The sequence below is a fragment of the Mercenaria mercenaria genome, chromosome 4, assembly GCF_021730395.1.
Source record: "Mercenaria mercenaria strain notata chromosome 4, MADL_Memer_1, whole genome shotgun sequence".
Lineage (NCBI taxonomy): Eukaryota > Metazoa > Mollusca > Bivalvia > Venerida > Veneridae > Mercenaria > Mercenaria mercenaria.
The window spans coordinates 49,645,607-49,717,695 of NC_069364.1; the positions used below are offsets into that span (position 1 = coordinate 49,645,607).

The 72,089-nt window shown below is 35.8% G+C and overlaps 3 protein-coding genes across 6 annotated transcripts; all 3 read left to right on the forward strand.

Annotated features, from left to right (window-relative positions):
- The first annotated feature begins 5,769 nt into the window (after nt 1–5,769).
- On the forward strand, nt 5,770–8,283 carry LOC123546283 (trichohyalin-like). Its single transcript, XM_045332480.2, has one exon. It carries the CDS (start codon nt 5,770–5,772, stop codon nt 8,281–8,283), a length of 2,514 nt encoding a protein of 837 aa, XP_045188415.2.
- Nucleotides 8,284–22,396: 14,113 nt separating this feature from the next.
- On the forward strand, nt 22,397–47,552 carry LOC123552860 (uncharacterized). 4 transcript variants are annotated; one of them, XM_053541111.1, is made up of 7 exons: nt 22,397–22,469; nt 27,900–27,970; nt 28,499–28,650; nt 35,549–35,714; nt 38,633–38,703; nt 42,186–42,316; nt 42,932–47,552. In XM_053541111.1, exons 1-7 carry the CDS (start codon nt 22,450–22,452, stop codon nt 43,173–43,175), a joined length of 855 nt encoding a protein of 284 aa, XP_053397086.1. In that variant the 5' UTR covers nt 22,397–22,449; the 3' UTR covers nt 43,176–47,552. The 4 variants fall into 4 exon arrangements, with proteins under 4 accessions (XP_053397086.1, XP_053397087.1, XP_053397089.1 ...); XM_053541112.1 differs by having other exon boundaries at nt 22,421–22,469; nt 27,900–27,961; XM_053541114.1 differs by lacking the exon at nt 22,397–22,469 and adding an exon at nt 22,487–22,622 and having other exon boundaries at nt 27,900–27,961.
- Nucleotides 47,553–61,770: 14,218 nt separating this feature from the next.
- Nucleotides 61,771–65,680, forward strand: LOC123551633 (soma ferritin-like). Its single transcript, XM_053541115.1, has 3 exons — nt 61,771–61,956; nt 63,339–63,485; nt 64,798–65,680. The coding sequence occupies exons 1-3, from the start codon at nt 61,852–61,854 to the stop codon at nt 64,930–64,932; spliced, it is 387 nt and encodes a 128-aa protein (XP_053397090.1). The 5' UTR covers nt 61,771–61,851; the 3' UTR covers nt 64,933–65,680.
- Nucleotides 65,681–72,089: the final 6,409 nt, after the last annotated feature.

The window sequence follows — 72,089 nt, forward strand, 5'->3', positions numbered from 1 at the left end:
ATGAAATATCGAAACACTGTGATTCTGAGCCATCTTGAGTCAAAAGCCTAGGTCTCTACATGAAATAATAGGCAAATATGATTAAAACTCTAGTGACTTTAATCAAAAACTCTTCGTCAAAAAATAATCGTCCCTATAGTCAGATTAAAAACTGATTAATCTGGAGTGAAATACTAGGCCGCTGGGCTAAGTTCTAGAAGAATCTTACTGAGTTTCTAAATGTCACATTTTCTACCTGATCTATATGATATCACGTCAGAATGTTCTTGTTAAGATATTATGACCTTCATGACTCTGATTTGAAATATATTTACGAGAAACTGCGTCGTGAAAATGTAGTTTTAGCAAATGCCCAAGGTCACAATGTAGCTTTCATAATTGATAAAAATGGCCAACAGAATTTCGTTAGAAAATTAAAAACTATTTCCGTGATTTTGTTTGGACATTGAAATATTCCATGGGAAAATATGACGGTGATACATGTGTTATTAGATTGTTAAATTTTTCTAGGCTCCGTCACTTAATTAGCAAATGCATAGTTACTGTTACTGTTTTTATTTTGTTACATAATAATATGAGTATCCAAAGAAAAAGTTTGTATGGACATGCATTAGTCATAACTTTTGATATTCAATCAGAATTTTTTACTGTTGCTTGAGTAATGAAGTTTTTTTCAAATATGTTTAAGATGCAATCTTCTTGTTAAAGATGCTCTACAGAGTAGCCTAACTGCATTATTTTTCATTTCCATGATGGTAATAATACATACATTACTGACAGTGACATATATATGTAATTGATATTTAACCTTTACCCTGCTAAATTTCTAAAATGGACTGGCCTGTCATTCAATTTGGACAGTACTATTTATTAATTGAAGGAAAATTTACTGACTGAACAGCAAACAGTGCAGACCATTATCAGACTGCTCTGATGTGCAGGCTGATCTTAGTCTGCACAGGTCGCAAAGGCAGAATCACATGCCGCCAGCAGGTTGAAGGTTAATGTAGCATTCTAACAAGATCCGATTCATTTTTCCCATTAAACAAAGAAGGCAGAAAACAGTGAATTATTATACAACAAATCACTGTTCTGACGTCACACTAATGATTATTACGGCATGGTGTCATAGAGTGAAATTAAATTATCTGCCAATAAAACTCCGTTGTTTTTACTTGTGTGTTGTCAGACTTATGACACGTATGACGTTCCATAGTTCCAAAACTTTCTTTTTCAGTCCAAGGGAAATAAATCAATAACCTTCCAATATGAATCCTATAAATGAACCTATATAAAACGTATGCACGTGATCACTAACAACCAATCACTGCACTGGTCACTTTTTAAGTCAAATTTCAAGATGTCTGTTGCATTTTAAGCCGCTCATATATTTTGTGCATTTTTGTATATCAACTGGAACTTATACATTTCCAGGTAAATATTTTGACTTATATATTCTTTTATCATCGGTACATAATTGTATGATCGCTATTTGTAAACACATTATATTTTACCTGTAATGCAATAATGCTAAGCATGACTGATTTTATCAGGTGGTCAATGTTGTTTACATTTTTGACAGCTGTCATCTGTCATATCGCGTTGTAATTTTGACATTTGAATAATTTGTTAAATAGTTAATATAATTGAATTATTTTTATTTCCAGGATACTGATACTGATACCGATATACAAGTATCTCTGTTTATCATCTTTATTATCGTGAAAGAAACATTAAATCAATTATTACAGTCTGCAAACTTTCTTTTGGTTGTCCCATATTTAAAGGAACCCATCCCATAGACACCATGAGTATATTATAGCCGTGGCAGTACACCAAGGAAATATATATATCTGAAACGATGAACTCAAAAGTTAATAAATAAATAAATAAATAAAGTGGGGCTACCAAAATGGCGCCCAACATTTTTTCTAGCAGACTTTTATATAGTGCATTGTGAGTGAACTACTTTGGAATTTTATAATTCCGGATGCTGTTATAAAATGTGACGTTATGCTTGGATTCGATTTGGAAACAGGAACGGAATCTGAAACCCAGCTGCGAAAAGGATCGATTTATGGACGGGGCCCGCTACGTTGGATGCATCTCTACACGGATATAGACGTCAATACGGGGAATTTCTTCAGGATACAGGAACATTTGAGGAACTTTTGAGCATTTGTGTTTAGGACGTTTAAATAACGCAGTGTGTTTAATTTTGTGTAATTGTGAGGAATATTGTGATTGTATTGGAGAACTGTAAGTTGCATTTTTATATTGATATTCTTTTGCTAAGAGAGTAATAATTGTTTTTGTACCATTTAATGGTATTAGTATGAGTGTATAATTACAATTTGTAAGATTATTTAAGTTTGATAGACAATTTGTTTAGTAAATAATAGCCTAGATTTGTTTTTCATAGTAACCGGAAGTGACCCTCACAAACTAATTTAGCATGTTTTCCCACTGTCCTATATAATCTTATTGATCAGGTCGGCATGACGTCACATCCGGAGCAGTCGATTATGCAAATCACCTTGGAGGTGAAAGCAGGACCCGGCAATACGTAGCGAATTAACTAGCGGTGTGGGTTTTGATGTTTTTATTTTCAAATAAAACAAATCAAGAGTAATTTTTTTATTATCTACAGTCCTTACGCTGTGGTACAATCTATATATTTTTCAAAAAAAGTAGGGTTTTTGTATTAATTGATTTTGTGGCATTTTAAAACGGTCGGGAAAAAGTGACACATTATGTATTGTCAGCTCTTCGGCGCTACGGATAAGTTATAATTAAAACAAGTTTCCAAATTTATTCAACATTTTCTCAGTTTGCATATATAAATATTAAACTAAACTAAATATCTGAGAACATAACAATTTTTTTATTCAACTTCTTTGCTTAAAATCGTAGCAGTTGTTTCTTTCATCTTTCAGAGAATCTTTTAAGTGTCTTGAAAAAGAATGTTATTTTCTTTTCAAGAATGAACAGATCAAATAAATAAGTAAATTAATTTTCTGATTTTTATGTCTTTTTAAAATAAGCTGATAAGCTGATTTTCTAAATGTTTTAATGCTCTGAAATAATTATATTGTTGCCATTTTGCTGAAATGTATTTTGTGCGATATATTTTATTTTGTTTTATGTAAAATACTATAATGTTGAAGTACATTAAGTATGAAAGTCATTTAAATAAAGTTGAAAACTTATACTTTATTCTATGTAATCTTATTGCAGTCATTCTTTTTTTTTTTTTTTTTTTTTTTTGAAGAAATGTGAAATGTCCTTCCAGTCAAAAATTAGTTTGGTGAATTGATTTTAAAATTTCAAATGAACTATATGCCTATATGCTCGGGCATGTGTATTAATTAAGGTTTTTTATGTAGTAGCTCTCTTAATCCCTTTGACAATAATTGACATGCAAATAACAATAATGTGCATCTTCCAAATATCATAAGACCCTGAAGGCATACATCAAACGGATAAGACAGGAAATTACCATATGGCCCCGAAGGGGTACATCAGAGGGATAAAACAAACAGGAAATCAATAGTATTAATTAGTGATAGTCATTAGGAACTGGTCGAAACTGATTTTCATTAATATACCACATACTGATTGGTTTCCATAGTGATTTATGACTTATGACTGGAATGTATGCTTTAATTTTGTGGTATGTGGAAGCAGTCAATTGTGACAGCCTATAACAATTAACAAAAAAATATGGATGCAAATTATCGTTCACAGTTTTAAATAATTGACAATTTACTACAAAGCAGACAGTATTTTCGTAAACAGAAGTCATCAATTTATTGATACGTCCTGGCTTTTCGTAAAAAGAAGCTAGCATGCAGTTATTATATATCATTTTATCTCCACGTGTAACATATAAAAATCCCTTTGTGTTATAAATGCAGAAAAATATCTTATATTGTGATCCTGATACGCTTCGAGCAAAGAGCTATAAAAATATAGTCCTTTGGCTTCGAGGGAAAAAATCCCTTCTCCAGTATTTACGCATAATGTACTATTAAGCTTTAAATTTTGACACCTCTCATTAAATCTCACACGAATCAGAATTTAGGTAAGAGGTGTTGATTTAATTAAATTTGGCGTGACTGAATCACTTTTGACACCACAGTTCAAGCTATCTGGCTTTCAGAACTATTTTAATGGCAGGCTACAAAATAGAACGAGAAAAGTGAAACAAATGGATTAACCTAATTAGTTGAGCTAGATTCTCTACTTTATTTATTTTTAAAAGACCTCCAATTTTTTAAATTATGATTTTCATCCAGTCCGTCACAAATATGAGACCTCGCAGCTTACACGGATCAATGATGAATATCACGTCTGAAACCTAAAAAAAGAAAGTTTTCTTTCACAGGAGTGATTTCTGGGACATCATGCTACATTATAAATTCACTGACTTATTAATATTTCCCAAAATTTAACTTTAAGCAAAGAAAAACAACCAGCACTAGTGAAACATGAAACGCTTTTCAATTACAATTTAGCGTTTGCTGTCACCTCGGCTTGTTGCTACGCAACGCGATACGCTAAAGTGCCCGGATATCCGACCTGATCAATTTCATATTAGTGACTTATCTGGTGTCCTATAGTAGTTATATATTAAATAGACCATTTTTCCAAGGAATTTTGGTTTATTGATAAAAGTCCACACTTAGTCTCTGTAAATTACAGTTTTCCGATATCTGTGAAAGACCCTGCTTTAAAATCCAATACTCGGTAGAATTGTAAAGATATCGATAAAACTACCCTACTGATAACAGCCGGCGTGATAGCTTAGTGTGCTAAAGCGCTGCTCTGAAAATAAATTGTCAAGACTCGTCAAGAGTGAGTTCGAATCCAGCTCGGAGCAAAAATTTTTTTTCAAACGAAATGAAATTTTTGTTTTGATCTCAGTTGAATATTTTTTTTGCGTTTTTTATAGTAGTGTGAAGAATAGCAATATTGTTTATTGCAATATTTATCTATTGTAATAACGTATAAAGGAATATTGCGTAAAACAAGCTGTATAGATAGTGTAAAAGTTTGTAATTAATAATATTACAAAATTTACCTACCTAAACTTTATTCGCGCGAATAGTAAATAACGTGCGCGCTCTTTCGCTCTCACACACATACAAACATACACACAAACATTGATACACGTTACACTTTAACATATTAACGTGAAAAGTAAAATACAAACTTGAATAGAAGTATTATTTGCAAAGTACGGAATACAAGGAGGGACAAAAGTGAAAGTACACATTTATGAAATAAAATACGGAATACATGGAGGGACTTCAGTTTAGTTGTGAATAATAAATGAAATTTTATTCATGATGTGAAGATGAATGAAATATTTAGTCTCTTGTGAAAAGTACAGTTTATGTAAGAGGTATATTGTGAAATGCACGTTGTCAACATTAGTGAAAAGTAAAATTAGCTGATAGCTACTTAATACTGAGATTGGATAGAACTACGCAAATAGAATAATAGAGACAAAGACTCTAGCTTATTGTTAAATGTATAATTAAAGCAAACAGTGTGATAATTAAGTCATGTACATGTGAAATAGAAAACTGTGATATAGATCCCATGAAAGTGAAATAGACACTGTGAAAGACGAAAGTGATTGGAATGAACCTTAGATAAACTTATTTAAAACACTATACATGAAAGTGAAATAGACACTATATATGAAAGTGAAGTAAATAAATCTGAGACAAACATAGAAAAAGTTACAAAACATACAAAATCATGGCGGAATATATGTCAGAAAGAGAACTGAGAAAAATTGAAAGAAATAGGAGAAAGGAGGAAGATAGATTAAAAAGACAAAATGCAAGAACACTAGAAAAGGAGGAAAAACGTAAGCGTGAGCAAAGTGAACATGATAAAAAGGAGAGAGAACAACTTGAACTACAAAAGCAGAGAGAAAGGTTAATACATGAACGGCGTAAACTTAAAGAGAAAAGCAAGCTGCTATATGAAATGGAGCAAGGAATGAAAGAAAGAGAAAGGGTAGATAAAGAGATAAGACAGAAGTCTAAAGATATTAAGAAAGATTTTGAAAGTGATACAAGTGAAACAGAGGAAGGGTTTAAAGAATTAGAACAAGTTGATAGTGATCATAATAGTAGTATAGAAAGAAAAGAAAGAAGTGATAAAATCAGAAAGTATACAAGTTCAAGTAAGGAGAACCTAAGATTGAAAGAAAGTGAAATTACACAAAGCAAAAGAGCTGAACGTAAAGATAGTTCAGATAGTGAATATTCAGATTTAGATAAATCAACGGAATTACAGGCAAATGCTAGACAGACATTTAGTGAAGAAAGAATGAAGAAAAGGAAAGGTTCAGTTCTGAATATGAAAGATGAAATGAGCTTCAGGAATGAAAACCCACTATCAAGTGATAGTCTAGAAGATAAAGAAAGTGAAATAGAATTAGATTCACAACAATCTGAAAGTGATGCCTCGGAAGATGCATACACAACAGTGGATCAAATATATGATGTAGATTATATTGAAAATCCGAGACATAATAGTACAGAGATAGAAACTGAAGAAAACAAAAATGTGAATTTTGAGAATGAAATGAGATGGCTTGATGAAAAATGGCAGCAATATCAATGTGAAAATGCTGAATTGAAATCTAGTATAGATAAACTTAGAAATACAGAGACAGAAAAAGAAAATATAAAACGAGATAGAAACAAACATTTAAAGTATACGGCTGCAGAAGATATGTTGAAAGAGAAAATAAAACAATTAAAGATTAGAGAAAAGAGGGTAAATGATGCTATCCAAGAAAATAGAATGCTCAAACAAAAACAAGCTGAAGAACTAGACAATTTAAAGCATAGACAGACAGAAACCAAAAGAGAAAGTGAGAAACGAAAGATAGAGAAAGATAAACTGAAGAAATTAAAGGACGAGGAACTGTTACTAAAGCAACGAATTAAGGAGAAAGAAGCTCGATTACTTAATGAGAACAGAACTAATGCTGAAATAAATGAGAACAAAAGCGATACTAGAAAGGCAAACAAAAGTGAGAAAACTGAAAGTACGAAAGCAAAGTTACACAAGCCCAATATCCCATCATTAACTGAAACTACATTCGAAGAATGGAAAATAGAGGTTGAAATTATTCTTAAGTCGGGACTATATGAGGAAAATATTCTCCGACAAGCAATTAGAAATTCGTTATGTGGACACACCAGAAAGATATTGTTGACCATGAGTCCTGATGCAACCATACAGCAAATTATAAACAAGTTAGAAGGTATATATGGAAACATCAGATCGGGTGAATCAGTTTTATCTGAATTTTACATGTCGAAACAAGGAAAGGATGAAAATGTGTCAGAATGGGGCTTGCGATTGGAAAGTATATTACAGAGAGCAATAGAAAAAGGTCATATAAAAGAAGAACAAAGAGAAGATATGTTAAAAACAAGATTCTGGAGGCATTTGTACAGTGAGGACCTGAAAAACGCTACAAGACTAAGCTTTGAAACTTCAAAGTCTTTTGAAGAGTTGCGAAGAAAAGTACGTATAGAAGAAAACGAGATGTCGATGACGAGAATACAAGAAGTAGAAATAGAAGATAAAATATCACTAAATCAGCATAAAAGTGAAGACGACAGTGATCTTGTCATGAAAACAGTTTTAGAAAGGATGAAAAGGCCAGAAGAAGAACTTCTTCGAGTTCAAGAAAAGTCTAGAGAAGAGAAAGAAAGTACAAGTGGTGACATACATAGACGTCATGATATAGAGCAAGAAAGGAGTAGATGGGATAGAAGAGATAGATATAGAGATAGATATGATAGAGGAAATTACAGAAATAGATACAGAGATTATGAATATGGGGACAGAAGAAATTACAAAAGAGATTATCGAGAAAGATATGACACAGATAGACCAAACAGAGATTATCGTAGACGATATGATGATATAGATTGGAGAAAAGAGGACGATAGGTACCCAAGATACAGAAGAGATGATATTGAAAGAGGATATAGGGGAGACAGAAGAACTAATGATAGATACGGATATGACAGAGAAAGAAATTACGATGTGAGAAGTACAGAGAGTCAGACAGCAGAAGAGATAATAAAGAGTTTAACAGGCATTATAGAGAAGGTTCCAGCGCAGAACAGAGAAAACAAGATACGGACAAAGGAGATACAGCAAAACAAGAACATAAACAAGTACAATCAAATTCCAAGACGGAGGCAGCAGGTAGAACAAACACACCAAATAAGCCTTTAAACCGCTAGGAGTCTCTGTCGAGGGGCAGATTAGAGACAGCAATAATAAAAGTCCCAAAACACAGAATTTGTTCAATAGAATCGTCGGTAGTAATAACACCAGTGACGTTATTTTGGAAGGAAAAACATCCAAATGTCTTATTGATACTGGATCTATGGTTACAACTGTAAATCTAGATTTCTACAATTCATTAGATCCTAAACCAGCATTACATCCCTTAACAGAATTCAATTTGAAAATCAGTGCTGCAAATGGTCAGAGTGTTCCATATCTTGGATATATCGAAGCTAGAGTGTCTGTGCCATTTCTAAAGGACAATTCTTTTGATCTTCCAATTCTAGTGGTGCCAAATACCAGTAATAATTCTAACATTCCGGTGATTATTGGTACGAATTTTATTCGACTCTGCCGTCTTGAAACATCTAATGAGACGATACCAGAAGAATGGGATATAGCATTTAATAGTTTGGTAAATGATTCGGTAGGAATTGTCAAGTCTACACAAAGGATCAATTTAAAACCGTTTGAGACTAGAACTGTAACCGGTTTCGTCAGAAAATCTTCACCTATTGAAAGTGCTGTGACAGAACCCTGTGATGATCAACATTGTTCTAGCAGAGTGAACGTCTGTCCAAGAGTTGTAACTCTCAACAAACCTGGAAATAGTGCAAGAGTTCCTGTCAGAATATTTAATCTTTCTGCTAAAGCTATATCGCTACCACCAAAGTCAAATCTTTGCCAGTTACAGGAAGTTAAAGTTTTAAGATCAGCACCAATGTTCGATGCAGAAAATCAAGACAAAACTGCTACGGTAAACCGGCAAAACATCGATGACACTAACCGAGAGGAAGAAGATATAACAAAGAGATTTAGTATTTCGCTAGACAACAGCATGCTAACAGAAGAGCAGAAGACAGAAGTCAAGAACATGTTCAACAAGTGGGAACATATATTCTCTACAGGACCAACTGATTTAGGAGAAACAGATCTTTTAGAACATGAAATACATCTGACTGATTACACACCATTCAAACAACCATATAGAAATATAGCTCCAGGATTAATGCAGGAAATCAAAGAACACATACATGAAATGCTAGAATGTGGTGCGATAAGACAATCCAACAGCCCTTTCTCATCAAACGTCGTTATTGTCAGGAAAAAGGACGGTCAGATTAGATTTTGTATAGATTTTAGAACCATCAACAATCGAACGGTCAAAGATGCCTATGCTATTCCAAGAATCGAAAACACTCTACATCTTTTATCCGGATCAAAGTATTTTTCGAAATTAGATTTAAAAGCAGGTTATTGGCAGGTACCAGTAAAAGAAGAACATCGCAAATTTACAGCATTTCAAGTAGGACCACTTGGTTTTTACGAGTACAACAGAATGTCGTTTGGATTAACAAATGCGACGTTCCAAAGGTTGATGGAAAGATGCATGGGAGACTTAGATCTACGAGATTGTCTCATATATCTCGATGATATAGTTATCTTTTCGTCGACATTTCAAGAACATCTTCAACGTCTCGAAGCCGTATTCGCCAAACTAAGTGAACACCATCTGAAACTAAAGCCGTCGAAATGCGAGTTCTTCAAGTCAAAAATAACATACCTAGGACATGTCGTATCTGAGGAAGGCATACAGGCAGATCCTGATAAGATTGACGCTGTTAAGTCCTGGCCGATCCCAAAGTCTACTAAAGCCGTTCGTCAATTTCTTGGATTCACTGGTTACTACAGACGTTTTATCAAGGGCTATGCATCTATAGTAAGACCATTAAATGACTTGTTAATTGGACATTCAACAAAGAAAGGCCAGAAAACGTCAAAAAGAAAAACACCGTTTGTATGGGATAAAGAACAACAGAAAGCAATGGACACCATCATTGAAAGACTCATTCATCCACCAATCCTCGCGTACGCTAATTACCAGTTACCATTTAGGCTCCATACAGATGCTTCTTGTTCCGGTCTGGGAGCAGTCCTTTATCAGAACCAAGGAGGAATAGACAGAGTTATTGCGTATGCAAGTCGTAGTCTAAAGCCAGCAGAAAAGCACTATCCAGCGCATAAACTCGAATTCCTGGCGCTTAAGTGGGCAATAACAGAAAAATTCAACGACTATCTCTATGGTAATACGTTCGAAGTATTGACAGACAATAACCCACTTACATTCGTGAAAACTTCTGCAAAACTCGACGCTACAAGACATCGATGGATGGCAGCCTTATCAAATTATAACTTTAACATCAGATATAGGAGTGGAAAAGAAAATGCAGATGCCGACGGTCTTTCCCGAATGTTCGAACAGGATTCAAGTACTTTTGACAACAGTATTACCAACGACATCATCCAAGCGCTTGCACTTACAGCCACAACTGACACCATACAGGCTCCTGTTGTATTTAGTATGGTAACGCCAGACGATATTCAAACAGTTGAACCAGCAAAAGATGTAGTACCAGACGATATTGTTGACTCCTTGTCTCTAAAATCCAAGGACTGGCGGAAAGCTCAACAGGACGATAACACCATTTCACAAATTACTACTTACCTGAAAGATGGTGTAAAGCCCACTGCTCAGCAGACTTGCACTAATGATCTTACAGTGAGAAAGTACCTGCGGGAATGGAATCATCTTGTACTGAAAGACGGAGTAGTATACCGCCGAGGTCAGCTAAACGACCAAGAATATCTTCAGTTAGTCCTTCCAACTCATCTACGAGAAGAAATATTTTTGGCACTCCATGATGATCTCGGGCACCAAGGTAGAGACAGAACAACATCCCTCTTTAAGCAAAGGTTTTACTGGCCTGGCATGGATTCATGGATAGAGGAAAGAGTCCGACAGTGTGATCGCTGCACCAAGCGGAAAACCTTTCCTTCCGTAGCACCTCTGGTCAACTTCACCTCCTCTTCGCCAATGGAAATACTTTGCATCGATTTCTTAAGTTTGGAGAAGTCCAAAGGCGGCCATGAGCATATACTCGTACTCACAGATCACTTTACGAGGTATTCACAGGCGTATCCTACTAAGAATCAGACGGCAAAAACAACAGCTCGTGTTCTCTTTGATCAGTTCATTGTTCATTATGGGTTTCCTTCAAGGATCCATAGTGATCAGGGAGCTAACTTTGAATCTTCCTTGATCAAAGAGCTTTGTCAGCTAGCAGGTGTCGCCAAATCACATACAACACCGTACCATCCTATGGGAAATCCTGTAGAGCGCTTCAACTCAGCTCTTTTGAAGATGCTTGGAACGCTGGAAAACAGCATGAAAAGTGATTGGAAATCTCACATAGCTCCATTAGTCCATGCGTACAATATAACAATACATCCAAGCACAGGATTTTCACCATATTTTCTTATGTTCGGGCGACATCCAAAACTGGCTATCGACGCTCTCTTGGGTCTTCCATCTCAAGACTTTAGTAGTCAAAACCAACATGAGTATATCAACAAACTCCGGGCAAAATTAGCATCAGCATACAAGAAAGCTGAAGAGACGTCAAAACTAGCGGCAGCAAAGAATAAAGAGCGATATGACATCAAAGCTAAAGCAAACAGTTTAAAACCGGGAGACCTTGTCCTTGCAAGAAACGTTAATATTCGTGGAAAACACAAGCTGGCAGACAGATGGGAGGATACGCCGTATATAGTTGTGGCACAACCAAATGATGATCTACCAGTATACGAGATATTAAAGGACTGTCGGAATGCCAAAAAGACACGGGTACTTCACAGAAACCATCTATTACCTCTTGGAATGAAACACAGAGCATATGAAAGTGTTTCTCCAACGTCAGAGGCATCATCACAGGACTCAAATGATACAAACCTTGATGACACAGGAGATTCATCAGAGGAACCAGGGTAAATAGTACTGTTGTACAATAAAATCTGATACCTACCTTTAGGAGTTTTACCTTGTTTTTACCTTTTGGAACCTGAAAGAGAAGTAATCATACTTACCTGATATAGCTGCACCTGAAAGCAAAATAGTTTTACCTGAAATTTTATGGACGCAGCCTTGTTTCTCTAGCTGAATGTACTTGAAACGAGTATACTTACCTACAGATCGCCTAGAACATGGAATAACAGATTTATGTTCTAGTATGATAATGAAAGATACCAGAGCTTCCTCTTCTGATGCATAATACTTGCCTTAAGAAATCCTGTTGTTACAATTGTGTAATTTGAAAGTGAAAAAGAGACTAACTTTTACAAAACTTTACCTGAATTATGTACATAATATATGAAGTATGAATGGACACTGAGTGAATGCAAATACTGTACTTGTGGATAATTGCGAAATGAAAATGGATTTGTGTAGCATATTGCGTGCGATTTAAAATCGTATATAGTTCACAATCATACTACAATAAATATTCCAATACATTTACAAGCACACATGTAATGGTTCACAATATTCACCACAGTATTCACCTATGTATATTTCGCTTAAATACTTCGTTGTTTTTATAATAAGCACACGAGCGATATATCGGAAGCAACTTGTAACTTGTATTTGATCTGCAAATACTTGTTAATTCTTTACTTAAGATGTTCCCATAAATGTCGGGGACGACATTTTCGGAGCAGGGGGAGAATGTCATAGAGTGAAATTAAATTATCTGCCAATAAAACTCCGTTGTTTTTACTTGTGTGTTGTCAGACTTATGACACGTATGACGTTCCATAGTTCCAAAACTTTCTTTTTCAGTCCAAGGGAAATAAATCAATAACCTTCCAATATGAATCCTATAAATGAACCTATATAAAACGTATGCACGTGATCACTAACAACCAATCACTGCACTGGTCACTTTTTAAGTCAAATTTCAAGATGTCTGTTGCATTTTAAGCCGCTCATATATTTTGTGCATTTTTGTATATCAACTGGAACTTATACATTTCCAGGTAAATATTTTGACTTATATTTTCTTTTATCATCGGTACATAATTGTATGATCGCTATTTGTAAACACATTATATTTTACCTGTAATGCAATAATGCTAAGCATGACTGATTTTATCAGGTGGTCAATGTTGTTTACATTTTTGACAGCTGTCATCTGTCATATCGCGTTGTAATTTTGACATTTGAATAATTTGTTAAATAGTTAATATAATTGAATTATTTTTATTTCCAGGATACTGATACTGATACCGATATACAAGTATCTCTGTTTATCATCTTTATTATCGTGAAAGAAACATTAAATCAATTATTACAGTCTGCAAACTTTCTTTTGGTTGTCCCATATTTAAAGGAACCCATCCCATAGACACCATGAGTATATTATAGCCGTGGCAGTACACCAAGGAAATATATATATCTGAAACGATGAACTCGAAAGTTAATAAATAAATAAATAAATAAAGTGGGGCTACCAAAATGGCGTCAAACGGCATAGCGGCGCGCTGGAAAAGAAACCGATTGAAAACGGGCAAATATTTAATGAATGTCGTCAAGGATGTACTTAAAAATCCTTGGTAACGTGTTAGAATCGAAATAATATATCTCATTTAGTGATTTGCTCTTGAATAAATCATTGTTTGTCGTTCAGATGCGTATTATTATATCACTCGGGCTGCGCCCTCGTGATATAATTCCTTCGCATCTGAACTCCAAACAATGATTTATTCAACGACAAATCACTGGATGAGATATATTATTTCTTAAGTATACACATTACTTGCATGATGTATCAAGTTATGTTTAGACCACACATTGTTTCTACAGTGTGAGAAATGTTAATAAAACTATACTGAAAAGAGATTGACGGAACAAGTTCTTGTAACCGACCTTGAATGTCTTTGTTACTGAACTGCAAATAAATGCAAAATAAGAAGTCTAGACATAACTTGAAAACACAGTTACATCGTTTGTACTTCTTTTAGCGGAAGCTATTACCAGATTACCGTTCACAGCGAGAGGACTGCATCGGACACTCCATGTGAAAAAATACGGCAAAAATAAAAATGGAAAGAATGTGCAACAAAAAAATCAAGAAACAGTTTTATTATCATATAGTCAAACTGAAATCAAGTATTAAAATATCAAGACGTTGTGATACGTTTAAATAAGACAAATACGAAGGAAAGTGGGATCGTTCACTCACCTCTAAATGAACAATGTATATTGAGGTTTAGTTCTTGAAATGAGCCGCGCCATGAGAAAAACCAACATAGTGCGTTTGCGACCAGCATGGATCCAGATCAGCCTGCGCATCCGCGCAGTCTGGTCAGGACCCATGCTGTTCGCTAACGGTTTCTCTAATTTCAATATTCTTTGAAAGCGAACAACATGGATCCTGGTCAGAATCCATGCTGGGCGCAAATCCACTTTCTCATGACGCGGCTCAAATAATAACACAACGCTGATTATCTAATGTAAAGTAAAGATTTGTATTCCATTTTTGTGTGAGAACGAAAATATATATCTTAGAGAAGTTATATAGTATTTAAAAGCATAAGAACAGGCAGCTTTGAAACTAACACAAAATTAATAATGGTATTAAAAACACTGTTCATTAAATTATTCAGTCACACTGTTACATTATCTGACATGGGATTAAGAAAGATAATTGTTGTTGTTGTTGTTGTTGTTGTATTTCATTTCTCAGCATTCGAGTCAATGCCGTTTCAACTTCAACTTGATTACGGTTACTCCACAATATCCATGTATGGACATCTAACGGAGATGCTGGGTGACTGTACGTTGTTAAAATCCTGAACATGTATATACACTGATATACACTGTACACTACATTTAGTCCGCTTTACTCCCTCACAGTTGATTGGACAGCGGCCTTGAAACCATCCAGCATATCAAACTGCAGCACTGACTGTTGTAGGCGTTTCCCCAGGATGACAACCCGTGAAAAGAATGACGGTTGATTTTAAGCATTTTGCAAAGAGGAAGTCAATGTCTGGAACACTCACATAAATATAATCGTTTAATGGAATAAGAAAATGTACAAAGGCTCTGGAATACTGTAATATCCGTATTAGAGTTTCTTCTGTAAACTGTAGTAGGTGGCTGAAAGTCTCTCCAAAGATACGATGCAGTTGAAATAATAATATAATAATAATCTGACTCAATAAATTATGATATTTATACAAAAATACACATAGAAAAGGAAGTCTGTCCTAAAGAAGATAGAACAGAGAGATTTTATCGGATTCGATAGAATGGTATTATAAATATAGTACTAAATTAACTTTACAGGGAGAACATTCAATTACGAATTAAAATTTGTACATATCTCATTTTTTTTCTTTGAAAAAATGGAGATAGAACATTGTATTTTAGGGCGATGAGCTGTCTTATGTCATTAATTCAAATGATAATCCATGAGATCTGGCCAAAGTGAATTGAAAGGATGCATTTAACATAAACATTTTAAATTTATGATAGAGGATGGGGCTATATAGGCTGAAAACTACAAAATCAAATGTAAGTCTACGCAGGTCTAGTCACAATTAAGTAGTCCAAATATAAAAAGTGCTGATCTTTCTTCCTTTGCTTGTGCCCTTTCTCAAGGCACCTGGTCCCATCCCCCAAAGGAGCAAGAAAAAATATTGTGAAATTCTTAAAATAGCTATTAATATTACAAAGTTCGGATTGAGAAGATTTGTCTTACACAATAACTGGAGGAACAACATTGTTATTGATATTTTTGTACTTCAATACATGTTAGAAGGTCGAAATTACACGTACTACCGACTACAATAGTATTCAAGATGACTGCGCCTCTCACGATGTCTGCGGCACCATCGAGATGCCTGCGGCACTGGACTGAATAGTCGGCAGGACGTGGGGATATACCTTTTCCATGACATGTATTTTATCTCAATCGATCAGATGTCATGTCTTTATATAATATACTACAGAAATACATCATTCCTTTTTCAGCAGGATATGAAATGACTCGGAATATTCACTGCTTTTGTAATTTTCATGTTACTGTATCCGATGAAAAACACGCGCAAAATAACAATATTACATATTTCTTCGCAAACTGGGCATGGATTTGTCGGCAAGACACAACTACATCCCGCTGTATTCCCCGATTTCTAAAAAGTTTTTACTGTAAAAAAGACAATAACCAAAAACATTCAATTTTACTCACCTTGCTCGTTATTTCTGTAAACATCCTGCGCAATGCCTGCGCCGTCGGAAGCGCGATGCCTTCATTTCAGTGTGGCACATTTAGTGCCGCAGGCAACGTTTCATACCCGTGATATACATCACACAAAAGCAAAGCAAGTTATTATACAAGCTATACAGGGTAAAAACTGAGTGGACTGCTAATCATGACCAGAGGCCTAAAAATTACTTAAGAACCTGAAGGTAAGAAACTGAAAAGGGAAAACTGACACAAATGTGTGCTAGACTAAAAAAAGCTAAGAAAGCGTATCCCTTCAAACCGGGTTTGAGGAGAACATATTAGCATAAACCTCTCAGATTTGGAATAAAACGAGCATATAATTATAATACGTATGATGGCATGCAAACACTAAAAAAGCAAGATTATGTTACAAAACTAAAAAGAAATTGGAGGATAAGCACATAATCTAAGAAGCACAAATAATAATATTTATAACTGTAATGGAAAAAACATGCAAAAATTATCAAACTGAAAAACAAGCAGGGGTTTGATAAAGGTATGCATACCACTGCAATATGGACAAGTTATACTTGTTGACAAGCTACACAGGTACACTCCTTTCCTGACCAGCAAGATATTAGATTTTTAAAATTGTTAAAATTATTTGTTTGCCGAAAAGTGTCAGGTAGGGAGTTCCACAATACAGGGGCAGCATACCTAAAGCAGTTCTTACCGAACTTAGTTTTACTGACCTGGGGTACCTGTAAAATATTAGAGTATCTAAAATAATATGATTAATTTGAACGTTTATTTATTCGATCAGTTAGAACTGGAGGTGCCAAATAGGTTAACGTTTGAAAGTTTCTATAGCCATAGTTCTTTGTCTTCTTACATACAATGGTGGTAATTTTGCTTTCACTAGTAACTGGTCATAAGTACATGTACTTACATAATCATCATATACAAATCTTAAGGCTCTTTCTTGAATTTTTATGCCCCCGAAGGGAGGCATATAGTTTTTGAACCGTCTGTCGGTCTGTCTGTCTGTCGGTCTGTCAGTCTGTCCGCAATTTTCGTGTCCGGTCCATATCTTTGTCATCGATGGATGGATTTTCAAATAACTTGGCATGAATGTGTACCACAGTAAGACGACGTGTCGCGCGCAAGACCCAGGTCCGTAGCTCAAAGGTCAAGGTCACACTTATACATTAAAGGATAGTGCATTGATGGGCGTGTCCGGTCCATATCTTTGTCATCGATGGATGGATTTTCAAATAACTTGGCATGAATGTGTACCACAGTAAGACGACGTGTCGCGTGCAAGATCCAGGTCCGTAGCTCAAAGGTCAAGGTCACACTTAGACGTTAAAGGATAGTGCATTGATGGGCGTGTTCGGTCCATATCTTTGTCATCCATGGATGGATTTTCAAATAACTTGGCATGAATGTGTACCACAGTAAGACGACGTGTCGCGCGTAAGACCCAGGTCCGTAGCTCAAAGGTCAAGGTCACACTTAGACTTTAAAGGATAGTGCATTGATGGGCATGTCTGGTCCATATCTTTGTCATCCATGGATGGATTTTCAAATAACTTGGCATGAATGTGTACCACAGTAAGACGACGTGTCGCACGCACGACCTAGGTCCGTAGCTCAAAGGTCAAGGTCACACTTAGACGTTAAAGGTCATTTTTCATGATAGTGCATTGATGGGCGTGTCCGGTCCATATCTTTGTCATCGATGGATGGATTTTCAAATAACTTGGCATGAATGTGTACCACAGTAAGACGACGTGTCGCGCGCAAGACCCAGGTCCGTAGCTCAAAGGTCAATGTCACACTTATACATTAAAGGATAGTGCATTGATGGGCGTGTCCGGTCCATATCTTTGTCATCGATGGATGGATTTTCAAATAACTTGGCATGAATGTGTACCACAGTAAGACGACGTGTCGCGTGCAAGATCCAGGTCCGTAGCTCAAAGGTCAAGGTCACACTTAGACGTTAAAGGATAGTGCATTGATGGGCGTGTTCGGTCCATATCTTTGTCATCCATGGATGGATTTTCAAATAACTTGGCATGAATGTGTACCACAGTAAGACGACGTGTCGCGCGTAAGACCCAGGTCCGTAGCTCAAAGGTCAAGGTCACACTTAGACTTTAAAGGATAGTGCATTGATGGGCATGTCTGGTCCATATCTTTGTCATCGATGGATGGATTTTCAAATAACTTGGCATGAATGTGTACCACAGTAAGACGACGTGTCGCACGCACGACCTAGGTCCGTAGCTCAAAGGTCAAGGTCACACTTAGACGTTAAAGGTCATTTTTCATGATAGTGCATTGATGGGCGTGTCCGGTCCATATCTTTGTCATTCATGCATGGATTTTTATAATAATGACGCATGAATGTGTGACACAGTAAGACGACGTGTCGCGTGCAAGACCCAGCTCCATAGGTCAAAGGTCCTAAACTCTAACATCGGCCATAACTATTCATTCAAAGTGCCATCGGGGGCATGTGTCATCCTATGGAGACAGCTCTTGTTTCAATTTTTGTAGTATTTGTAACACTACAGAAATGCTATGATAAAGGACAGAAATTTAAAATTTGATAAGATAAAACTATGGAAGATTGTTAGTCTATTTAATTTACTGAGATGTTTACCAATCCGTTTTAGAACATTACTTTGTTGTGCAGCTTTTTTACATATTGTAGTTATATGTTGATCAAATGTTAAGTTAAAATCAATTTCCACACCAAGTAATTTTACTATATAATCACATTTAATTGAGCTGTCACCTGTTTGAAAAGTTAGATTTTTATCACGAGTCTTCTAAACTACAGATATCGCTTAAAATTCATCAGGATTTGCCTGCATACAGTTTATATGGAACCATTCAATACGAATTTGACTTTCTTTTTGAAGTACAATAACTAGTTTTTGATAATCAGGAATATGAAAAGACAGCGTGTTATCGTCTGCGTAATTGAAGATATTTCCTACCTTAATGAAATAAAAGATATCATTAATAAAATCATTGAAAAGAAGGGGGCCTAAAATTGAGCCTTGAGGAACACCTTTGTTAATTTCAGCCCAGTTACTAACAACATTTGATATTTTAACTTGCTGTTTTCTGTTAGATAGATATGATGACATTAATTTTATAGATTGATCAGATAAACCGTATGCAGAGAGTTTGCAGAGTAGAATTTCATGGGTAAACAGTCAAAAGCTTTTGAGAGGTCCATTAAGATTGCCGCAACATAATGATTATTGTCAAGGGCTTCTTTCCAGTTTCCCAAAAGTTTTAATAGAGTGGTTTGACAACCATGTCCTTTTCTGAATGCACATAAGAATTTATGGAAGATGTTTTCAAAGAAAAGTGCTAATTGCTCAGCCAAAACTTTTTCAAATTTTTTTGATGATACAGGCAGAATACTTACAGGTCTATAATTAGATTTGGTCAGAGGATCGTTTTTCTTAAAAACAGGGGTTACTTGCCTTTGTTTTCATCGGTCTGGAAAAATCCCTGAGTTTATTGAAAGGTTAATTAAGTCTGTATAAAATGGTACTAATGATGATTTTCCAAGTTTCAAAATTTTAGCTGATATTTTGTCTACCCCTGTTGCTTTTTTAATATTGAATTTATCTATGATTTTGGATACAGTTCCTTGATTGATTGGTTTAAAATTAAAAGCACCATGGGGAAAGTTTTGCAAGGAAATTTTCTGAATAATACTGGGATGTGTTTCTTTATCAAAGGGAACATCTTCACCAATATCTTTAGCTACATTTACAAAGAAACTGTTAAAAATTTCTGAGACTTCAGTATCGGTTGAGATAATTTGATCATTTTCACCAAAGAGCTATAAAATAAATATGTATTTTATACTTCTTTGTTTTCACTAAGTATAATTTTAGAGTTTGTGATACTAGACTTTTTATACGCCCGTTTGAAAAAACGGGACGTATTATGGGAACGCCCCTGGCGGGCGGGTGGGCGGATGGGCGGGCGACGTCCACAGACTTTGTCCGGAGCATATCTTCTACATGCATGGAGGGATTTTGATGAAACTTGGCACAGTTGTTCACCATCATGAGACGGAGTGTCATGTGCAAGAATCAGGTCCCTAGGTCTAAGGTCAAGGTCACACTTAGAGGCTAAAGGTCAAATTCAAGAATGACTTTGTCCGGAGCACATCTTCTTCATGAATGGAGGGATTTTGATGAAAGTTGGCACAACTGTTCATCATCATGAAACGGAGTGTCTTGCGCAAGAACCAGGTCCCTAGGTCTAATGTCAAGGTCACACTTAGAGTTCAAAGGATACAAGAATGAAAACTTTGTCCGGAGCATTTCTTCTTCATGCATAGAGGGATTTTCATAAAACGTGGCACAAATGTTCACCACCACGAGGCGGAGTGTCATGCGCAAGAACCAGGTCCCTAGGTCTAAGGTCAAGGTCACACTTAGAGGTCAAAGGATACAAAAATGAAAACCTTGTCCGGAGCATTTCTTCTTCATGGATAGAGGGAATTTGATATAACTTCGCACAAATGTTCACCACCACGAGTCGAAGTGTCTTGCGCAAGAACCAGGTCCCTAGGTCTAAGGTCAAGGTCACACTTAGAGGCCAATGGTCAGATACAAGAATGACTTTGTCCGAAGCATTTCTTCTTCATGCATGGAGGGATTTTGATGTAACTTGGCACAACTATACACCATCATGAGACGAAGTGTCATGCGCAGTTCCCTTCTTTAGAATTACTTCCCTTTGTTGTTACTATAAATAGCTTGTGTTGTAACTTTTTCATTGCTAGTCGTAGGGAAAATTGGAGAACACTTTTCTGTAGTACAACATGCATGCTACATCCAATTTTAAGGTGTATTTTGACCAATCTCTACCTGATAAAGATTTTTGTGTGGACTTACAATTTTTTGTTTGGATTTTTTTTTTAAGATTAACTTCCCTTAGTTGTTACTATAAATAACTTATATTGTAACTTTTTTTATAACTGACCGTAGAGAAAAACCAAGACCACTTTTCTGTGGTACAACATAGATGTTACTTTCAAATTTTAGGTGCATTTTAAGGTATCTCTACCTGGTAAGGATTTTTTGTGGACTTAGAAAAAAAAAGACTTGCAATGATTACTAAACAACCACAAAATTAAAATTCATTTGCAAATACAGGTGCTAGAGTAAAGAAATTTGCTGTGTCGGGCGTATATTGTGACATTCTGGCACTCTTGTATGACAAATATGGATCTAAGCCCATTGTTTTCTCGTTTGGGGCAAACCCTTTACTTTATCTGGGGACCAAACGCCGCTCTTCATGGAATTACACGCCTCAACACGTGTATCATTGAAGGTTCCATGTTCACCGCCGTTTGATTACATCTGCGGATGTCTCTAAATTGCTTTTTGTACTTTTAGCATGTGTAAATGTTGAGTTCTGCTCAACCCGGGGCTAGAGGGCGTGGACGGTTGCATGCATTTCCACTACCGTCCATGAACAGGCTCAACCAAACCGAGCCTGCAACATTTTCGTTTTTGTCGTGTTGAGCGACCTGTGAAGTTTCCACTTTTCTCTATTTTAATAGTTTTCCAAAAGTCAGTTTTGCATCCGCCTGAATACTGCGTTCTTGGAAATATTTATGTATTGAGATCTTTTTTAGTTTATTTACATAGTTTCTACTTTTTCTATATCTTTCCCATGATTTAGAGTTTTTATTTTTCAAATATTTTGTATAGTTCATTTTCTTTTTACAAATAGCTTTAAGCAGGTAAATAACATTTTATTTTTATAGCTCTTTGTTTTAGCGATTCAAAGGTGCTAATTTACTTTTGAATTATCAATTTCACAGTAACCTGTTGAAATGCATCATCTCCATGCATTGAATCAGCCGCGTTATTATAGTTTCTTCTATCTATAGTATATTGCCTGCGTTTTCACACTGCCCGTCTGCGTTTTATTGTCTGCATTTTAATCCGTGCCCCTATTTTCTCATAATTGACAAGTGGCGGGAAATTTGATGCTTCGGTTTGGTGTTAGGTAACATGAAAGTTTGAATTTTTCATTTATTTTAATCTTAAGAACTTTGATCCCATGTTTGTATTATTTGATGTTTGTGTATACATCATAAGAAATCGTTTAACTGTAGAAAGACGCGAAAATGTGATTCCAGGTTATGTAATCTCATGAAGCGTAAGTATTCTGTATTCGGATGCACAGCAATCCGGATGATATGTTGCTGCATTATAATAATATAAGTGCATAATATATATTGTATGAATAACCTTGCATCATAGAAACTAGCTTTCTTTCAAAGTCATGATTTTGCTTTTTTCTTTCATTTTTAATCGTTCTCTTTTTTTTCTTTTCTCTTTCTTCTTTTACTAACCCAAAATGGCGGATCGATAACACCACAGGAGTCTGAAATACTATCAATAAGACCATAGAAGTCTATCTTTACAAAAAATCCCCTATATATATAAAATAAACACCAGGAATGAAACGTCAAAAACCCAGGGTCGCCTGAAAATACGCACGGAACACAAGGTGATCGCAATTTAGCGAGCGTAGTTAAGAAATAACACTAAAATACACCTACCACACTCGACAGCATTCAAATCTGATACACTTTACAAGAGTAATCAGACATTTTCTGAGGTTTTCTGAGATTTTCAGCTGTCGCCGAAGCCATTCGCTGACGTCACAACAACAACAACAATTACAGCGCCAAGATAAAGATAAAATACTTATTTTATCCTTTAAAATTTGTACATCGAGTAAATAAGTATTAGAATATTTATATGTTTACATCAGTCTATAATATCCCCTAGATTCCTTTTGCAATAAAAAGATAATTTACAAAATTTGATTGGGAAAACCGGTAAAGGGAGGTTACTCTTGGGATAATCCATTTTACGATGCAGCAGAATATCTAAATTTCAGTAGTAAAATTTGATACTTGGTGTACAATGACTTTTTTTATATGAATAGAGCAATATGAAAATGTCTGTTATGTAATTTGAAGGTAAGACAGTACGGGAATTGCTACTTTCTAATTTTATCCCGGCGCTGTAATTGTTGTTATTGTTGTGACGTCAGCGAATGGCTTCGGCGACAGCTGAAAATCTCAAAAAACCTCAGAAAATGTCTGATTACTCTTGTAAAGTGTATCAGATTTGAATGCTGTCGAGTGTGGTAGGTGTATTTTAGTGTTATTTCTTAACTATGCTCGCTAAATTGCGATTACCCTGTGTTCTGTGCGTATTTTCAGGGGACCCTGGGTTTTTGACGTTTCATTCCTGGTGTTAAATTTTATATATATAGGGGGTATTTTTTGTAAAGATAGACTCCTATGGTTTTATTGATAGAATTTCAGACTCCTGTGATAACACGAAATAATACGACAGGCATGAAAAGTTGCTATTTTAAGTGAAATAAGTAAGTTTACAACATTTATGCATGTCCTAACATATATTTGATAAAAATATAATTTGCCTCTTAAATACTTCCATAATCCTAGCCTATTCCCATAGGGTTGTCTAGAAATACGGAATCAGAGGCTAGGATTACAGTACCTGCCTTACATATATGGGATACTGTATCGCAGATAGCTACAGGCCCAAAAAGTACACCTCTGTGCAAAGGCATACATTTGTAACCACCTATATCTCTTTGGTTACACTGGTTATAGAGATAGACCATAAAATTTTCAATGATAGTATTACATTAAATTAAGTCTAGTAATAAATTTCCAAGTCCTTGAAATAACCAAAAATGATTTCACAAATGTGAAGTTTATGATAGTTTTGTTAATTTCAATAACAGAAGTTTTAATTTTTAATTTAAAGTTGTGATCCACAAAGAATGACAACTCTTGCCTTGGGCTAGTACTTATAAGTAGAGATCTTTTAGTTTACTTCCCTTGCAATTACACATTTGAGTGGAAATTGAAAACTGTTTCAGACACAATATTATACTTTTTTACACAACAAAATCATTAAGGGTTTATTCATTTGTGTTTGATTTACCCCTCAAGACATGGTTCCTATGATTCTGTCAACTTATATATGGTAAAAAATTAACTTTTAACAAGCCAATAATAAAATGAAGTACCAGTAGGTAAATAATAGTGCAGATAATATAGTTGTGCTTGTATCAAAATGTCACAATAGGTCCACTTTTGTAATACAGAACACCTGGTAGGATTAGTAAAGGTGCAATTATATTGATCTCTATTTCCTATGCCTACAGTGGTTACATTCTATATGTCTTTGGTTACATATTGTGATTGAACATAGGTAACTATCAATTTGCAACTGTCTAAATACCTTTGGTTACTTTGGTTACACTCTATATGTCTGGTTACATTGTTAACATAGAAACATTTATTTATGAATCTTTGAGAATAATTACACTGAATAAAATTTGGGAAAAAAATGTGTTAATTCCTTTTAAATATAATAATGTACTGGAATGAAAAATTACAAAAATTATATAAAGAATGAAAATTATATCATACAATTTCATGTACCAAACTCTAAATTTCATCGAAATAACTTTTTCATAAAAGAAATTATACCCAATTAAAAATATATTTTGGTTATATCACTTTGTTAATTGTTCTTATATGATGTAACGTGAGTAATCAAAGGGATAGAAGGAGTTACAAATGAATGCCTTTGCAAAGAAGTGCACATTCCTGGCCATATAACAAACTTTTTCTGAATTCCAGTTCAAAGAAAATACATGTAGCGTAGGTGTAGGAGCAGTGGTGGTGGTCCCCCTAATTTAGAGAGTGGGGGCCAGCATATACTTGGCCCCACTTCCCCCTGACTTTTAGTCCAAAAAACTTTTATCAGAAATAACGCTATAGATAGGAAAAAAGCCAACATGCGAAGGAATGTGATGTCTAATTGTCAATAAGGGAAAGATTTTTTTTTTTTTTTTTTTTTTTTTATTAAAAATTTTTCAGGGAAAAGATGTGTGGGTTTAACTTGCCAGCCCCCAAGGTCACACTTAGGGGCAAAGATCATACCTTCGGGCATATATTGCTCCAAATTTTTGGTGCTCTAGTTGTTTTTTTTTGGGTTTTTTTTTCTTTAAAAATGCAACACATGCACAAACTGATTTCCGGCAAGTGGCAAAAGGGCAAGGGCTAAAAAAAAATTAAGGTGAAGACTACCACACACATGCTATAGTAGGGCTGTCATTGATAGAAACGATATTGATGTATCAATGATATTTTTTAGCTTGACTATACGAAGTATAAGGAGACCTATCCTACTCGCCCCAGCCTTGGTTAAAGTTTTTTTTACACTTTCTCTTTTTTCAACTTATCTCTGTAATTACTTGATGGATTTGATTAAAACTTGAAAAACCTATTCCTCATCATCATCCACATCATCTGACATAAGGGCCATAACTCTGGCACCAATATTTCATGAATATCCCCCCTTTTCACTTAGATTTTCAGGTTAAAGTTTTGATGCACTTTCACTCTATCTCTGTTATAACTGAATGGATTTGATTCAAACTTAAAATAGTTGTTCAACATCATCACCCACACTATATGACATAAGCTGCATAACTCTGGCTCCAATATTTAATGAATTATGCCCCTTTTTGCTTAGGATATACTTATATAGTGTTTTGATGCATTTTATCTTTACCTCTCTTATTACTTTAAGTTGATATTTTTGACATAGACTCAGGCTATTGTGCAATATCTTCATCCACAATTGGAGTCATTAAACACTCCAGTGACAGCTCTAGTTTCCTCAGATGGGCCCAGTTTCACTATCCAGCATCGAAATAGTCGAGCGCGCTGTCTCCTGTGACAGCTCTTGTTTGTCGATCAATTATCGATTCCCATTTTCAAAAATCGATATTTTACAGAGAGAAAAAACTATCCAGATAAACACTCAGACCCTCAAAAACAACTTAAGTTCACAAAGTTGTAAATTTGGATAAATGCAAAAGAGAAGTGAAGGAAAAATAAAAATGACAGATTTTATTAATTTTTATTTATTTCTTTTATTTCATAAATACAAATACAACACAATCAAACAGTAATCTGAAAGTAGGCAATAAAACTGAAAAAAGCATTTACAGGAAGGTATATAGTATGTAGTATGCATATGAACAAACAAGTTGTTAATCTTACTTTATAATCGATGTATTGTCGATATTTGTCTTCTGATATATCGGTATCGTCGATATGCCTTAAACCCGATAATTGACAGCCCTACGCTATAGAGATGGCTCGTACACCAATCATAATAGTCATTATTAGTGTTTTTTCCTAGACATCACAAGGAAAATGTCCAAAGGTGGCCATAATAAATTATTAAAATCGCACTATCCACCCCTCTGTGTATGTGTGTGTATGTCCATTAAATTCTTGAGCCCGTCCGCTTAGCTCAGTAGGGAGAGCGTTGGTCTACGGATCGCAGGGTCGTGAGTTCGATCCTCGGGCGGGGCATATGTTCTCCGTGACAATTTGATAAACAACATTGTGTCTGAAATCATTAGTCCTCCCCCTCTGATTCATGTGCCTGTGAAGTTGGCAGTTACTTGCGGAGAACAGGTTTGTACTGGTACAGAATCCAGGAACACTGGTTAGGTTAATTGCCCGCCATTACATGACTGAAATACTGTTGAAAAACCGCGTTAAACCCAAAGCAAACAAAAAAAAATTAAATTCTTGTCTGAATTGTAACTGCCGTCCATAAGGGATTTTGAAATAACTTGGCATAAATGTTAGGGGTGTAGCGATACACTAATCTCACGATACAATACATATCGGGATATAGATGCAATAATACGGTACATATCGCGATACAAATTGAGTACCATATGATAAGTATGAGTTTGTGTGACAAAATGCCAAAAAAAGTCTATGTTCCTACACTTCAAAAGTACTTGAAATTTTGCTTTAAAATTAAAGGAACTGTTATAAATGATACACTTGATAAGTTATTATCTTTAACACTGATTGTATGAAAGTTTCCTTTCAATGCTTCTACTTTTCAGTGTATCGTTTCTGTATTGTGAAACAGGCCTATGATACAATACGTGTATCGCCAGTTTAGTGTATCGTAATACAGTGAATTTTGACATATCATGACACCTAATAAATGTTCACCTTAATGAGACAACATGAAATGCACAAGACCAAGACTCCTAGCTCCAAGGTCAAGGTCACATTTAGAGGTCAAAGGTTAAAACAGGGCCTGTTTCGTGCCCTGAATGGCTGATCATGGTCTGCACTGTTCGCTATTCAGTCTGTAAATTGTCAGTGAACACCCCTTCAAATGATAAATGGTATTGCAATCCATTCCATTTTAGAAAATTTGCATGGTAAAGGTTAACAAAGATGAAAAGAAACATGAACAAGTAAAAAGTGTTGTGTTGTTGGTGTCTCTATTTTTGTTGAGAATTAAAGCTAGAATTTGAATTTATCCTTTGTAGTGTATTGGTAAGACAATTTGCTATAATGGGTAAAAGAAAAGGAGCTGAACCTTGCACAGCAGGTAATAAAGGTAGAGTCTTTTCTAGAGTGTTTGCTTTATAACAACATAATTGAAATAGCATACAAATTTCATATATAATTTGTAAATATGAACAATTACTACATAATTATTATTAATATAGGCAAAGAGCACACTTTGTAATTTATAGTATCAAGCTGGAAGTTTTTTTTAAGCAACAAACGATTGTTACTGCATGTCAGACATTTAATTATGGATGTTGCTCAACATATACAGTTAATTTATATATTTTGTGAAGTTAGATATATTTGATGAGAATTTTCTGCATTTCACTTTTGAAAATATTTTAATGAAAGATTGACAGTACAGAAGTAAAATGTTATTTCAAATTTGTTTGAAATATTCTTTAAGATTTACTTATATTACTAGTTAACTCAAAAAGATATGCAACCCTTTAGATGAGATACATTTTAGATCTGTTTGACATCACAAAACCAAAGCTGATAAAAGTGAATTAAAGGAAAAATTAAATTTGTTTGAACCAGTATGATATAGATAACATGTATCAAGCTATTACAGGCAATGCAAAGAAATCTAAGAAGGAAACAGCCACAGGAAAAACAGTTGAAAAGAAGAAAGGACAGAGCGACGCTAAACCTGCAAAATCCAGTAAAGCGAAGCCTCAGACAAAGAGCTATCCTAAACTGATTGATGAAACTGACAATAATGAGGTAGGTGTTTTTATTAGCTCACCTGTCACAAAGTGACAAAGTGAGCTTTTGTGATCGCGCGGTGTCCGTCGTCCGTCCGTGCGTCCGTAAACTTTTGCTTGTGACCACTCTAGAGGTCACATTTTTCATGGGATCTTTATGAAAGTTGGTCAGAATGTTCATCTTGATGATATCTAGGTCAAGTTTGAAACTGGGTCCCGTGCCATCAAAAACTAGGTCAGTAGGTCTAAAAATAGAAAAACCTTGTGACCTCTCTAGAGGCCATATATTTCATAAGAGCTTCATGAAAATTGGTCAGAGTGTTCACCTTGATGATATCTAGGTCAAGTTCGAAACTGGGTCACGTGGGTTCAAAAACTAGGTCAGTAGGTCTGAAAATAGAAAAACCTTGTGACCTCTCTAGAGGCCATATTTTTCATGAGATCTTCATGAATATTGGTCAGAATGTTTACCTTGATGATATCTAGGTCAAGTTCGAAACTGGGTCACGTAGGGTCAAAAACTAGGTCATAAGGTCTAAAAATAGAAAACCTTGTGACCTCTCTAGAGGCCATATTTCTCAATGGATCTTCGTGAAAATTGGTCAGAATGTTCACCTTGATGATATCTAGGTCAAGTTCGAAACTGGATCACATGGGGTTAAAAACTAGGTCAGTAGATCTAAAAATAGAAAAACCTTGTGACCTCTCTAGAGGCCATATTTTTCATGAGATCTTCATGAATATTGGTCAGAATGTTCACCTTGATGATATCTAGCTCAAGTTCGAAACTGGGTCATGTGGGGTCAAAAACTAGGTCAGTAGATCTAAAAATAGAAAAACCTTGTGACCTCTCTAGAGGCCATATTTCTCAATGGATCTTCATGAAAATTGGTCAGAATGTTCACCTTGATGATATCTAGGTCAAGTTCGAAACTGGGTCACGTGCAGTCAAAAACTAGGTCAGTAGGTCTAAAAATAGGAAAACCTTGTGACCTCTCTAGAGGCGATATTTTTCAATGGATCTTCATGAAAATTGGTCAGAGTGTTTACCTTAAAGATATCTAGGTCAAGTTCGAAACTGGGTCACGTGGGGTTAAAAACTAGGTCAGTAGATCTAAAAATAGAAAAACCTTGTGACCTCTCTAGAGGCCATATTTTTCATGAGATCTTCATGATTATTGGTCAGAATGTTCACCTGGATGATATCTAAGTCAAGTTCGAAACTGGGTCATGTGGGTTAAAAACTAGGTCAGTAGGTCTAAAAATAGAAAAAACCTTGTGACCTCTCTAGAGGCCATATTTCTCAACGGATCTTCATGAAAATTGGTGAGAATGTTCACCTTGATGATATCTAGGTCAAGTTCGAAACTGGTTCACGTGCAGTCAAAAACTAGGTCAGTAGGTCTAAAAATAGGAAAACCTTGTGACCTCTCTAGAGGCGATATTTTTCAATGGATCTTCATGAAAATTGGTCAGAGTGTTTACCTTGAAGATATCTAGGTCAAGTTCGAAACTGGGTCACGTGGGGTTAAAAACTAGGTAAGTAGATCTAAAAATAGAAAAACCTTGTGACCTCTCTAGAGGCCATATTTTTCATGAGATCTTCATGATTATTGGTCAGAATGTTCACCTTGATGATATCTAAGTCAAGTTCGAAACTGGGTCATGTGGGTTAAAAACTAGGTCAGAAGGTCTAAAAATAGAAAAAACCTTGTGACCTCTCAAGAGGCCATATTTCTCAACGGATCTTCATGAAAATTGGTGAGAATGTTCAGCTTGATGATATCTAGGTCAGGTTTATAACTGGGTCATGTGCGGTCAAAAACTAGGTCAGTAGGTCGAAAAATAGAAAAACCTTGTGACCTCTCTAGAGGCCATATTTTTCACGAGATCTTCATGAAAATTGGTGAGAATGTTCACCTTAATGATATCTAGGTCAAGTTTAAAAGTGGGTCACGTGCCTTCAAAAACTAGGCCATTAGGTCAAATAATAGAAAAACCTTGTGACCTCTCTAGAGGCCATATTTTTCAATGGATCTTCATGAAAATTGGTCAGAATTTTTTATCTTGATGATATCTAGGTCACATGTGCTCAAAAACTAGGTCACTATGTCAAATAATAGAAATAATGACGTCATACTCAGTTCAACACTGGGTCATGTGGGGATAGGTGAGCGATTCAGGACCATCATGGTCCTCTTGTTTATTATTGGCCGTAGGGAAAAATGTAGACCACTTTTCTTCTGTGGTACAACATGGATGGTACCTCCAATTTTTAGGCGTATTTTGACATATCTGTACCTTGTAAGATTTTTTTTTTCTTTTTGGTTAAAAAACTTGTATGAAACTGTTGGCCTGATTTGAAAATAGTTTTATTTGAAGTAACTTTAAGAAAAATTCAACTATATTTTCTCATAATTCTTTTGGTTGATCTTGATAATGATTTTTTGACCTTCTTGTCCTTAAGTGCAATGATAACAGGTGAGCGATATAGGGCCATTATGGCCCTCTTGTATCACTAAAGGGAGGCGCAGTAATAACACTGTATCTTTGTTCATTTCTCTGAAATATTGCATGTATCAGCTGTCAACACATATCCTTTACCCTGCTATATTTCTGAAATGGACTAGTCCATCATTCGGTTTGGGCAGTACCATTTATTATTCGAACGGATGTTCACTTACAATTTGCTGACTGAATAGGATGTGCAGGCTGATCTTGGTCTGCACTGTTCGCCTAGGCAGAATCACTTGCCGCAATCAGGCTAAAGGTTAATAAATTCAAGGGAAACTTGACAGTGAAAACATTGTGTAAATGCTTTTCACTATAGTTATGGATGTTTGGTTTGTTTTACAGGCCTCCCAGGGTGGCCTTGAAAACCTTTATAACCTTTGATTTTATGAAAGTCGTTTAAAAACCTTTTATTTTGCTGAAAAAATCTTCATCCTTTAATTTCCCAATACAGTTGTTCTAAAAATGGAAAATGAACTGAAGTAACTAACATTTCAACAATGGACTGGAGGAGTTATGGATATAATGATAATTTTTCTGGAGTCATGAGTTTTCAGGATGTTATGGTCTTTCCTATACCATTGTTTGTTTCCATGGTGTCTATTTGGTCTGACTGCCAGTAGGGATGAGCGGTGGTCTAGGAGAGATGCCTTTCACTCTAGATGATGAGTACTATTTAGGCATTGTCACTAGAAATATAAACTCCAGGTAGGCACTACTTGTTTTGGATGCATGTGTAGTAAATTGCATTGAAGTTAACAATCTGGAAAAATAATGGCAGGAACATTTTCTCAAAAATAGTTATAGTTACAGCTGAAAAAAAAAATTCTGGGTAAAATATTTGTTAAAATTTAGACAACTGCGCTGAAATTTAATTAAATGCATAGGTGACTAGGTACTTTTCATGTTCTTCAAACAATGCATTTTTTTATCCGTCCATTGTCTGTCCGTCAACCATCCATCTATTGTCCACACTTTTCTGGGAACAATATCTCAGAAACCAGGTGGAAGTTGATGCAACTTTGCCTGGATGTTCCATGCTTGGTCCTTTTCCGAAGTTGTCTCAAGAATTCCAGCCCATGCAGAAACCTGGTTGCCATGGCAACCAAAAGGAAAAAAACTTGGAAAATATTTTCTGTGAAGTAATTCACTCAGTTTTGAAATAGTTTCATACAAATATTCCTTGGGTGACCCTCTACCAAGTTTTTTCAATTTTTTCTGTTACATAAAAAAATATGGCTGCCAGGGAGGGGGCTTGTCACTTTCATGTATGTATTTAGTGGAAACTAAAAACTGCTGGCCGGATTTTGAAAATCTTGTTAGAAAATGCTGGCCAGATTTAGAAATGATAAAACAAATGTTCCTTGGGTGACCGTCTACCAGGATGATTCAAATTTTGTAAAAAAAAAAAAAAAAAACATGGCTGCCAGGGGATTTGATCACTTTTTCCTGTATTGTCAACCCTGATTTCAAAATAATTTCACACAACATAGCAGAATATGTGGATCCTGACAAATGAGTCAAACAATCAGTTAAATATTGGAAACAAGTAGCCTCTATGGCCAAATGGTAAAGATGACTGACTTTGAATCATTTACCCTCACTGAAAACTTGTGTAGGGTGTAAATTTCTGTCATGAGAGGAGGTCATCTAGTTGGTTAACAGAAGATCAATGGTTCTACATAGGCATTGAAAGTCACAGTATGACCTATAACTTACTGGTTTGACTAAAACCTAACAAAAATAAGGCGTAACAAAAATAATTGTTTGTTTCCGGTGGCCCGACCTACCCTATTTTTTTACCGCCGACCCTAAACTTTTTTAACGGTAAAATCGGGCCGCATATTTTTGCAAATAAGTATATTATTATTTTTATAGCTCTTTGCACGAATGGACTACTCCGCCGATCGGGCGAGTGGTTTTTACGTGGTAACTTTACCAAATTGAGAAATTAATACATCAGGCAAAATTACCTGGATTGACTGGAATTTACCCGTGAATCGTAAAAATATCAAAACGTCATGCTGGTAATTTTCCATTCCACAAACACGTGCGCCCAATCGTAATATCTTATTTACATCGCGGTTACTTTTGACACAATAAACGCGCGTGGTGCATTCATTTTTCAATGTAATCGCTTCAAATTTTCAACACCGCTTGAGAACTAATACAGTTTGAGGTCAATAACAATTTTAATAAGATATCGACAGGAATGTAGGCAAAATTCTTTAAAAACGATCAGATTTTCATATAATGTTTTGTAAAATTTCAAACAGCGCGATCTTGATTATTTACTTCTTTCTTAAAGTAAATAAACGGTACATACTATAGTAATAAAATTCAGACTCTTGACCAGAATGTACAAAAAACACAATTAAAAAATCTTAAATAATGAAAAAGCGGCAGCAATTTAAATACATGGAGTAAAACGATTTTTGGCAAACAGATTTCTGTTAGCACGGCAGAATATGTTAAAAATACGTGACCTCGTGAACGTAAATAGAAATGTGGTTTTAAAATAAAGCAGTATGATGTTGTTGCGGATTTTAATAAGTTTTGAATTATTCATAGTACATGTATTTTTTGACACAACACTTTGTTAGATATTCTTTTCAAACAATAATGTAAATTCCTTGAGGGCAAATAGGTCACAGAGGTAGGCTTTCCACTATCATCGTTCACGACACATTTACATGTCAGTTTATTCAGGATATTGCACATTCGCTTTTAAAGAAAAGATAAAGAAAAAACTTTTTTATTGATTTCTTCTCAACAATTTAAGGAATCGAGAAAGTACGATCAGACAGTGATGTGTCACATGGCGCGAAAACATGACGTAATGCCATGACAATCTCGGGCAACTATACCGCTTTGATCTCCACTTCAGATACCATAATAACCGACACACTTCTTTCAGCTCTTAGAGGGGGTGTTAATTGATGATGAAAACAAGGCTAATTACTTAGTTTATCATCAGAATAATTACCGATAATTATTAATGTTTTTTTTTTTCACTTTTAACACGGGTTGACGTCGGGTGGATGATGATTATTGTGTCCATATTTTGGGACACTTTTCAAAATAATTTTTTTTCGGGATAACAGATTGCTACAGTCTTCCATTTTTAATTATTTTAGAAATAAGTCTTATTTCTTTGAGTCATATGAAGTTATGACGTCTACAACATCACAATTTATGTGATAGAATTGGAGGTCCACTAAAGTCTGAGCAGCTCTCCTAGATTTCAGCAGTTGGTGGACCTGCTGAAAAAAGTTAAGGTCGAGGCCTGCAGAGTCTTGAAAAGTCAGGTTTTAGATGGGATTTACAGGGTTTTCCCTAGCCCCAAAAACGGTGGTAAATTTACCACTTTTCGAGGTCCATGTCCCCCTTTTCTTAGCAAAGGGGGGCATGAGTTTTCCCAAAAAACAATTTTTCAAATTAATTAAAAGTTAATTTCAATCAATTTAAATTATTAAAAGCCCAAAAGAGTATCAAAGTATTCAAGCAAATCCTAACATGTCCCCCAAAATAGTCTCTCTTTTCCAGAAAAATAAATTTGGGGGGACATGATGTCCCTCAAATTTCCTAGGGAAAACCCTGGATTTATAGTAGTAAGACGTTGAACAACCACTTGCAGCTTTATTAATTCACAATTTGGGCATACCAGTCAAAACTCCATTGTCTAGCATTTCCAGTTAATCCAGAATTTTAGACTGGGGTAGGGGGTGATGGTATTAATCTCAATGCAGATCATAGATGCAAATCATATTCCTGGCCAATGTGCTTTTACTTGGTTTTAGTTTGAAATATAAATGTTGGTTGTTGAATAATATTCAATATTAAAATTATTATTTAAAGAGAGAATCCACAGCAAGATTTCATTCAAGTTTCATGTTTAATCAAATATAAACCATGTTCTCCGCAAGTAATTGCCAACTTCTCCACATGAATTAGCGGCGGAGAATGAATGATATAGGACACAACGATCCTATGACCACTTGATCCGTAGATCGACTGCTCTACCTATTGAGCTAATCAGATGGGCTACTCTGGAAATGAAAAAACAACAACAACAAAACACAAACATAAAGCATATATTTATTTCATAATATTTAAATACACAATCAAATGGCATTTTATATTGCTAAAACATTATCAAAGTCATTGTACATTCAGGTGTAAATCAAACATAACAATAGGATGCATGTTTATAAGGTTTATAATCTCCCTGTTTGAAACTAGGGTGGTGTTAGGTTTAAAAAAAAAAAAAATGCCTACCTACCTACCCTATTTTTTTTTGCCATGTCACTGGAAACAAACAATTTTTTTTTGTTAGGCCTAAATGAACTTGAAAGCATGCAGTTTTATCGTCATAGTACCGGTAATAGCTTGATTTTGTCTTTCAGACAGTAGAGCTACATTTCACAGAACCATTACCAAAGAGGAACGCAAAGGGCCAGCTAGTGTTTCCTGATCACCCAGAATTACGACCAAACATGACACCAAAGGAAGTATTACAAGCAGGCAGTTTTGGAGGGACATATTTCAGACCAATCAAGTCTTCAGTTACAGGTATTAATGTAGTTTTGTTCTCATCCTGTTATGTTTTATAGAAGCAGAAGGTTTATTTACTAGTCTTCGTATTTTATCATGCCATTACTCAACAACTGCCTGATATAGCCTGTCTGAGAAAAGCAATCTTTCTCAGGACCACATCAGATTCTAGCCTCATCTGAGAAACCCCTTTCTCAAAAGACAGTAACCTGTTATTCCCTATTACTGGTACCTCCAATCTACAAAAAAAACTCCACAGTAAAGTAAGTAATTTTGTTCAAACACCAGCATATTACATGTGTATTCAGTTGTAAGATTAGGGTGAGCTGCAATTATGTGTGTATTTGTTTGCATAAATAGTTAAAACGTTTATGTGCTCAGACAAAAATGTGGTTGCTTTGGCAAGAAATAGTCCAGAAGTATGATAAAGAAGTGGTATCTGGCAATACTTTGTTTGTCCATCTGTCTCCTTTCAGTCACAAAAGGTTGGTTCAGTCATAAGAATTAAATTAAATGTACATAAGAGATTTTTATGCCCCCGGCATCTACTGATGCGGGAGGCATATAGTGATCGTCCTGTCAGTCCGTTTGTCCGTCCGTCCATACAAGGTTAACCAAATGGGACCGTTTTGTCTAGCATCAATACCCCTTGTTAGAATGACTTGATACTAATGCAGGTGTAACCTGTAAACATTCCTCATCTTCAGACATCACCTGACCTCAGTTTGACCTTGATCTTGACCTCATTTTGGACTTAGGTTGCTTTATATGGGCCATCTCTTGGTTAACCAAATGGGACCGTTTCGTCTAGCATCAATACCCCTTGCTAGAATGACTTGATACTAATGCAGATGTAACCTGTGAACATTCCTCATCTTCAAACATTGCCTGACCTCAGTTTGACCTTGACCTCATTTTGGACTTAGGTTGCTTTATATGGACCATCTCTTGGTTAACCAAATGGGACCGTTTCGTCTAGCATTAATACCGCTTACAAGAATAAATTGATACAAATACAGATGTAACCTGTGACCATTTCTCATCTTCAAACGTCACCTGACCTCAGTTTGACCCTGACCTCGTTTTGGATTTAGGTTGCTTCGTATCGACAAGATTGCCACCAGGGGCATCAAGCATTTATTGAACGCAGCTCCTTGTTTCTTTTGTGAAACTTGATACATAGATAGAAAGCAATATGTGGAATAAGCAGATCATGTTATTTCATCTGCTGATCCATCTGTATGCTGTCTGTTTATCTGTCAGTCAAAAAAGTAATGCCCCCAAAATGGATATTACCAACTTAGTTTTTTGTACCCCCCGACAACAAAGTTGTAAGGGGGGGTATACTGGTTTCAGGTTGTCTGTCTGTCTGTCTGTCTGTCTGTCCGTCTGGTCGTCTGTCCGTAGACGCAATCTTGTGCGCACCATCTCTCCTTATCCCCTTGACAGAATTTAATGAAACTTCACACAAGTGATCAGTACCAACAGTAGTTGTGCATGGGGCATGTTAGGTTCTTTTAGAAAAAAAAATTGCAGAGTTATGGGACTTTGTTTTTTTGTTACTATATACATAGACACAATCTTGTGCGCACAATCTCTCCTCATCCCCTTGACACAATTTAATGAAACTTCACACAAGTGACCAGTACCAACAGCAGTTGTGCATGGGGCATGTTAGGTTCTTTTAGAAAAAAAATTTGCAGAGTTATGGGACTTTGTTTTTTGGTTACTATACTATATACATAGACACAATCTTGTGCGCACCATCTCTCCTCATCCCCTTGACACAATTTAATGAAACTTCACACAAGTGATCAGTAACAAGAGTAGTTGTGCATGGGGCATGTTAGGTTCTTTCAGAAAAAAAATTTGCAGAGTTATGGGACTTTGTTTTTTTTTTGTTACTATACTATATACATAGACACAATCTTGTGTGCACCATCTCTCCTCATCCCCTTGACACAATTTAATGAAACCTCACACAAGTGATCAGTAACAACAGTAGTTGTGCATGGGGCATGTTAGGTTCTTTCAGCGACAAAAGTTGCAGAGTTATGGGACTTTGTTTCTTGTTAACATACTATGTACCTACAGTCTGCATATGCAGTCTTGTGCGTGCCTAATCTACCAAACCCTTACACACAATTTAATGAAACTTCACACAAGTGATCAGTACCAACCCTAGTTGTGCATGCTGCATGTTACATTCTTTTAGATAAATATTCTGCATAGTTATGGGACTTTGTTTTTGTTACTATACTATATACTATACTGTATACATACAGTCTATATACATACAGTCCACATAATTATGCAATCTTGTGTGTGTCAAATTGCAATGTACTGTGTCAGTGCATGCGGGGGTACATTCATCACCTTTAGTGATAGCTCTAGTTAATTAAGATCTGTTTGAAAATAAATATATGCTGTTTTAGAATGTCTACTATTTAAAGAAAAAAGACGTTTAAAAATGGAATTTTCGTAATGGGTAGTAGCAGACAGGTACGGTAATATACAGATGATATATTTCTTCTTTGGCTTTTCTGACTGAACGAAAGTACTCACTTTTAAAAAAATAATTAGAAATGATTAAAAGGAAACAAATAATTATACAACAAGAGTTACATTGATACAAAAAATGAACCAAAGTAATTACTAACTATACATGATTTAGTCAAACATAAACTATAGTACACAATAGTGTCCGTATGTAATGAATTGTTCATTGTACAGATACAACAAACTTTGGTTATAAGGACATTTCCAAGTTTGCTGTATCTGAGTTTAACTGTATACAGGAAATTCCCAGAGTTCCTGATAGGTAAACTCCATGTATATGACTTTAAATGTAGGCACTTCCAGCAGTAAGCATGACCTGTTACAGACAGCTAGGTTAGATTTATTTTGTTAATAAAATCAGTCCCATTGTTTTCTAGGTAAAAGTTACACGCAGGTTTGGAAAGAATTACCAAAGGATTGGCTTGAAGGACTGAACATAGGAAAACAGGTATTACTTTGGTGACTGACTAGAAGATTCAGCAGTCAGACATAAGAGGCCACCTTTCAGTTACAAATTTTTTACGTGGTTAGCTTGACTGTTAGAAGAATGGTAGAGCTATAGCACTCTCCCATTTAATAAATGATTTATCATGATTGTTGTTGTCCCGATTTAGTTAAGTTTTCTCACTAAACACTAATGGGAAATGGATTGAAACTTAATACATTTGTTCACTGGTATTATCTGACATGCAGTATACGGGTTCCATAACTCTGTCTTGCATGTTTACAAAATAATGCCCCTTTTTCAACGTCAGTGTTCATTCAGGTAACTTCTTTATAATGACAAGTCAGTTGAATTGTCAGTCCTGTCATTGACAGTTCTTGTTTTTGCCAACAGTCAATATGGTGTTTAGACCCTCTGCATTTTAACTTAATCATCTCCTCTGAACCTTCTGATCAGAATTACACCAAACTTCCGTAGCATCCTGGCAAGGTCCCTGTTCAAATTTGTTTGAATGGGGGCATTTGGCTCCTTATAGGGGCTGCAAGAGTTAAAGATAGAAAAACATTTAAATGACTTCTTCTCATGAACCATCTTGAACCACTTGATGGTTCTATCATTGTAAGGTCCCATTTAAAAAAAAATAATGGCAGAGGTCGCGAAAGCCGTCGGACATTTCCGGTAAATTTTGATCAGGTCCGGCATGATATATCAAGTTCACAAGACCGAGTGTCCGATAAAAATTGCAGGTCAATATGATAAAATAAGAAGAAAGTCCTCCACGATTTCGCGAAAGTTCGACTTTCATCATTAAATTGTAAAATGGAATCCCGAGAAATTGATGTAAAACTATATTTTAGTAAGCGCCTGTTTCATTGGTACTTAAAATAGAAACAGTGGAAACCCCTCACAACGTCAAGACAATTCTAAGAACGCGCATTATCATTGGATGCGTACTAATTGTGGATGGTACTCGATTTATGTACGCGGGAACCAGACGGGAATTTCCAGAAATTCTCTTTATGTCAACATCAACGTGACTCGGTGCAAACAATAGACTTGTGGGGTAAAAAACAGCGATGATATAGCAAATGAATATGAATAAAATCTGTAAAATTACTAAAAGATCCTTTGGAAGCAAAGAATGCAACCAAGAAGAATAACAACAGACTCGTTGACTGAGTCTTCGCGAGAGGTAATGAAATGTGCAACATCTCTCACGCCCCCTAGCAACGGCTTAAGCGGGACTCTAGATTTATTACACATATGTTGAATGGACTCCATGGTCCCAAAGGACCAGAAAATATAACAGCACTGAATCCAAGTACAGAGAGATTTTTTACAGCCTGAAAACTTAATGTCTGAAGATCTGTTTCAATTAATATGACGTGGAAATAAACTTAAAGGATGTAATTTGTGTAATGCTGTCTATATAGACTATGTGTAATACCAGTTTTAAAGATCAGATATCAAATTCATTAAAAAGAAATCGGTCTGGTAAAATATTATCCGGTCCTGTAAAAAAATCATGTTTACCAGACCGACTGTCCTGTGAATGTTCAGGGCCTTTCGTGAACACTGTAATGGGAACACTTGGCCCCTTTTAGGGGAAATTAGACCTAAAAATAGAAATACCTGTTGATCTGTTGCACCATTATAGGTCCTCACTCAATTTTGTTCAGATGTAGGCATTTGGCCCCAGTTAGGGGCTGCAAAAGTGAATAACAGGAATACCTATAAATGACATCTCCTCATGAGCCACCTGATAGCTCTATATTAAACTTGGTCTGTGGCATCAAAAGTAAGGTTATCTTTCAGACATGTTCAGTAGGGGCCGCTTGAGCTAAAAATAGGAAAACCTACAAAGAAAAAAGGACTTCTTGATGGATCTTCATTAAATTTTGTCTGTAGCATCATTGTAGGTCCTCTCCCAATTTTGTTCAAATGGGAGCACATGACCTGTTTAATGTTTGTGTATACTAAATGCAGATACAGTCGATCTTCAATGGCTCGAACTCGAGGGTCCGGTGGAAATAAGTTCGAGTTTTCCGTTGTTCGAGCCATCCAAATGGCGGCCATTTTGAATTTGGGAATTCGAGGGCATGATGTGTTACACACCTTACATCGTAATATATTGTCATATTGTACCTAAATGTGTGTATGATACGATGATAAATAAAAAACGAACGCTGAAATATGCTTTATTATTTATTTTCAAACATGACATAGATGTGAAAAAAAAACACATGCAGATAAAACACTAACATAATTATAAGAATTTGGTGAAGACAGCATCAAATAGGAAGACATGAATAACAAACCTTTTTGAATCATAGTCCAGTACAAATATTATCAAATATATTGCTTTCCAGTAGCCGACTTAGCTATCCCCCCATATCCGGGTCCTTTACTAAGTTGTTCAGCCATGCTAAAGCAGTATGAAAGTTGCCCTCGGATCTCCTGTTTTTATACAGAAAAAATAAAGACAGACGTAGTACGTACATTGCTCAATCATATTAAATGATTTTATTCGTATAAATCAAAGCCCATTAAAGCATTGCAGTGAACGAAAGTCAGTTTGTTTAATTTGTTTGTCGTTTACCGACGCTAATTACGTAAGTGTGTGAAAATTACGCACGCGCCGGTTTAAGGGGAAGTTTGGCGAATGTCAGGCAGATGTGTGAAAAACATTGTAAACACAAGCCATCCTGGCAAAAATTGTCTGTTCGACTGAATAGGTGTAATTATCACTATAATTAAGCCGAGGGGACCACCAAATGAGTTCGAGAGTTCGAATTATCGAAGTTCGAGCGATCCGAGGTAGAACTATATAGAATAAAGAAGGAATAAATTCGGGACCGGGCGAAGAGTTCGAGCGATCCCGAGTGTTCGAAAGATCCGAGTTCGAGCCATTGAAGTTCATCTGTACATGTATTACCATTTATAATTCAGTGTATCATACATATATTCATTGGCAAATAGTCAATGTCAGGCCATCTTGTATGAACTTTGCTTATTTCTGGTGAATGGGCATTCTATGCACTTGTTGAACCCTGTTTCCAACTAATCTTGATTTTTTTTAGCACAGTAACAATCAATACTCAATGTCTTTTTGCAGATACCTATTCTTTTGTACACACTAAACAGAGTTCCTCCTGGTTAGAAATATTATGGATACTTCGTATTTAACCCTTATCATGCTGGACACAATTTATTCTGTCTTTGTGATCAGTGTAGATAATGATCAGCCTGACATCCATGCAGTCTGATCAAGATCTGCACTGTTCCCTATTCAGTTTTTGGTGAGCACCCCTTTTAACAGTTAATGGTACTGTCCAAATTGGAAGATGGACAAGTCCATTTTTAGAAATCTAGCAGAGTAAGGATTAAGTATATCATTGATAATTGATTTTGAATAAAAAAAAGTTTAAAATCCTAATGAATTATTGTTTGGAATGAAACGGAATCATCACTCAATGTTGCTTCAGGTGTCGAGTTCAACCTACGATGAGAAAGTAAATACATATGGAGTAAAATGTGGAGGTAGTCTAGAAATGTGGGAAGAGAGTGGCTGGATCCACAAACAGGACCCATATGGCTGGTTCATGTGGTACTGCAGGTAAGAATTTATGGATATGTCTGAAACTACAAAAATGGATGGTTCATGTGGTAATACAGGTAGGGCAGAATGTGGATGGGTCCACAAACAGAACCCATATGGATAGTTCATGTACTGCAATTAAGGCAGGATATGACTGGATCAAGTTCTTATGAAAGTCTTGATGGATCATGTTCGTCAAACTTAGTCTGATACATTCTTATAAAGTCCTTTGTTAAATCTATTCAAATGTAGGCACTTGACCCCTTTTAGGGGACACTAGAGTTAGAAAATAGAAATATCTTAAAATGACTTTTTTCCTTGAACTGCATGGCAGATCTTCATTAAACTTGGTCCATAGTATGCTCAGTTTGTTAAAATGTGGGTACTTGACCATTTTACGTTTTTTTATTTTAAATAACAATTGTTAACTTACCATCATGATTCGGTGTGTCCTGCATATATTCAAGGTCAAAAAGTCATTGTCAGGGGAGTGACTTAAAAGTCACTGTGGCCCTTTGTTTATCAGACAATATTTTATTGTGTAAGAAAGTAAGTGCTTCAGTTTGATTTTGAAATACTGGTGTGGGAAATTTTATTTCATTAACCAGTGTGAAACTCCACATTTATTTAAAGGTTTTATCAGGGGAGAAGAACAAGTGATGATGAACGGCAGATTGGACGTTGGTTACGATGTGCTGGTGAAACAGGAAGATGGCGAAACAATCTGATTTCCAAGTGTGTAAGAAGTGGTTGTGCCTTTGATAATCCGGGTGTGTCCCCTGTTGTCAGGCAGACACTTCAGCACTGGGGATACAAGCTGAACAAAGAGGACTTTGAAGCCTACCAGAAGAAGATGAAAAAGAAAGGACTAGCTTAATAGATTCTGGAAATACATTAGGCTGTTCAAGACATTAACATTCATTTGAAGTTAATTACAGCATTTTTTATGAAATGTGAATATTGTACTCTAAAATAATTTTTATGAACAGGTAACAGCTTCACTGGTGTTATCTTTTAATAGGTTTATGAAATATTTTTTGTATTTTACCAAAATGAGTTCTCAAGTAGTTTGTGGATAAATTCTATATACAAATTCATATGTAGGCAAGATCAGTTCTGCAATTTACTAATTGATCGTTTTGTTTAATTTCATTTGCTTAGGGGTTAGTCCAGTACATATAGTTTCACCAACATACTTGTTAGCCCACCATCATCAGATGGTGGGCTATTCAAATCACTCTGCGTCCGTGGTCCGGCGTCCTTCCGTCCGTCCGTCCTTCCGTTAACAATTTCTCGTTATCGCATCTCCTCAGAAACTACCAGGGGGATTTTGACCAAACTTTGTCAGAATAATGTATTGGTATCCTAGTTGTGTCCCCCTGAAAATCAGACTGGTTCAACAATTTTTTAGTAAGTTATGGCCCTTTGTTTATTTCTATAATTTACATAGATTTATATAGGGAAAAACTTTAAAAATCTTCTTGTCCAAAACCACAGTGCCTAGGGCTTTGATATTTGGTATGAAGCATCATCTAGTGGTCCTCTACCAATAAGATTCAAATTATTTCCCATGGGTCTAATAAGGCCCCGCCCTGGGGGTCACATGGTTTATATAGACTTATATTGGGAAAAACTTTGAAAAACCTCTTGTCCAAAACCACAGGGCCTAGGGCTTTGATATTTTGTATGTGACATCATCTAGTGGTCTTCTACTAAGTTTGTTCAAATTATCCCCCTAGGGTCAAAAATGGCCCCGCCCCGGGGGTCACATGGTTTACATAGACTTATATAGAGAAAAACTTTGAAAATCTTCTTGTCCAAACAACAAAGCCTAGGGCTTTGATATTTGTAATGTAGCACCATCTAGTGGTTCTCTACCAAGTTTGTTAAAATTATCCCCCTAGGGTCAAATATGGCCCCGCCCTGGGGGGTCACATGGTTCATATAGACATATATAGGGAAAAGCTTTTAAAAACTTCTTGTCAATAACCTACAACATTCAAATTTGGACCACATGTATGGTTTTGAGTGGCAATATGAACCTTGACATGAGTTGACCTTGATTTTGACCTAGTGACCTACTTTCACATTTCTGTAGCTACAACCTTCAAATTTGGACCACATGCATAGTTTTGTGCACTGAAAAAAACTTTGACCTTGACATTGACCTAGTGACCTACTTTCACATTTTTGAAGGTACAGGCTTCAAATTTGGACCACATGCATAGTTTCGTGTTCCGAAATGAAATTTGACCTTGATTTTGACCCAGTGACCTACTTTCACATTTCTCAAGCTACAGCCTTCAAATTTGGGCCACATGCATGGTTTTATGTACCGAAACAAACTTTGACCTTTACATTGACCTAGTGACCTACTTTCACATTTTTGAAGGTACAGGCTTCAGATTTGGACCACATGCATAGTTCTGTATTCCGAAATACAATTTGACCTTGATTTTGACCTAGTGACCTACTTTCACATTTCTCAAGCTACAGCCTTCAAATTTGGACCACATGCATGGTTTTGTGTACCGAAACAAACTTTGACCTTTACATTGACCTAGTGACCTACTTTCACATTTTTGAAGGTACAGGCTTCAAATTTGGACCACATGCATAGTTCTGTATTTCGAAATAAAATTTGACCTCGATTTTGATCTAGTGACCTACTTTCACATTTCTCAAGCTACAGCCTTCAAATTTGGACCACTTGCATAGTTTTGTGTACCGAAATGAACTTTGACCTTAAGATTGACCTAGTGACCTACTTTCACATTTCTGTAGCTACAGGCTTCAAATTTAGACCACATGCATAGGATTGTGTACCAAAACAAACTTTGACCTTGACATTGACCTAGTGACCTACTTTCACATTTTTGAAGATACAGGCTTCAAATTTGGACCACATGCATAGATTTGTGTTGTGAAGTGAAATTTGACCTTGATTTTGACCTAGTGACCTACTTTCACATTTCTCAAGCTACAGCCTTCAAATTTGGACCACTTGCATAGTTTTGTGTACCGAAATAAACTTTGACCTTAAGATTGACCTAGTGACCTACTTTCAAATTTCTCAAACTACAGCCTTCAAACTTTATGCACATGCATAGTTTTGTGTACAAAGAACTTTGTCCTTGAAATTGATCTAGTGACCTACTTTCACATTTCTCAAGCTACATCTTTCGAATTTGGACCACATGCACAGTGTTGTGTACGGAAATGAAATTTGACCTTGAGCTAGTCATTAAGTCTTGAAATTTGGAACACTCAAAAATGGCACATTGGTGGGCGCCAAGATCACTCTGTGATCTCTTGTTTTAAAGCTGTACTTGTAGACCGAAAATCCATTGGCAGATCACTGTCAGGTGATACACAGGTGTAATCACAAGTAGTTCAGATGAGGAGTCCTTATCTTTGTTCCTTTCTCAATAGCATCATGCTTTCTTTTAATTAATAACGCTTTAGTATGTGTACGAGCATTCTGTTGAAATCTACATGGCATGCTAGAGAAAAATGTCCGCGTAAAAATTTTAGGTCCCGAAAAGTGACGCTGAAAGAAGCTTAAAGGAGTTAATTTAGATGGTTGTAGTAAATGAAAATACATTATATAAAAGCCAACACCTCTGCTTGAACTTTATCTAGTGGGTGTAGTGCCGGGATTTATTCATTATTTTTCTTATCAAGTTCATTTAAACACCCAGTTAAGTTTCAAAGGACTTAAGCAATGTATGAGAGTTCAGAGAGTTACTTAGAATGGTGTATGATTTTAGTACCTTTCAGATCAAGTTCTATATTTATATTTGATAGATATATTAAATATTTTGCCCCATTCACAGAAAAAAGAATAGTGAATTGTTTTGTTCCTTTCGGTCAGGTAACAATTTGGTTTCCGGAATGTTGAAGGTCAAGGTCGGAGTGACTTTCAGACTGAAGTAGTAGGTAACAGTGACCATTCAACTAAAAATTGTATATGATACATAGATATTACTTGAGCCTGTGGCCATCAGACTTCATGGCATGACTTCCTAAGGTCAGAAAATGACCCTTAATGTTTAGAGTATTTAGATCAAAGGTCATGGTTATTTCCGACTGAAAATTACAAACCCATTTACTTATTACAGGTTATCATTGGAGGCATACAAAAAAATGTATATGTTTTACACTTACACATAGCTCTTGTTATTAATGATGTTTATGTATGAACTAAAGGGATACTTTGTACATAAATTTATACATGAGGCAATTTTACAAAACACAGGTCTTTATATAAGTTATATTTGTGCATATTGGTGAATTTATTGTTTAATTACTTAGGGAGTTCTTTCTTGTTTTATTGTGACTTTTTTGTGTATATACATGCTCTTTATTATTTTTGTCATGTTTGAATGGTAAATGCTACTCCTTCCTAGTCTGAGCAAAATGAATGATCATCTTCAGTTTTACATAGTTTGATATGCTATGTATATCTAACATTGAGAAAGAACAAGGTAAGGAAAAACAGTATTGAATACTTTAGAAAAATTTCCAGCTCTCATAACTTTTAAAGCAATGTTTTACACTTTACATGGATGCATGTAGCTTATACAAAATACATTTTTAAACAGTTTTTGGAAGGAATTAGTTTTTTTCCAACAAGAATGTATTAGTTACTTCAATGTAGTTTAACAAGATTTGAGATTATTTTTCATTTTATCTACTTTTTGTTTCGGCAGAGTTCCTTCTACTGATTTTGTTTTTCATGTTTTTAACATATTTTACCTGTTTTAAATTATTCTGGCATACCACATGTTTACCATAGTTTGTCTTGGGAACCATTGTCAAGCATGTGAAGGATGAGAATGGTTTTTACTTTACTTTGCATCTCCCTTTAAGCCCGAGTCAGTTCACTGTATTACCTTTGTACAAGGGAGAGGTGTTGCAAATTTTACTACCAGCTTCAAACTGATATTGATTGGTTGTTTTCTTTGGCCCTGAAGAGTCTTCTTTAATAATGTCAACTTTTAGACATGTTGCTTCATTTTCAGTTCATTGCATCTCAAGTTCTTGGTCTGTTGTGAACATTGGTAGTCTGGCAACAGACACTCTTTCAATTCTTTCTGTATGATTTTGTGAAAGTAATTTCTAATCTAGATACAGGCTTAATGATTTGGAAATTTCAAATATTTGTGTATATAATTGAGTGTATTTTAATGTGTAGTGGAATATTTGGTCAGTAAATTCAAAAATGGTTGGTAAATTAAAAAGTAGACTTTTCTGAGTTAACTTCTCTTTTCTGTATCCCAGTTACCGATATACTTATCCTGCCTACAACCAATGTGACACAAATATTTCTACTTCTGGCCTATCAGTGTTGTGTTCACCTGAGCCAAAGACTAGCTTGTTCGTCATCCGTCCATCAACAATTTCTAAAAAAAAATCTTCCTTCTTCAAAACTACTGGGCAGATTTACACCAAACTTTGCAGGAATTATCCTTGGGTGGCCCCTTTCAAAATTGCCCAAAGAATTAAAATCCATGCAGAAGTGTGGTTGCCATGGCAACTGAAAGGAAAGTCTTTAAAAATCTTCTAAGAAACGGTCTGCCGGATTTTAAATATATTTTGTAAAAATGATACCTAGGTGACCATCTACCAAAATTGCTCAAGCCATTCAATTTCGGTAAAAAAACATGGCTGCCAGGGGGCGGGGCTTATTTTCCCTATACTCCACCTCTGATAATTCATGTGGGGAAGTTGGCAGTTACTTGCGGAGAACAGGTTTGTACTGGTACAGAATCCAGGAACACTGGTTAGGTTAACTGCCTGCCGTTATATAACTGAAATACTGTTGAAAAATGGCGTTAAACCCAAAACAAACAAACAAACATTATTTTTTCCCTATATGGCTGTATTGTAAATTTTCAAAAATGTCTGAAACCTGAAGGCCTAGCTAAGATATATTTGGCTTGTTGCATTGCCTAATGGACTTCTACCAGATTGTGATCCTAAGGAAAATATTGGCCCACCCCGTGGTCCCTTCTATAGAAAAAACATGAAAAAAACCACTGAAACCGTGAGACACAGCTTACATATTTTACATGTGAAATTGTCTAGTGGACCTTTACCAAAATTGTTCAAAATATGACCCAGGGGCTATTAAAAGCCCCGTCCCGGGGGTCAGTTGGTGTTACTTGGACATACACGAAAAAGGTTAAAAAAAATAATCATAATTCATAGGTTGTTTAATTATAATTAGCAGCGGACCCACCCTGAATAATTGACACAAATCAGGCCCGTAGGAAGCAGTTTTAGATTGGGGACACAGCCTTTATGTTTTCATAACTATTGGTGGGGTAGGGTTGGGGGACAGCAAGACCTTTCGTAAATTTTAGAAAATTGTCAATTTTGGCTAGGATATGGTGTCTGTTTCTGGCGGCCATATTTTTACCAAAAAAAAACACCGAGACATCATTTCTACAAACTAAATTATAATACTAGTTAAGCAAAGGTTGAGCGATTTAGGGCCATTATGGCCCTCTTGTTAAAGAAATTATTTTAAGTTTTGTCGAGCCCGCTTGCGGATGCGAAGACTTAGTTGTCCAAATGGCTGTTCGGTGTATGTGCGTCCGTCCGGACCATAACTTTGATCAGTATGAAGCAATCTTGTTTATACATGTATTAGGCATGAATGTTACCCTCAGTGAGTGTCATGCGCAAACCACAGGTTCTTATCTCAAAGGTCAAGGTCACAGTTGGAGATCTAAGGTCATGTCGGATCTTGTCCGGTCCATAACTTTTGACATGCATTGATGAATCTTGTTTATATTTGGCAAGAATGTTTAACTCGATGAGATGGAGTGTTCATGTGGAAACTCCAGGCTCCTATCTCAAAGGTCAATGTCACAGTTTGGGGCCAAACGTCATTTTAGAGCTTGTCCAGGTCATAACTTTGATAAGTTTGGATCAATCTTGTTTATATTTGGCATGAATGTTAACCTCAGTGAAACAGAGTGTCGTGCGCAAACCCCAGGTTCTTGGGGCCCTATCTCACAGGTTAAGGTCACACTTAGCAGTCAAAGGTCATTTTAGAGCTTTTCTGGGCTGTAACTTTGCCATGCATAAAGCAATCTTTTTATTTGGCATACTGAATGTTTCGTGCAACTCCGGTCCTTTTGGCAGCTGGCGGGCTCGACATGTTGCCCTTGGGCATCTAGTTGTATTATGTATGCGGGTATATAGTCTAACACCTGTGTTTTCTGAAAATAATGTCCGGTTGATATGCAGAGGTGCCAGTGAAAAGTTTTGAATATCTTGACTGTTCCGCCTTTCCCGTCAAAGAACAAATGAAGACTTTTTGCTCATTGCTGGTTTCAAGTCAGTAACTGATAAAAGCTTAGAACTACAGTGGTCAGACTTAGTAGGATGATTACCCGCGGTCATAGATGACCACTGGGGGTCAGAATGACATTGAGACTGAAAACAGTTCCTATATTAACAAGTGGAATTTGCTTAAAGTAAGCCTCCATTTTTTGAAGGTCAAGGTCAAAATGGCAGTCAATAATAGAGAATGCTCGTACTTTATTGCATAATTAGCTGTGGTCAGTTGTGAAGTAAAGTCGGTCACATTGAACTTTATTTCAACATAAGTTTGGGTCTACAATAGTAGTGTAGCATTACAGTGTTTCGCGAGTCAGCAGGTGAAAGGCGAGTGAAGGTCACACTGGTCTCCACTCGATAACTGACTTGCTGCCTCTAAACTTACTTGTGGTCAGTAAATGACCTACATTATTTTATTGGCCAGTAGGTTACCGGTAAGTTTAAACTGACCTTAATACAGAAAATTGTTTCTGCGTAAGGTAGTGAATCTGTAATGGTGCTCAGTAATTTCTTTTTGATTTCATATTGTCGTGGGCTGTTCGACATTCTTTGGACCTCAACGGGCACATAGCTTTCCATAAAATCCGGATAATACCGAAGTGCATAGTTTGCTGATTGCCGTTGCAAGTCTACTACCCTTAACAGCAACAAAATGGACAACAGACGACGATTTGTAGGTCAATGATCCAAGGTCAAGAGGAGCTTGAAACTGAAACAAAATTTCCGACTGATACCTGGAGCACATAAGATTATTGCCTGTGGTTAGGAGATAATCCTTATTTGTTATGGTCAAAGCGTCAAGGTACGTCAATGTTACAGTGCCCTTGAGAATGGAATGGTTTCTGATTAATTACTGGATAATGTTTGGGTCTGTGGTTTCCAAACGTAATAGGGTGATTGTGCATGGCCCCAGTTGTTTTTAGGTAATTAGGGGTAATGGAAGGATATAAGTATCTGATATTGAATGACAGCGATCTTAAATTCCATACGTCAAGTACCAAATTCTCAAGTGACTGACAAATTCCCGGGTTAAAATTTTAGACCTGTTTATACCTTCACTCTTCGCCGAAGTCAGTCTCAATTTGAGAGAAAACTTTCAGTGTTCACCATATCGCCTTTTTTTGTAGTCCACAAATGGGCACTATAATAAAGAAACTTCTACGCAGAATTATAATGCTCGAGAACGAAAACGGACAACATCGAATTAATGCCAGAACTGTTCCCACAATATTCGTAAGTCCTCTTGCTGGGATACCAACATCACAAGTCGAAGCTGTCTGTAATAATACCATCATCGAAACTCACATACTATCGAAGATTTAGCACCCATGGATTACACGGAATAAAAGCTAGAGTTTACCCTGCAGTCAGGAAAAGCGACGAGATACTATAGAAATGACCTTTCCTATTCCAAAGAGATTGCTCGAACTGTCACCTGTCTTTCAAGCATCCTTATATGTCCTAGATGACCGGAAGCAAGCCCCCGTTCAAGCTCCTCCGCAAGCCACATATTATTTATTAAAAAAAGAGAAGGAAAAAATACATCAGCTGGGTTAATCAAATGCTCTTACTAGTATTTTACAACTTTTCTATTTCTATGGTTTTTAGACAGTCCATACAGAAAATAGAAGAGGAAAAGGCGGAATATATGCTGGTACTATAAATCATGACCTGGGTCATTCAAAATTAAAGATAAAATTTATTTCAAAAATTACGGAAGCCTATTAGGGACATTTTGTCTTAGTTTTTATGCATAACCTCTTATGTATGACATATTTTGTGTTACGTATTACCTCTTAGGTGTTATATCTTGTGTTACGTATCAAAAGTTAGATTTGCCTAGTTTTCAATAGGGAAACAAAATTGGCGGACGTTAACGATTACTGCTTGTAGCACTTTACCCCTTTTGGAGACCACTAGAGCTAAAACTAGAAAAAAATGCTTGAAACGACCTATGCTATGAACAGCATGTTGGATCTTGATCAAACTTGGTCTGTACCACCATTATAAGGTCATTTCCAAATGTTTCAAAACGCGCAATGGTCCCCTTTTAGGGTCCTCTAGAGCTAAACACACGGAAATACCTTTAAACATTTTTTCATGGTCTTTTGTTGAATTTTCATTACACTTTGTAAGGGTCAAATTCAATAAAAAATACTAAATAGTACAAATAAATACATAAACTAGGGCAACTCACAATCGTCAGTAGCGTCTCAAACACGCGATATTTACTTTTTTATTTTTCAGTCGGTCTTTCAATTGTGTTATCCGCCATTGAAACCGATACGATAATATCAGAGTATTTTTGTGCGAAACGATGCGGTTCTGTCGGAGGTGTGTCGCTATTGGCCAATCAGAAATTGCGTTTAAAATACCTTATGAATTCTGTTCAATGGCGTAGCATTCAATTGAAAGACCGTGGAAAAATTTAAAACGCCAATATCGCGTGTTTGAGACGCTACTGACGATTGTGAGTTGCCCTAGTTTATGTATTTATTCATACTATTTAGTATTTTTTATTGAATTTGACCCTTGCTAGTCTGACAAACATATTTTAGTCCGTGATTTCGTACCGTTTCGTTGTGCCACATTTCTGTCTACCTGTAACTTACAGCAGAAAGGCACTCGTTTTCTGATAGATATTTCATAAATGGGAAGGGCTAGAGACTTGGGGTCGGTCTCATTTTGTAGCTAAATGTACACGTGAAATGGTGATAGGTAGTTTGTTTAACTGTCTAGAGAATTTATTTCACAACGGCCCGGGAAGTGAACCCACTGCTCGCAGGGTCGATTCTCGAGATTCTGGCCTTCAGTAGACATATGTATATTTTGAAGGGGGCTCATATTTCACTACATAGGTTTCATTTTGAACTCATTTAGGATGAAAACAAGCATATTTTTGTCCCAGGTCCGATACTGATGCCTGTGTGCAAGAGCTGATAAATAAGACTTTAGTAGGAATTCGCAGTTCGCGCCGCACTAAGGACTGAAGTTTTCTTCCAGCGTATTTATAACTTCACCAGTATTAAAAGCTATGTAACACCTTACACATACGTTTAAAAACAAAACATTTATCACTTCAGCGTTTAGTGTCCCTTTTTCAGCTAAGAATTTCGATGAAAATATTCTTAAAGCGTACTTGCGATTTTGCTACAAATCAATGTTCTGCGTAAACCTAAGTAAAATTTATATAAAACTTCTTTGAGGCGAAGGAATTGGTTCAGATGTCATAGAAGTGCCCCCTAACCAAATCTGTATCATATCTAATATTAATAGTACATTGTATCTTTATTTTGACAGATGCAATCAAAACTGAAATGATGAAATGAAAGATATTTTTATTATGTTAATAAGTGATTAAATCAAGCTTTTCTTCAACAAGTGTTAATAGCTCTTTATATAGCATCTTGTACATGTGTGGAAATTTGAACACTATAGGTTTGAGCAGTCTTATTAGACATTCTGAGTCTTGGCTATATATCTTCCTATGGGAACCACACATTTCACAGCATATATTGACATCTTCTTAGCGTACTTTCTTGCCAAAATCATACCGATCAAATACTTTGGTAACAAAGTACACTAGACCATGCGGAATGTAGATTCAAGTTAACAGAGCTATTCGGTCGAGCTTTATGAAAGAAAACTTTATAATTCCACATATCAGTAAAGGATTCAGTTCATGTTTCCCGCTTCACCTCTACCTTACGTGTATAATCTAAGAGGTAATAAATAATACGTAACGCATAATACATCAAACATAAAAGGTAATGCATAAGAACTAAGACAAAATGTCCCTAATAGGCTTCCGTAAAAAAAAAAAAATAGTGTGCGATGAATAGAGTTTCGGGGAGAAGTTGTTTGCTGACGATTAATTAAATTATGCTTAATGATTTAATCATTTTTGTTAATATGCATTTGAATGTTTCGTTCGACTTACTTAATCTAAGTTTTTAAATTTAATTTTACGCCGCAAACAAAATCTCTGCAATCACATCACCAGGGGACTTCTCTTATAGCGTGCATGCGGGAAAAGTAACCCGTTTCAGGTAGCATTTTTGTTTTTATCTTTTTAACTGCATATTTATAAGAACAAAGGCGTCGAAGACAGGAGGACGAGTGATTTCATCGGCACAAACAGGCTGTTGATTTTTTGTTGAATTGAAGCACATTGTCCTTACAATGTTTCATAGTTCATAGCATTAGCATTTAATGTACAGTCACAGTAAACAGTTGTACGAGGTGTGCTCAGATATGTCCAAGCAATTGCACTTTATTTCTGGACCTATTTTGTTGAAATTTGAAGATGTTTTATGTTTATTTCACTTTCATCCAGAAGGTCCTAGACCCATGTGGCATAAACAACAATATAGACAAATATGGCGACAAATCTTCAAATAATATTATCATAAAACAAATACATATCTAATGTCTCAATAATTGCAAGTCAATTACGACACTAAAGGTTACATTTATAGTACCATAAATTGAAATTGTACATGCATGTATAATATGAAATATGTATTTAAAAATGAAATATGGATTCTTGAAAAAAAAATCTTCATTTTGTATCCTAAACAGTTCATATTATTTTGTAATGTTATTTTAGACGTTATAAAAGTAAGCCTCATTTTATGTACGGATCTTTAATAGCAAGATCCGATCTATAGAGCCTTGTGGCAACGTTAAATGTCGCAACGCCGCTAAATGTCGCAACCACCGTTATATGTCGCAAGGTTGACGTTAAATGTCGCAACCACCGTCAAATATCACAAAATCGTCTGCCGCTAAATGTCGCACCTTTAACGTTAATGGGGTCAAGGGACAGTAAATTTGAAAACTCCACAACTCTGCGCTGATACCAATGCGAAAAAAATCATAAAAAATCCAATTTCGACAAATTCAAGGCAATTGTTAAGCGAATGTCTTGCATAGACATAGCACTTCATTATGTAACATTTTCAGTCTGCCGATTCTGTTGCTTCTATGATAAAAACGAGTAAAACGAAGGTTTCAGGACACTAAATTTTGAGACAAAAATGGCCCAAAATGCACACCTTGCGCGACCTGTACCGTATTATCTGCAAATGACTGACCTAAAACACATGCATATTTTAAAGCATGTGGCCAGACGAAAATAGTGGTGGGAAGAAAAGTACCGCATAACCGTTTACTTTTTCGCAAATTTGAGCCGAAGCTCGATGGATGGACGACCGTTTCCAATTCGTCTGACTTCCGTTACATCCGGTAAAGTTTTAGACCCGGCCGTCTACATGGAGCTGGGAAAATTGTAGTCTGGTTCCCGTCGTACTGCAAACAGTAACAATAGTAAAGGGGCAGGTAATCCAGACTAAATCGATACATGCACATATTTATTTTACACAAAAACCACTCGTACGCAGGAATCCTTAGTTCTATAAACATCATAAATAACCAGTTGAAGGCTATATACCAATAGAAGAAATTGTTCTTTGTTTCATATAAAATTCAGCTACTTCAGACCAATTTTGTTACAGTTTCTAGATTTTCACTACGTCGTAGACCTATTTTTCACAAGATATCCACACATTTGCTTCAAGAAAACGAATAGAAAAAGGGGTGTTGAATAGTATGCAGTGAAATGCAAGTCAACTGAAGTCAGGTACCCTCATATTGCCGCATTTCAGAAAGCGGTCCGCAGAATAAACACCCTACTTTCGTTTTCAAGTAAACAATTCGAAAACATGCGAGTATTAGCATGAAACGTGTCCTATTTTATGTAAAATTCATTCCACGAGTGAAAAAAAAATGCCCATTTGGCCCCCGATTTACGCGCAAATGCGCGAAAAATGGAAAAATTAGGATCTATTTATTAGGGACTTCTTTCGACACCACGGAAGCACATTTTGGACCGAATTACTGCATTATAACCTTGAATATATATGCCTGTAAAGTACATATGTCTATTTTATTTAAAAAACGTACCCAGGCCAAATGCGAAACTTAAATGTCGCAAAAATTTGCAGTCTTATAGGCTGATCACTACCAAATAGAATGTAAGCCTCCGCAGGTTTATCACAAGTAGTCCAAATATAAATAGTACTAATCTTTTTTCCTTTCCTAGTGCATTTTCTCGGCAGCAACGTGCTTACTTTTACCCTACCGCGTTTCAGTATGTATCACTTTGCATTCTAATGAAATCGGCATGTTCCTATCGCATGCTAGATAAAAATGGCGGCGTAAGAATTTAATGTCACGAAAAGAGAAATTGAAAGAAGCGAATAGTAGTAAATTCAGCGGGTTTTATTTAACGAACTGTAGTTTTCTTATATAAAAGTTAACACTCCCTTTTCTTTTTGTCTTTCTAAAGTAGCGTTCTAGTTCTTTATGGGAATATAAGTCTCTGAAAATCTGATATGCTAGAAAATGTCGAAAAACCGTTATGAAGTGAGAGGATTTTATATGAAATAAAGAACAGCTGGATTTAGTGGTGTTCAGCCTATACAACTTAGAGATAAGATTGGGTAATGCATGCTTACATGCATCAGTATGCAATGTGTTGATTTTGGAAGGGCTGAAATGACCTTTCACTCTTAATCTGCACGTTTGCTTTTCAGTGGTCCCGCACCATACATACGTTATATCTTCTATATATAAAGGTTTGAGCACTAACGTAGTACTCGCCACCGTACTAAATTTATTTCAGGTCTGAACTATGTAATTCTATGGAGTCCTGTTTAGCTCATGAGATATTAAGTCTTGAGTCGACCTGAATTTCGTTACACAACAGCCCGGGAGCTAGAAATTGTTGATGGAGGAGGGGGGAGGGGGCACCAGTTAAAAACAAAAGCGTCACCGGCGACATGCGGTAGGTACAGGGTTTCTCTATCCGTATTTGTGGGAAAGTTTTTTTTATGTACAGGTATGAAATGCTGGCCTGTGGTACATTTTTGTCTATTTTTTTGAGGTACGTACTAGAGGGGCACTCCCCTTATTTTAGGTGGTTAGGGTCTTTCCCCTTCACAATACAGGTATGGAATGCTGGACTTTTATTGCATTTTTGTTCAAAATTTCGGTGTATGGGAGGGGTTATCCCTGCCATTTTCGAGGGCTCAGGGGCTCTCCCCGGGAAAACTTGAAAAACAGGTATAAAATGGTTGCCTCTGGTGCATTTTTGGTCTTAATTTTAAGGTACTGGAGGGGTACTCCCCTCATTTTAAGGGGTCAAGGGTTCTTCCCCCTGGGGAATTTTGAAATATAAGTGTAAAATGTTCGCCTCTGGGGCGTTTTGGGTCTACATTTTGAGAAAATATTATTTCCAAAATAGTCGGGTGCAACCTAGATGAGTATAAGTCACTACTAAGCCAACAAGGATGGGGTTGGGGGTGGGGGATCGGCTCGGGCCACGATCCTGGCCTGTTACACAACAGGATATTTAACTACCCGACACGAAGACTGTAACTGTGTTTTGTACCAGTTGTAGAAAACCGTGCGAAGATTTTCTAGTAATCAGCCATGGATTCTGTTTCTTTGTTTGGAGGTTTACATTTAACGTCATAAGGTAACTATCAAGCTTCAGTGGCGGAGAAAGATCCTATGTGGCCCTCTGTACATTTTTTTAGGTAAAGCGGGAATTTTGGTATCATTTTACTTTTAGTCTCTTAAAATTCTCATTCCCCAAATTAACCTACTTTTCCGCCTACCTACAAATAACCCCCCCCCCCCCCCCTCTCTCTCTCTCCCCCCCCCCCCCGCCCCTTCAGAAATGTAAATATTTATATTTTCTATTAATTGTCTTGGTGCTGTGTGTTTGTGTCTTAGATTTCTGTGTCGTTATTCACCCCGTTCCCCAACCACACCCACCCCCCACAAACATACAACATCATTACCAAATCATATTTAGTTAGAAGAAACATTAGAATATTTCTGTTCTAAAACACTGGTCCTATTACAAAATAAATATTTTTCTTGCGCGACTGTTCAAGCAAGGTGTGGAACTCAGGTGTGCGATTTAGGGCCAACAAGGTCCGCTTGTTGCTAAACGTAACAGCACTTATCATTAAGATAAGTATTTGTATTACATAAACCTGTTAATTTTTCTTCCTTCCAAAAAGTAAATATACACAAGTAATTGATATTCATAGTGTCAAATAGGAAGTGCGACATTTAGCGTTGGTGTTGCGACATATAACGGTGGGCAAATTTTTGCGACGTTTAACGTTAAATGTGCGACATTTAGTGGCAGACGATTTTGCGACATTTAGCGGTGGTTGCGACATTTAACGTCAACCTTGCGACATTTAACAGTGGTTGCGACATTTAGCGGCGTTGCGACATTTAACGTTGCCACAAGCCTAAAAGGAAATGTATATAATATACAAATCGATTGCAATCATAACAAAGTCCACACATTGTCACTATTTGTCCGAAAGCGAAATAACAAAAAGCAACATTTAGACATTTCATCCCTCTTTTAATATTTCATCCCTCTTTTAATATAGATGTGATAGACAAGGGCATACTGTATGTGAATACTTTACGTACAGTTTTCAGAACATGAACTGGCATTTATATTTACCGTTCCCAAGGTAACGCCACCACATAAAGCGGTCCAACGTTGACACTGTCATATCAAGTAGGGGACAATTCGTAATTACCAGTGATTTACGGAAGCCTATTAGAGACATTTTGTCTTATTTTTCATGCATAACCTCTTATGTATGACATATTATGTATTACGTATTATCAGTTACCTCTTACATGTTACGTATTACCTCTTAGGTGTTATATCTTGTGTGTTACTTATCAAAAGTTAGATTTGCCTAGTTCTCAATAGGGAAACAAAATTTGCGGACGTTAACGGTTACTGCTTGTGGCACTTTACCCCTTTTCGTGACCACTAGAGCTAAAACTAGAAGAAAAGCTTTGAACGACTTCTGTTATGAACAGCATGATGGATCTTGATCAAACTTGGTCTGTATTACCTTTATATGGTCATTTCCAAATTTGTTTTAAAACGCGCAATAGTCCCCTTGTAGGGTCCTCTAGAGCGAAACACAGAAATACCTTTAAACATTTGTTTCATGACGTTTCTTGCTCAATTTAAACTTTGTCTGTAGTTTAAACACGGGGCATTTGATCGCTTTCTGAAGCCATTAGAGACAGAAATAGAAGTACCTTTAAACAACTTTTTCAGATGACCACTTGTTTACCAACATAGTATACATATGTAAGCAAGACTATATAACTAGGACAAGGCCTTTAGCTCAGTTATGGCGTTTTCTTTTGGTAAAGAAATTAGTTACGTTTCGCATGCAATTCCATATTTTGTCAAAAATGTTTGATATATAACTTTGAAACTTTGAACACTTCCATGATCCACAAATACAGGTAGATTGTTTGTCTTATCTATTTTTTTATCTTTTGTCAGAAAATCTCTGTTAATATTTTAAACCCATACTTCCATCAATTCTTCGAATAGTCGAGTGCGAGTGCGCTGTCAACCGACAGGGTTTGTTTCTTGTTGTTTTATGGGAGACCTAAAATTGTTCTTGTCAGTACGTCTGTCCGAATATATGTCATGTATATCTCAAAAAGTATTTAACCTAGAGTCACCAGACCTAGGATTGTTATTAAACATGTTACGTTGTACTACTGGTGTTGTGGTTTGAGTTTATAAAAGCCAGACCAAGGCCATGACTTAGTTAAAATATACTTATTGTAAAAGTATTGGCTGTTCCTAAAAACATAATGGCTTAAACTGGCGCAAATGGGCATATGCAGTATAATGTATTTCATTTCTTATTTCATTGCCCATAAACAGACCGATAAAACCCATTTCTTATTTCCTAGCGATTCATTTCAGCTTTTAGTCTTGCAGGATTATATATTTCATTACTACCCATAAACAGACTAAATAAACCCATTTCTTAATTTCTGCCTATTTTTCTTCTTTTTTTTTTCCGGTTTGTTGTCTTGCTGCATTATATATTTCATTACAGATCTTGTGCGTCGTCTTTTGTTGTTAACTGCGCAGTTAGTAATCTCTGAACTAACTTATGTCTCTAACTGAACACTATATTTATACAAACTATATACTTTATTTATTATAAAGTACGATAGCCACAATAGAGTGTATATAAGTCCTTAAACATAAGATGAAATACCTTATTCCTAATACCTTTGACATAAGATGAAATACCTTATGCCTAATACCTTAACATAAGATGTAAGATCAGATACCTAATGCAAAATTATATACATCGATGAAAATATTCTTAAAGCGTACGTGCGGTTTTTGCTACAAATCAATGTTCTGCGTAAACCAAAGTTAGATTTATATAAAACTTCCCTGAAAGGAATTGGTTCAAGCGTCATAGAAGTGTCCCCTTACCAAAAATGTATCATATCCAATAGTATCTTTATTTTCACAGACGAAACGAAAACTGATATGATGAAATAAAAGATATTTTCATTATATTAATAAGTGATTAAATCAAGCTTTTCTTCAACAAGTGTTAATAGCTCTCTTTATAGCATCTTGTACATGTGTGGAAATTTGAACACTATAGGTTTGAGCAGTCTTACTAGACATTCTGAGTCTTGGCTATATATCTTCCTATGGGAACCACACATTTCACAGCATATATTGACATCTTCTTAGCGCACTTTCTTGCCAAAATCATAACGATCAAATACTTTGGTAACAAAGTACATTAGATAGGCTTTCCGTGCGGAATGTAGATTCCAGTTAACAGAGCTATTCGGTCGAGCGTTGTAAAAGAAAACTTTATACATTCTACATATCAGTAAAGGATTCAGTTCCCGTTTCACCTCTACCTTACGTGTATAATCTAAGAGGTAATAGATAATACGTAACGCATAATACATCACACAAGAGAGGTAATGCATAAAAACTAAGACAAAATGTCCCTAATAGGCTTCCGTAGTACGTGATTCGATTTTTCTTGCCATCAAATGTATTTTCTCTAACTTACTTTACACAAATAAAACCTATTCATATAATATTTATGTGGTATTGATGAAAGTGGGTACGGAACTGTGATATACTATTCCGCACTAAGGAGGTCTTTATTCGTTAAAATATGTTTTCTTACGCCTGAACCGAGTGTCATCAGCGGTGCTCAGTCTAGCTTGTCCTGGCCATTTTTTAATCTCCCAATTGATTAGATTTTGACCTTAATAGCGAATGCAACAAAATTCGGTCCGATTATGTGACATAACTTTGCCATAGGGACTAGCATATAATTATTATTTGTTTGAGAAAGGATTATTGTTAAGATTTTTTTGACAAGGCCTTTGTATAGTAGAGCATTGCTGTCCCGCAACAGCACTTGTTTTATTTGTCCAAACATTTCGTAGAAAAGATGCATGGTAAGTGATTTGTCTGATCACCTCCCTCTCCAGCTTGGAAATTGCTCCTATGCCGATGTAAAAGAGTAGAGCGTCGTTCATTTTTCGTACAACAGCAAACGGTGTTGGTTTATTTTCGCTGGCTTCATTCATCACACGCCTATGATTTGGCTTGACTGTTGCTTGAGAAATCCAGAAACCGGTAATCTAAATATAATATATAAATATTCTTTATATAAGTTGATCTATATTCAACATAGGTTTACTGCACTAAGTAAGAAATCTATGAACACTAATTTCCGATGTCATATAATTCATACTTATTGAATGGCTCGATAATTAAAACCATTGACCATCAGCCTTTGGACGTCGGGCAATAGTTTTAACTGGACTGGCAAGTCATTCAATATGTGTACATTGTAACTTATAAATCGCCAATCAAGTTTGTACAATTGATTAGTCTATAGCTCAACACGGTTAAAACTGAATGGCTTTAAACTATTTGCCCGAGCTCTAGCCAGTAAGTGTATACTATTGTATACTAGTATTATTCTATAAATTGTCTTTTCAACCAGAAAAAAATAGAATGATATTTGAAATGTATATGAGTGAATACATATCAAAACTGAAATTACATCGTATTATGAAAATAGTAAGTGTTTCCGGAGTAGTTCAGTAACTGAAAAGCGTATCGCTTTAAATGACTATTATTGACTACTTAAGATAGCCCTGTTTGCGGTCGATATTTGCTTTGCCAGTCAGTTGTATCCAGTATACTGCGCGTGCTTAACAAAGAGATAGGATCAAATTTTGTGCCTCAGTGAACGCAGGGACAAATTAAACGAAAAATGGCTGAATCAAGACCTCGCCAAAACTATCATCAGGACTGTGAAGCTGGAATTAACAAACAGATTAACATGGAATTACACGCTAGTTATGCCTATCAATCTATGGTAAGTGTCTATATGTTTAAATTATTTATGTATTCGTCGCCGCAACACGGAAGTTTTGTGGTTTTTGAAAGCTGATTTATTCGTTAAATTGTATCTAAGTAATTTGTTACGATGCATTCTATTCTGTATTTGCATTTACTGTATGTGTATATTATGCCTAATTTGCCTATGTAAACGGTAGACCTACAGATGTTATATAATTGCGATGTTTTTCCTGCTCATTATGAGTAATTGTGAAGTCATTAAGTTCCTGTTTCAGTTCAAGGTAGCCATTGAATGTGTTTTAAAGGATAAATATATGTAGAGGTGACCTTCAAATGTCTTTTTTCTAGGAAGACCTTCACCGACCTATTGATATGCACAATTCACATACATTTATTACAGAAATAAAGAAATCCATTAAAATGTTTTGATGGTTTTCGTCAGTGCACATAATTAGCAAATTCATGTACAATACATGGTAGTATGTGGATAAGATGTTAATTAACACTGTTATGTTTCACAGATATGACTAGTAACTGACCATTCTTGATAAATTTTGAATTACTGTGTCTGAAATCATGGTGATATAATGGGTATATGTCAGATTTATATCATATTCCACTATTTAGATACATTTTATCGATTTATGTACCGGTATGTGTCTATCTCTCAATATGTTCCAGCGTGGTGACAGACCATTCTATTGATTCCAGAGCTGATGCCATACGTAATCCTATAGAATTCAAAGTGACCTTATCGATAAAGTTTTAATATAACAATTCAGGGTGTTCAAACATTGGTGCAGTATAACAGTTACATTTTATCCTCTACTACACCCTATAGCATGAATACTGTATATCTGAAATCATATCTTATAAAAACAGGAAAATAGTTTCAAGCACGGAATAAGACATATATACATGTAGTCCTTTCGTGGAAAAAAGGTGGAGTTGAGCATAACAACCATGCATCAGCCAGCATCACGCAAGCATTTCTTTAAGAAGATCTATAGAACCGCGGCATGCGCAACAAAAAACTAATTGGAGACTCGGTTGCACGAGAGTGAATGCAACACGTCTTTAACAGGGAGATTTATACAGCCACTGTACACATGCGCTTGAAGACTGTTGTTCTGACCGTTCTTTTTAATCTGTAAGATCATTTGGAAGCTTGCTACACAGTCAAGCAAAATAGTATCAATTTGTTCAGATTTTATCATTTCATGTCGTAAATGCATGGTTGTCTGTCTCGTGGGTGCAAGTCTCGACTATAAGATAAAAGCGGCAACTTGGTATGATATTCCCTAGGCTCATGCGAAGAGCTCTAGGATTTTTACTTCCGGATTCATGCGAAGATTTTAGCTTTTAATTTTAATTTGAGATTTTTACTTCCGCTTTCAGGCATTTTACTTTGACCGAGATGATGTGGCTTTGCCTGGATTCTCCAAATTCTTCAGTCATTCCTCCTCCGAGGAGAGAGAGCACGCCGAGAAGTTAATGAAGTATCAGAATAAAAGAGGTGGACGTGTTGTTCTCCAGAATATCCAAGTAAGTACAAACTTTTATGATGATTTCTTTGTCAACGTGCGCACGTGCGCGCGTGAGTTTTCAGATTTGATTCAGTATATAATCTGGATTGATTCAGAGGGTAAGATTATGAAACATGGAGATAAACTCTGCAAAAACCAAAGTAATGTATGTTGCATCAAAACATAAAGTCGAGCAAGTATATGACGAGCCCCCAGTTATTCATTTCAGAGATGAAACTCTAGACTGCAGTACGAAAGAAAAGTTACTCGGCGTTACTATTGAAAATGATTTGTCTTGGAATACACATGTTGGTAATATTTTGAAAAAATGCAATTCACTTTTATACCTGTTGTCTCGCATCAAAGTATATCTTTCGGTACATATGAGGAAAATGTTCTATAACTCTTACATACTGCCTCACTTCGATTACTGTTGTGTAATATGGGGAAGCTGTTCTAATTCATTAGAAGACAAAATTGTTAAGTTTCAAAAAAGAGCAGCTCGCCTAATTCTTGATAAAGACTTCGATACCCCTTCTGCTGAATTATTTCGAGAATTAAACTGGATGACTTTTCCGGAGCGGGTAATATTTCAAAAAGCAGTTTTAATGTACAAAAGTCTAAACGATCAAGCACCTATTTACCTCAGAAATTCATTTACATTTAGCTGTGATATACATGACATACATGCTCGAACTTTGAGGTCAGATTCTAATTTGCAGCTTTACCTTCCTCGACCGAAAACTGAACTATTTAAAAAAAGTTTTACCTATTCTGGTGCTACTATCTGGAATTCCTTACCAAGTCATATAAAAAGAGCATCATCAGTAGGGCAATTCAAATCACTATACATAGCTTGGCACAACACACAATCATAATACTTAATATTTCTAATATTGCACTTCGTATAGTTATAGTATAAACAAAATACTGGTATCAAATGCACTTGTCTGTCTTCTATATGTTACAATGTACCATGTAAATATTTTAGATGTATATGTTATGTATTGTTTTGAGGGCCTCATGGAAGATTGATGTTTTTCGTCAAATGAGTTTTCCTCGTTAAATAAAGGCTTTGTTATTATTATTATTATTATTATTATTATTATTATAAACGTTTGGTTTACTTTCGGTATATTTTATGTTTATATCTATATTCAAGCCTTTTCTTGTGTTGTTAAAAAGTCCAGTGTCAACGCATAAGTACTGGCTTTGAGCGATATTGCACGAGATAGACTTAACAGCTAAGAATAACTTCTGTTCCTTTTACTGTCTTTCAAATTATGAATTATGAGTATTTTTAACATAGTACCGAAATTTTATTTTCACAGAAGCCGGACCGTGATGAGTGGGGATCTGGTCTAGATGCGATGAAAGCAGCGTTACAGCTAGAAAAGACTGTGAACCAGGCTCTTCTTGACCTTCACAAGATCGCCAGTAACCACGAAGATCCACAGGTTGGTTAAATGTTCGATTGCAATTAAGGAATGTGCATAGTATTTTTTCGTGTATAACAGTACCGACAAACTGTCAATATAATTATGTACGATTTATATATCTGTAACAGGTATGTGAAATTTTGATTGAGATACAAAAAGTTGTAATTGTTTACTGTAATGATCAAATAAAATCATAAAATAGCTCTTTTCTACAGGCACATAATCCAAGGGCTTCTTCTTTTAAAACATCACTGATTTGTCTCCCGTTTGATAGGAAAAATTGGGTATCTTAAAACTTCTAGCGTATATTATAAACACGCAATAATAAATAAGTCGTTATTACTGCATTCACGCCTTTGTAGACTAGCCACTAGACTGATAATAACTATATTTCTATATTTTTCCCTTTTATGACGAATTCAATTTCATAGAGACAAAAGCCAGTCTATTTTAGAGATTTTTGCACAGGACTGATGTTGAAATTATCATTGGACATAGGATATAGACTGGCTCAGTTCACTACATTCAATCATAAAAATGTAAAAAGATATATATCATAGTCTAGGAGCTAGTCTAACGCCTTTGATACTGAACATTATGAAGCTGCCACACATTCTCATATAGTTTACAATAAAAACTATTCAATGCCGTACGGTAAAGACGAGATCAAATGCCATTCTTTCATTAGACCACTTCATCATTAGATGTTCATTCAAAAGTAGTTTATTGGTAAAATATATAAACTGTGTATGTAGAGCAGCTGTAGCAATGAAAATATTGTCATATAGTAACCATGGTTACAACCAGTTCTAAGTTTTTTGTACCATTAAATCTGATATTCTTACTGTGTTTACTAAACTGCGTGTAGGTGTCATAATAGTGTAAAACCGGTAAATTCACATGCAGTGTGGTCGAGCGGTACCACGCTGTACTTTGTGATGAGTTCGATTTGCGAGCCAGTATTGTTTTATATTTTAATTTCTTTCTTTTTACAAAGATGAATCATGTTTGCTTGTTAGTTAAGATGCACTTTTTTTCATAAAAAAATATTAATCGGAAGTACACTCACATAAGTATTCTTAGCCTTAATATAGTTTATAATGTAATGTTTTGAAAATGGTTGCCCTTCAGGGATATTTTAAAGTTTATGAACTTAATGGTAGTTATATTCTGTTTCATATTTGAGCCGTGCCATAAGAAAACCAACATAGTGGGTTGGCGACCAACATGGATCCAGCGCAAGCTGGATCCAGACCAGCCTGCGCATCCGCGCAGTCTGGTCAAAGGGGGTAATTCTAAAAAAGGGAACTGGCAGGAACTTCGTCTCATGATGTTGTATAATTGTGCCAAGTTACATCAAAATCCCTCCATGCATGAAGAGGAAATGCTTCGGACAAAGTCATTCTTGTATCTGATCTTTGGCCTCTAAGTTTTGACCTTGACCTTAGACCTAGGGACCGGGGATCTTGCGCATGACACTCCGTTTCGTGGTGGTGAACATTTGTGCCAAGTTAGATCAAAATCCCGCTATGCATGAAGAAGAAATGCTCCGGACAAGGTTTTCATTCCTATATCCTTTGACCTCTAAGTGTGACCTTGACCTTAGACCTAGGGACCTGGTTCTTGCGCATGACACTCCGCCTCGTGGTGGTGAACATTTGTGCCAAGATATATCAAAATCCCTCCATACATGAAGAAGATATGCTCCAGACAAATTTTTTTAAGAAAATATAATAAAGGGGAATAACTAAAAAAGTAGGCAAGGTAGAGTTATTGTTCTTGCACACTGCACTTCCTCCCAATGTGTTCTATCAGTGTATGAAGTTTGAAGAAAATCCCTCCAGTACTTTTGGAGTTATTCTCCGGACAAATTTTTTTAAGAAAATAAGATAAAGGGGAATAACTCAAAAAATAGGCGAGGTAGAGTTATTGTTCTTGCACAATGCACTTCCTCCCAATGTGTTCTATCAGTGTATGAAGTTTGAAGAAAATCCCTCCAGTACTTTTGGAGTTATGCTCCGGACAAAATTTTTTAAGAAAATAAGATAAAGGGGAGTAACTCAAAAAATTGGAAAGGTAGAGTTATTGTTTTTGCACACTGCACTTCCTCCCAATGTGTTCTATCAGTGTATGAAGTTTGAAGAAAATCCCTCCAGTACATTTGAACTTACGCTCCGGAAAAAGATCGTTGCGGACGGATGCACGCACGCATGCACGGACGAAGAGCATTTCTAATATCCCCTTCGCCTTTGGCGGGGGGATAAAAAAGTAAACAAGAGCTGTCTGACACTCGACTATTCTAAAACTTGTCACCAGAAAAGTTAAATTAATGAATACAAAAGCGAGAAAGGGGCATAACTTTGTGAAAAAGTTAAATAAAGTTATGGAACCTGTGTTCTGCATATTAAATCATGAAAGTTAACAAGTGTGTGAAGTTTCAATCTATTCTCATCAGTGGTTTATACTGAAATACCAGTTACATACAAAAACTTGACAAAAATCAACAATGGTCCATATGCAGGCGTTACCAAACGGGTGAATGCAATAGCTCTATCATTAAAATACTGTACTTAAAAAAATGTAGTGTGCATCTATGACTTCCTGAAATTTCAGAAGTATTTCGGGTACTTGTATATTACAATGTACAGAGCAGTCACTTTACTTAACAACTATTTTGGTATCATTTAATGAAACAAGAGCACCGCCTTGCGGGTGCTGACGCTCATCTGATTTTTTTTGTGTAATAGAAATATTGTCCTACCCATGATTTTCTAAGTCTAAAAAGGGCCATCATTCTTGCAAAAAGCAGGATAGAGTTATGTTTCTTGATGTACAGTGTCCACTTATGATGGTGAAAAACTGTTGCAAGTTTTAAAGCAATAGCTTTGATAGTTTATGAGAAAAGTTGACTTAAACATAATACTCAACCAAGAAAATGATTTTCTAAGTCCAAAAGGGGCAATAATTATTGCAAAAATCAGGATGGAGTTACGCTGCTTGCTGTATAGGGTCAGCTTATGATGGTGAACAAGTGTTGCAAGTTTCAAAGCAATAGCTTTGATAGTTTAAGAGAAAAAGTTGACCTAAACATAAAACTTAAACAAGAAAACTGATATTTTCTAAGTCCAAAAGGGGCCATAAATCTTGCAAAAAGCAAGATGGAGTTATGTTTCTTGCTGTACAGGGTCAACTTATGATGGTGAACAAGTGTTGCAAGTTTTAAAGCAATAGCTTTGATAGTTTAGGATAAAAGCTGACCTAAACATAAAACTTAACCAAGAAAACTGATTTTCTAAGTCCAAAAGGGGCAATAAATCTTGCAAAAAGCAAGATGGAGTTATGTTTCTTGCTGTACAGGGTCAGCTTATGATGGTGAACAAGTATTCCAAGTTTCAAAGCAATAGCTTTGACAGTTTGGGAGAAAAGTTGACCTAAACATAAAACTTAACCAAGAAATCTGATATTTTCTAAGTACAAAAGGGGCCATAAATCTTGCAAAAAGCAAGATGGAGTTATGTTTCTTGCTGTACAGGGTCAGCTTATGATGGTGAACAAGTATTCCAAGTTTCAAAGCAATAGCTTTGATAGTTTAGGAGAAAAGCTGACCTAAACATAAAACTTAACCAGGCAACGCCGACGCCGATGCCGACGCCGACAACCGCTCAAGTGATGACAATAACTCATCATTTTTTTTCAAAAAATCAGATGAGCTAAAAATTACCCTTCACAAGTACCAAATGATTTCCCCTAATGAAAATGGCAGAATTGTTACTCGACTGTCACTATGGCCTTAAAAAAATTACTCACTTTCAGTGCAAAAGTATTACAATTAGAATTTTAAACAAAAAAGTTAATTTTAAGACAAAGAGACATATAAAGAAAGTTTGAACCACTTTCAACAACCAAATAACTGTAGTTAATGGCTCAGTTGGTAAAAGTGACAGAGTGAGCCATGAGACGTCAGATGTAATGACTTCTGAATCTTTAAGCTGAGGTTCAATCCTACTAATTTTAATCATTACTTGTATTGTAAGATGTCAAGATGAAAATTCTCAAGTTGAAATACAAAGATAAATCTTTTCTGTAAACTGTGTTATATTAAAGCAAAGAAGACAAAAGACAATCAGAGCTTGACATTAACTTTTCTGAGCACTTGCCCTCAGGGCTTTTAACCCTTAGTGTTACTTGCCCAATTATTTAAATTGTTTCCAATGTGCAATACTTCAAATTACATTACTGTTAATGATTAAAATAAAAAGAAGCTATTTTGCTATAAATACTTCAAATGAAGTGTTGTTACTGTTATCTATTGAAAAATGAGAAAAAAATGGGTTATAGGTTCATCTCAAAATTTACATAGTACACAAAATCATTAATGGAAAGCTGAATTTAAAACTTCCCCAACAATTTCCCAAATTTCCAGACTCAACTTCCACCTGCTCTGGATAATAGGGCAATTGTTAATGTCAAGCCCTAACAATTGAGAACTACAAGAATAAGGAGCAAAAGATAAAAGTGAATGAAGAAAGATCAAGGCATAACAGTTTGCTCTCAAAAAATGAAAACAAAATGAAGAAAAACACTAATATAGAAGGAAGTGACACTTTGCATAATTATTTTTGCAGAAAATATTTAAAATGCTAAAAACTTGCACATCATTCCTAAAAAAGGATTAAACACTGACAACTGAAATTTCTTTCAATCAAAAATATATGCAACACTTTTACTTACTGTGATCCAAAACCTGATGCCATATTACTGGTTCCCATGTTACCAGCATTTCCAAAGGCAGATGCCATACTCATGTTAGAGAAGCCAGCAACCATACTGTTTGAGTTAGCAAGACTAGAAGCCAAACTGTTGGCCATACTCGACATGTTCACCATACTGTTGCCATCCATTTGTTATCTTGGCCTTAACAGCACTTTCAAATCTGTCGTCTTTAAGATCTGGAGGGGATATGTATATAGCTAAAGCAAATTTCACACACATTATACAGCATAAACATTTTACAAACATCTGTATTCTATAATAATGTCTCCATCAAGGATTCTCATAAAAAAGATCCCATGTGACATAACTTTTTCAGGGCTCACACTGGCCTCAAAAAAATAATAGCCAACTTTTTAATGTATGAAAAAATAATAGCCAAAGCGGATGCGGATCTTTGCATGCAATTTTTATAAAAATAAAAATAATAAATTTTAGAATATATATTTTCTTAATTGCTTTAAAAAGTAGTAGGCCGCAACAGGGGGTGTGGGAATCGGGGGATTCAGGGAAATTACCTCCTAATATTGGTGGTGGGGTCCCATTATAAATGTTTAAAATGCTATGCTCTGATGGATGTTGAAGGCATTAACAGGACACATTTAGTTTGTGTAAGGCAGCTGAAATGGTTGATATTGACTGATATTATGGACTGGACAACGGCTCAATTAGCCCCATTCATGCACCCACAATATAGGCACAGTTGCACACAATGGAAAGTTTACCAAGTCTTTGAGTATCATTCATGTTTTATACTTTTTCTTTATACATATCAAAAGTGTTTTCATGATTCTTTTGACCATAACTGCACTTAAATTGCTTGAAAATTACAAAACAATCGGGTCGCGAAAAAACGTGATATTTGGCATCTATGCACACTATTGAATTACAGCTTTTTGTCAACAAGTTTTGAATGCTTTATTCAATAGATATACCAATTTTTAAGTGTTTTAGAATGTTTTTACTTACGCTAATGACAGTATGCAAGCAAATTTATTTGTTCATTTTTTAGCTTGCCCGTATCGGCCATGTTTCTAAAAATAGAAACAAGACTGGGTTTCCCAATAATTTCTGGGTTTAATGTGCAAAACAAACATTTATTATGCCAGAAATGTCTTGGTAAAAAATAAACTATTAAAAATATCTGTCTTGTAATATTTCAACAAATTCGCTTTCTTTTCAAATTCTGAAAATTCGAAAAAAGAAAGATTTTTTTCACTTTGAACAATTTCATTTCAGATTAAAAACACATATAGATCTGACCTAGATTCTGATTAAAGATATTTTGAAATCGTCGACAGTTAGGTCAGTTTATTATATGTTTGTAAAGACAATTAAATTAGCGGTAACTATAGATGGCAATTTAGGTTTTCATGAGTAAACAGCCGGTACAAATTGGTTTAATTGTCGTCTGTCGAATATAGAGTTGAAGACAATTTGCATCGGCGATTAAAAATGTACCCAAAACGTAGCCTGCCACTTCAATCTGATTGATAGCTAGATAAGTAAGATTAACTTCCGGTTATAATAGGTTTAATTGTCGTCTGCATCCTACCGCCTTAGGCAATGTTATCGGCATAGTTGACACGTGTTTGGAATACACAAGGTGATAAACAGTCTGCATTATCGATTTTTTTCTACACTAGCTGATTGTGGGTTACTGTCTCATTTAGCATAATTATTTATGTAGCTTTTGAATAAAATAATCGCCAGTTCCTGTCGCCAAAATGAAAAAATATTCGCCATTTAAATAAAATAATCGCAAATGGTGATAATGGCGACTGACAGCGTGAGCCCTGTTTTTGTACTTTGTCTTCTTCTTTTTCTTCTTGGCATTCACCTTCTTTAATATCAAATTAGTGTTGAACAAAGAACAGACCTGTTGAAATGCAGACCAGAAAAAGAAAAACTGATACTGATAGTGGAAAGTAACAGTGTGTTGGAGTTTGACACAACATATGCTCAGTCTAACTCTATAACAATTTACCCTACCAGTACACCAACAACCAAAATGTCTGAGATCTTACAATGAATATGATGCTGATAGCTTCTTAACTACGATATAACTAACCCCAAAAAGAAACACTACCGAAACACCTTTCAAGTAAATACGCATTCTAATCAGCACAACTGTTGTGCGAATTAGTAAAATAATCGGCACAACTGCCATGCCGCTTGACCCTTCCATTTAAAGAATTAACAGAGTTTTATGTTTGTCCTCATATTAGAATCATCAACAAGCTATAAAAATAAATAGATCGGCAACTTGAAAGGCATACAGAGCAAATCTCGCCAATATCGCATGGTAGCTGAATGAGATCTAGTTTTACCGGTGTATGAAACAGACAGCAGAAGGATAAAAATCTGTCATTAAAGACACTGATTCTGGTATGCCAGGTATGTGGCCAATGGGA

Bases quoted from the DNA above. Each gene is read 5' to 3' on its own strand.
- LOC123546283 (XM_045332480.2), top strand. From the start codon at position 5,770: ATGGCGGAATATATGTCAGAAAGAGAACTGAGAAAAATTGAAAGAAAT.
- LOC123552860 (XM_053541111.1), top strand. From the start codon at position 22,450: ATGCTTCGGTTTGGTGTTAG. The intron at 27,971-28,498 runs GTAGAGTCTTTT...AAGCTATTACAG, and splicing joins TTGCACAGCAGGTAATAAAG to GCAATGCAAAGAAATCTAAG. The intron at 35,715-38,632 runs GTATTAATGTAG...ATTGTTTTCTAG, and splicing joins AATCAAGTCTTCAGTTACAG to GTAAAAGTTACACGCAGGTT.
- LOC123551633 (XM_053541115.1), top strand. From the start codon at position 61,852: ATGGCTGAATCAAGACCTCGCCAAAACTATCATCAGGACTGTGAAGCT. The intron at 61,957-63,338 runs GTAAGTGTCTAT...TTCCGCTTTCAG, and splicing joins GTTATGCCTATCAATCTATG to GCATTTTACTTTGACCGAGA. The intron at 63,486-64,797 runs GTAAGTACAAAC...TTATTTTCACAG, and splicing joins TTGTTCTCCAGAATATCCAA to AAGCCGGACCGTGATGAGTG.